General features: G+C 45.5%; 3 protein-coding genes across 5 annotated transcripts; 1 reads left to right on the top strand and 2 right to left on the bottom strand.

The window, feature by feature from the left end:
- Positions 1-18848: 18848 nt before the first annotated feature.
- Positions 18849-30431, bottom strand: B4GALT7 (beta-1,4-galactosyltransferase 7). Its single transcript, XM_037499837.2, has 6 exons — positions 30295-30431; positions 26049-26411; positions 23993-24218; positions 22948-23031; positions 22590-22694; positions 18849-22139 (listed from the first exon to the last, which is right to left on the bottom strand). Exons 1-6 carry the CDS (start codon positions 30342-30344, stop codon positions 21984-21986), a joined length of 984 nt encoding a protein of 327 aa, XP_037355734.1. The 5' UTR covers positions 30345-30431; the 3' UTR covers positions 18849-21983.
- Positions 30432-31733: 1302 nt separating this feature from the next.
- Positions 31734-37157, bottom strand: LOC119236230 (transmembrane emp24 domain-containing protein 9). The gene is made up of 5 exons (XM_037499963.2): positions 36953-37157; positions 36698-36798; positions 35789-35914; positions 35280-35426; positions 31734-34324 (listed from the first exon to the last, which is right to left on the bottom strand). Exons 1-5 carry the CDS (start codon positions 37134-37136, stop codon positions 34175-34177), a joined length of 708 nt encoding a protein of 235 aa, XP_037355860.1. The 5' UTR covers positions 37137-37157; the 3' UTR covers positions 31734-34174.
- Positions 37158-37251: 94 nt separating this feature from the next.
- LOC119236229 (transmembrane emp24 domain-containing protein 9-like) lies at positions 37252-48971 on the top strand. Of its 3 annotated transcripts, none has more exons than XM_037499962.2 (7): positions 37252-37281; positions 46198-46305; positions 46578-46680; positions 47108-47208; positions 47540-47665; positions 48222-48368; positions 48494-48971. In XM_037499962.2, the coding sequence occupies exons 2-7, from the start codon at positions 46219-46221 to the stop codon at positions 48641-48643; spliced, it is 714 nt and encodes a 237-aa protein (XP_037355859.1). In that variant the 5' UTR covers positions 37252-37281; positions 46198-46218; the 3' UTR covers positions 48644-48971. The 3 variants fall into 3 exon arrangements, with proteins under 3 accessions (XP_037355859.1, XP_037355858.1, XP_054547232.1); XM_037499961.2 differs by lacking the exon at positions 37252-37281 and adding an exon at positions 37631-37730; XM_054691257.1 differs by lacking the exon at positions 37252-37281 and adding an exon at positions 39986-40097.
- The last annotated feature ends 21379 nt before the right edge of the window (positions 48972-70350 follow it).

Raw genomic sequence — 70350 nt, 5'->3', positions numbered from 1 at the left:
ATATTAAAAAATAAAATTAAATAAAAAATAAAAATTAAGGTCTCAAAAAAGATTTTAAAATTTTATTTAAAGATTTTTATATTTATATTTTATATTTATTTTTTCATAGAAGAACAGGGGTGTAGGCTAGGGGTATAGGCTAGAGGTGTGGGGTGGGAGGATTCACCAACCTGAAACAGAGTGGGGAGCATAGCAGGTATATTTACTGAAATACACTGCTGAGGGGAGCAGCGGGAGAAACAGGAGAGGGCTGCTGGGCCATGAGGGTCACCTTCCTGGCCGGGGATAGAACTTGGGCTATAGTGGTGATAGTGTTGAGACTTAACCCTTAGGCTACCAGGTAGGGCCTTGCCATTGCCTTTATTTACCTTCAGCTAAGCAGCGAGGAGTAAAAGCTGCTACCAGGTGTAGTTTGTCACAGAAATTGTCAAGTGGATAGTGCAACCCTCCTCATAATTTAGGAATGTGTCATATTTTATTTTATTTTAAGATTTATTTATTTACACAAGAACTGGGGTACAGGCCAGAAGTGTGGGAGGGTGAGAGGATTCACCAGAGACAGAACGGGGGAGCAGAACAGGCAGACAGACCAAAGACACTGCTGAGGGGAGCAGCGGGTGAGACAGGGGAGGTCTGCTGCACCATGTGGGTATCTCCCTGGCCAGCCGGGAATTGAACCCACGCTGCAGAGGCTGAGGACAGCTTCACAGCACTGCGCTCAAACCTCTGTGCTGCCAGGGAGGCCCAGGAATGTATATTCTTTTAAATGGATACCTACGTATAAAGGTAACCTGATACCCAAAGGCTGTAGGCTTTTAGATGGTGAAAAGAAACTAGAGAATCCAATTTTAATACAAATATCTTAAGTTATATATCCAATAGGGACTATCCTGACTAACCTTGCAAAATAGTTAATAGATGGCTGACCACAAATTGCCTAGCTCTATGTATGATCCTTTTATCTTTTTTTCATTTTGCAGATGTGTTGTCACTGCTTAGAATTCTGTTGCAGCTCTTATATGGGAATCCTCTCCACAGCTAATTTATAAGTTACACAACAAAATCAGGGTTATTATAATGTAGGATTAAAATAAAATATCTCCTTATTGTTATGAGATCCCTAACCCCTGTTGTTCAAGGGCCAGCTGTACATGGCTCTGACAGACACTACTGAGACAATGAGGAAGTCAGAATCTGGCCCGTGGAGCCAGATCCCCACAGAATCTGTGGGGTTGTGGTTTTTCTTCCTTGTTTAAAGCAGGCAGGGGTATTTTTATCCCATTGGCTGGATAATAGTTATACAGTACACCCTTGTTCTTAGGAGTTATATACTAAAGAATGTAGCGGTGAAAGTTAGGATGTCTGAAACTTATCTTCAAATGATTTAGAACAAAATAGAAATAAAAACGCAAGTTGAAAGTGTTAACAGGGCACCCCTGGTGGTGCAGGATTTAAGTCTAGGTGCTAATTGCCAGCCACTACGACCTGAGTTCGATCCCCAGCCAGGGAGCTGACCCACATGTCACAGCAGACCTCTCCTGTCTTGCCCGCTGCTCCCCTCAGCAGTGCTTTCAGTCCATCTGCCTGTTCTGCTCCCCACTCTGTCTCTGGTGAATCCTCTCACTCCCTGCACCTCTGGCCTACACCCAAGTTCTTCTACAAATAAATAAATAAATCTTAAAAGAAAAGAACACAACACACCTGAATTGAACAAGCTGAGGGCAATTCTCACTGTTGCAAGGGAAACATGCACCATGGGGAGCACAGGTCTCAGTAAGAGAGTGTTAGAAAGGACAGGATAGGGGCCTGTTATAGGGCGTGTGTGTGTGTAAGGAAATTGGACCTTTTCTGGATTGGATGTGGGAAATGGGCTAATTCTTTTTTTTTTTTCAAGGATTTGTTTTATTTATTTGTGCATACAATAACTGGGGTGGAGACCAGAGGTGTTGGGGAATGAGAGGATTCACAGAGACCGAGTGGAGAGCAGAACAGGCAGATCCACCGAAACACACTGCTGAGGGGAGCAGCAGGCAAGACGGGAGAGGTCTGCTGCGCCATGTGGGTCACCTCCCTGGCTGGGGATCGAACTCCTGCTGCAGTGGCTGTGACTAGCTTCATAAGTTGCGTCTTAACCCTGCACCACCAAGGAGGCCCAAAGTGGGCTAATTCTATGATTGGGTATCTTAATCTTACTAAGAAGGAGGGAAGATCAGACTGAGGGTAGAACTAAAATTAGGAAAGAGCAGCAACATATTGGACAAAATAAGGAGATTTTTGATCATTTTGGGGGGCTCAAGGTATGTTTTTGTTTTGCCACAGTGTTGGTGCAGCCTTACTTTTTACCTGATTCATCATGTGGTGATCTTGTCTGGTGTAGACGTTCTGTGGAATTGTTGATGCTGCGTAGGAGAAGGCTCACATTACCAGACCAACTCCTGGGTGCCCAGGCTGCTCTCTCTTTCTCAATGTCTACTGACAGCACAACCTCATTCATCTGTGAGGACTCAGAAGGAGACTTCTTGAGACATACACATTCATCTACTTGTCCCTCATGGTCAGCCACCCACTTCTTGATGATTTCTTTCTGCTGTGACTGTGCACATCCAGTCGTCTGCTTCTTAGAGCAGACATTTTCCTTTCCTTCCACCAGCCATTGGAGGACTAGGGTTCATTGTTCTAGGACAATGAACATTCTTCTTGGTCTGTGTTCTGAAACACAACTTGTCTGTTGATGAAGAGTCAGGGATTGTGGTTTTTCTTCCTTGTTTAAAAAAGGCAGGGGTATTTTTATCCCATTGTTGCCAGTCTGCCCTGTTGTTCTAGCAAGACAAGGAAAAACAGGAAAAGACTATCACAACTACCATATCTTGGTAGACCCCAGGAAATACATATTTCTCCTCTGTAGTTGTGGATGAGTTGGTTTTGTTTGTCTTGATTAACTAGACCACTACAAATACTATAGATGATAATCTAGATGATACCAGATGCTTTTTTTTTAAAGATTTATTTATTTTTATACAAAAACTAGGGTACAGGTTAGAGTCGCAGGAGGGTGAGAGGATTCACCAGAGGCAGAGCAGGAAGCAGAACAGGCAGACAGACTGAAATACACTGCTGAGGGGAGCAGCAGGCAAGACAGGAGAGGTCTGCTGCACCATGTGGGTATCTCCCTGGCCGGCCAGGAATTGAACCCATGCTGCAGAGGCTGCAGACAGCTTCACAGTACTGCGCTCAACGTGCTGCGCCACCAGGGAGGCCCGATACCAGATGCTTTTTAAAGTCAATGAATTTATGTCTTGCATGGGGTTGTGGAAATGGCTTGCATGTCTTGCCAGGCAGATATTGGAAGCCTTCCAAATCCTAGCAAACTCACTCGAATTTAGGTTAGAACTGTTGACATAATAAGGTAATAGATTCTCTGAAATAAAATAAAAATGACCTCATTCAATGGTAATAACCTTTCAACACTAATAAAACTTACTGTTTATTTGTGTTCCTTGTGTGTCAAACCATTATACCCGATGCTGATTGTCACAGGGAGTGACTGTTGTCAGTGGCACAAGGTAGAATCTGGGGCGGGGGCAGGGGTGTTGAAAGAACCCACCTTGGACAAGGCAAAGGAGAGTGGATTCATGGAATACCCTGCTGAAGGAAGCAGCTGGCCAGACGAGAAATTTCATCTATGTGAGGAAGGTCTGAGGCTCTTCTTTGTCCTCTGTTTTCACTGACTTTTCTTCATGACCTAGGGCACCGTTTTCCGTTTTTTCATTTTTCATCAGTTGTTATCTGCCGGGGCATTGGATCAGGACTGGTCCTATATTCCTTGAGTTCAAGCTCCCGCTGGCCTTTTTTTGGTCATAGGTAGGTCTCATGGCTTTGTTCCTAAGGTAACCTTTTCCATTCCCTTACTTGTTCATGCCACCAGTAGTGTCTGCTGAGCAGAGTCCAGAGTCTAAAATCATACCACAACACTTATGTTTTGTTTACTCTCAGCAGCCAGGCAAGATAGGCAGATATGTGAAGTTCTTTAGTAATTGGAAATTGGGGTTAGTGACTTGACCGAAGCTGCAGTGAATTAATGGCAGAGGTGGAACTCACACCTCATCTGCCAGTTCTGGCTGACCCAACCCCAAGAATTCTTCTGGTAACTCTCCTTGGCCCTTTGGTTTTTGCCTACCCCCACTTCATGTGACTGCAAATCTGTGAAAAGCAAGATGATTTAATTATGTGTGAATGAGTTTTCTGCAGAAAGTGAAATGAGGATGTGGCAGTGTGTTAGGAAAGTCTGTTTTCTCCCATTTTGGAGTGAGATTCTGGGTCACTACTCAAAAGGGCAGGTTGGGTAAAAATGTATGGCCAACAGGCCTCTGGTGTTGCCAGTAGTAAGGGTGCAAATAAAACATTCCCTAGAGCAGGGACAGCGGTCCTGAGCCCCTTTCTTATTCTAGTTTCCAGGGAACAGTCCCCAAAACTGTGCAACGTCTAGAGAGGTCATAAGATGGGGCACCGCTACAAGGGAGGGCAGAGGACCCCAGCCCCTAGAAATTCAAACTTTTCCAGCATGTTGCACTGACCTCAAGCCCATTGGAAAGGTAGCGTCCCTGAGCCTCTAGGTTTCCTCTGTCTTGGCCAAGGGGCTTACCAGGGAAATGCTTAATGTTGGGCCCATGAACTGGACTCTATTCCAGTGAGTTCCTAGAGGGGAGGAAGTAGCCACCTAGGGAGCAACACCTTTGTGCTACTTATTCCACTAATGAGGAAAAAGAACACTGAGCTGCCCAACAAGTGCTGCTCTTCAGGGGACTGCGATGTTTCCTGAAAAGGAAAATGGTGCAAATTTGCCTAAATGATGCCAAAATAAACCTGGCCACCAGCATTGCAGCCGCAGGCAGACAGATAAACAAGGTGGAAAGGGGCGAGCAAACAAAGAAGAGGGAGCTTGGGTGTGGGAAGGGTGGCACTGGATCTCCCAGGAAGAAGAGAAGGAAAAGGTAACCTCAGCCTGGAGGGCCAAGAAGACTGGCACAGCTGGTGCCTGCCACCGGGGGCGGGGGAGGGCTCCAATTCATGTCCATAAAACTGAGTTCTGGCTCCGTGTGGGCCACTGAGGTGTCATGCTGACATATCCCTAGGCCTGAGCTCAGGGGATGATGTCCTAGTGGGATGTGGGGCAGGAGATGACAAAGTGTGATCTAGTTAACGGTAATACTTATGAGAGCAGTAAAAAGTGTGGTGTGTGTGCGTGTACACTGAGCTCTTTGGAGCAGGTGGGCAGGGAGGCCTCTATGAAGAAGGGACATGAGGAGAGAGGTCACTGAGGACAAGTGCCTTCTTCCTCCCTTCCTGTGCAAAGGACATGCTGGGTGCTGCACTGTCAGACTGTTGCCAGAACCCAGCCGCCTCAATGGGGGGAGCCAGCAAGAGCAGTGGTATTCTTTCAACCTGCTGCTCCACCATAAGTCAATTGTGGCAGTTGCTCCTCAGAACTCAGTAACTGCCTTTTTGTCAGTTGTGGCAGGGTCCTCCCCAGAGACCTTTTATGTAACAGTGTACTTCCTGGATGGTGGACTGGACCAATCAGGTGTGAGCTATGAGCTGATTGATGCTAAATGGTCTTATCAGACTTTTGTTGCCAGGACCCAGCCTCTCACCACAAGTCAGTTGTGGCGGATGCTCCTCAGAGCCCTTTTATGTAAAGTGCACTTCCTGGATTGTGGAATGGACCAATCAGGTGCTATAGGTTGATTGGTAAATGGTCCAATCAGCCACAGGATTGAAAATGGCCCAATCAGACTTGTGGGTGGGACACCCTTAAGGAGGATATAAGCCAGGGTCTAAGGGAGCTGAAGAGAGAGACTAAGCCAACTGAAAGACAGAGAATGAGAGAGAGAGGAAGAGAGTCCCCCAGGAGGGAGATGATGATGCCAGCACACAGACACCAGCCCCACAGAGGGAGAGATGATGCCAGTCAACAGAGAGGAGAGTCAATGCCAGCCCCTGAAGAAAAGAAGATAGTTCCAGCCTCCAAAGAAAGAAGAAAAGAAGCATCAGCAGCCCACCTCCAAGGAGGGAAGAGAAGTCGAAGGACTCTGCCACACACTGGGCCTTGGTCCTGTCTCTGACATTGCCTGAGAGGAGCACCAAAGGCCCTGGCCCTGGAGTCTCAAAGAGCTGTTTGTTGTTGGTACCTTGGTGAGGCAGCCACCACTTGTGGATACAGTGAGCTCTTTGTTTCCCCTGTTTGTAAATAAACCCCCTGGTTGTTGTTCCTGGAGCCTGAGGTCTCTTGCAATTGTGTGTGTGGGTGAGAACCCACAGACAGTGACCTGTCCAAAAGGGCACTGTCCTTTGTTAGTCTATAGCTCTTGGTTTGGTTCTTGATCTTTTGGGGCTTTTTGGTGGCTCCCTGGTCTCAGAGCCCTGTGGCCTCTTTTGTGGCCCTCTCCGCCCCTGCTTCAGTACCATGCTGGCCATCAAATGCTGTTGCTGAATTTGTATCCCCCCCACCCTTGAACCCATATGTTGAAACCTAACCCCAGTGTGATGGTATTAGTTGGGGACTTTAGGAACTTATTAGGTCATAAGGGTGGGGCCCTCATGAATGGGATTAGTGTCCCTATAAAAGAGACCCCAGAGGGTGTCCTCTCCCCTCTGCCAGGTGAGGAAGGACCAGGAAGACAATGGACTTGAACCAGCAGCACGTTCTCATTAGACACAGAATCTTCAGGTGCCTAGATCTCAGACTTCCTAGTTTCCTGAACTCTGTGAAATACATGTGTTAAGTCACGGATGTAATAATATTTTTGTCATGGCAGACCAGATGGACAAGACCCTAAACTACAGAAGGAAATTTAGAGTTCACACTAATCTTCTGATGTGTTATTTAGTCCTCCAAGGACTCTGACCAAGTTGAGAGAGGTGATGACTTGAGGAAGGTGACACAACAATTGAGTGGGATGTTCTAATAGCAATTCCTTGCCTAAGTCTGAAACATGTGCTCTTCCTCTAAAATGTCTCTTTAAGAAGTCAGTGTTTTAAAATAGTTCCTTGGAAATATGGATGCCAAGACAAGATTAACCAGTTAACTGTGGAAGGATTTTACTAGGGGAAATGTCTGAAATCAGGAGGGAGCCAGAAGAGGTAGAGAGAGTGGCCAGATTTCTGTGAAAGTTCAGGTGCCAACAAAGAAGACCCCTGAGCGGGTGAGGAGAGCAGTGGGGCTGTGTTTCCTGTAAATTGTGTGATGGGTTTCACATTTGTGTGTGTGGTGGTGGGGGATCAGCCAATTAAGGATTTTGGGAGTAGGAGTCAGGGCAAGATACAATCTCGGGACCGCCACAGTCAGTGCAGATGGCGTGTATAGACGTGCGTGTGCGCGGCATAGCAATGTTCTGGTCAATGACAGGCCACACATGTGACAGTGGTCCCTCTACACAGTGTGGGGGTGTAGTGGGCTGGACCATTTCAGTTTGTATAACAGCTCCATGAGGAAATCGCCTGATAGCACATTTCTCAGACTGTGTCTATCCTTGTCGTTAAGCGAGGCATGACTGTTTTTGGTTTTTGGTCCACTCATGAAGAGAGATTACCAGTCAGAAGCAGCAGAAGGGCCAAGGAGGCAGGCAAGCAAAGGAAGATTTAGCTTCTTTCCCTTACAGGACCCATCAACTCCCTGTGGAGCTGGTAGGTCAGGGATCCCAAACACCAATTATTATTGCCTTGTGTTGCCTTGTGTTATGGGTCATCCTAACTAGGTGATGGGGTGTCCACACATTTGATCAACCCTTATTCTGGGTGTTTCTGTGAGTGTGAGTGTTTTCAGTGGTCTGTGGGTATTTTCAGATGAGAGGAACACTTGAATGGCTAAAGAGCAGATTGCCCTCCATAAGGTGTGTGAGTTTTATCCAATCCACCGAAGATCTGAATAGAACAGAAAGGCTACCTTCCCAGGGTAAGAGTTCTTCCTGCCTGACAGCCTTTGAATGGAGACATGGGCTTTTTCCTGTTTCATATTTGAACTAAAATATCGTCTTCCTGGGTCTCAAGCCTGCATCTTTGTTTTTGTTTGTTTGTTTGTTTAAAGATTATTTATTTATGCATACAAGAACTGGAGGACAAGCCAGAGGTGGGAAGGGTGAGAGGATTCACCAGATACAGAGTGGGGAGCAGAACAGGCAGATTGACTAAAATACACTGCTGAAGGGAGCAGTGGGCGAGTCAGGAGAAGTCTGCTGCACCATGTGGGTAGCTCCCTGACTGGGGATCAAACTTGTGCTGCAGTGTCTGCAGATAGCTTCACAGGTTGCATCTTAATCCCTTGTGCCATCAGAGAGGTCCTCAAGCCCACATCTTTGAACTTGAACTATTGGTATATCATTGCTTCCCTTGGTCCTTAGTCCTCTGAACTCACACTGGGTATCCAGTTGCCATTTCATCTTTCAAATCTTGAGGCTTTCCTGCCTCTGTAATCATATGAGCCAATTCATAGATATATAGAGAAACAGAGATATAGGGATAGATATTTAAATATATATGTAGATGTACATATGATACTAGAATTAAAATATTATTGTAGGGCACATATCAAAAAAACTAGCAACAACTAATGCTGGTGAGGATGTGGTGAAAAAGAAACTCTCCTGCACTGCTGGTGGGAGTACAAACTGGTCCAACCACTATGGAAAGCTGTGTGGAGTTTCCTCAACCTGCTAAAGATAGAGCTTCCATATTACCCAGCAATTCCACTCCTAGGTATTTACCCAAAGGACACAAAAACTGATTCAAAAGAACACCTGTACCCCTATGTTTATTGCAGCACTATTTATAATAGGCAAAACCTGGAAACAACCAAAATGCCCCCAAATAGATGACTGGGTCAAGAAGATGTGGTATATATACACAATGGAATACTATTCAGCAATCAAAAAAGATAAAATCATGCCATTCACAGCAATGTGGATGGAGCTAGAAGGAATTATGCTCAGTGAAATAAATCAGGATAAAGAAAAGTATCAGGGGCCTCCCCAGTGACGCAGCAGTTGAGCGCTGGGTTGCGAAGCTGCCCGCAGCCTCTGCAGCGCCAGTTCAATCACTGGCTGCTCCCTGGCCACCGGAGGAGGGTCCCACATGGCACGCAGACCTCTCCTGCCATCTGCTGCTCCCCTCAGCAGTGTACTTCAGTCCTTCTGCCTGCTCTGCTCCCCACTCTGGCTCTGGTGAATTCTCTCACCCTCGTGCGCTTCTGACTGTGCCCAGGGCTTGTATAAATAAATCTTTAAAAAAAAAAAAATATCAGATGCCTTCACTTATAGGAGGAAATTAGGGGAACCAAATAAGACAGTGTAAAAAAATAACAACAATACAAAACACAACAAACAAAAACAGACAATTATAAATCAGAGACATCTTGCAGGGAAGGAGGAGGGAGAGGAATCGGAGGGAGGGAGGAGCACAGGGGACCGTGGTGATGGTGCACGGGTGCATTGGTGAAGGAAATTCTATGGGGACTACACCTGAGAAGGGGGGAGCAAACATTGTTTAAAAATGAACAATGATGTAAAAAATAAAATAAGTAAATAAATAAAATATAAAAAAATATATTATTCTAATAAATATATCCTATTATCCTATTGACTCTCTGAATACCCCTAATACATCTATTTTACTCATTCTTGGGCAGACTATTGTATTTTATAAGGTTCCTTTTCCTCTTTTGCCATCAAACCCCACTATACACTTGCATGGAGAAGTGTGCCTGGAACAGAGCAGGTTAAGAGCAAAGATCCAGAAGAACCAGTTCAGTGCAGGACCAAACCTCCATTTTACCTCTGGACAGGTGACTGCTCTTTGAATGTCACAGCTTTAGGTGACAGCACTGCGTGAAATGGCATCATTGAGTCCCTCCAGCTAGTCTCTAGTGAAAACAACAAACCCAATAAGTACTCAAGAACGACAATCTTATCCCTGTATGATATGCATATTGTGGGGGATTCTGCCATCTTATGCCTGCCTGCTGCAATTCCTAAAGATTCCTTAACTTTGGAGGGAGAGGGTTGGCTTTAGTCCTGTTCCAGACCCAAAGTAAAAAATTTATTCCCAAAGTGGTGCCTGTCCCTAGCCTTGGAGGCCCTGTCTGTACCCACATAGTCCTTCCTGCTGGCACCTCTTTTGTGTTCAAGTTTCTGGACCCTTCTTGTCCAGCTTCTTTCTAGAAGCCTCTTGTGCTTGGTCCTGCAATTCTAGAACCAATCATTCACTCGCACGAAGGATCCAGTTAGTTGGTCTCTCTGTCTCTTGCCCTTAAACTCCCTCCCACCCTCTGCCCCGGGAGGCCCTCCTCTGATTCAGAAGTATCTGCCCTGAGGGGCCAGAACTCCCAAGAATCTGCCAGAAAGTGCCTACTCACACTCATCCCTCCATTAGTTTTTCTGCACCCCAGCATCCTCAGATGATCTTTCCCTGATCTAGGGATTCTCAACAGTGACATTATTGACACTGGGGGCAGGATGATTTCTTTGTTGTGGGCCTGGGGGAGGAGTTGCTGCCTCCGTAGGATGTTTGATAGCATCACTGGCCTCCTATCAAACTAGATGCCAGTTGTCATCTCAAAAATATCTCTAGATTTTGCCAAATGTCCCTGTCCTAACCTCAGGTCTTTCTGTTTGACATCTGGAACCACAGCAGAACCTGAGCAGGGGTTGGGGACTGGGCAGGGGTCTCAGACTAGTAGAGGAAATCAGGGAAGCGTATGTCTTCCAGGCCACCCCTGCCCCCAAACTCCATGAAGCTGGAGGTGTGAGATTTTCTGGCTCCCACCATGCCATTTTTGCTTTTTTTTGTTGTTGTTATAGCATCATCTCATAAAGATAGTATGTTTGCTCCATTGTGCTACCTTTATTCCATCAAAGATCATACACACGTGTGGGTCTGTTTCTGGGCTCTTTACAATGCTTATTGTAAACAATACCAGATTGTCTTGATTAATATAGGTTGTAGTAAGTCTTGAAGAACTTGAGTTCTTTAACTTTTTTCCCCTAGCATTTAAAGTACATATTTGCAACTCAAATAAGTCAAAGCTCAAACAAGTTCTAAAGTGTACATTTCAGTTTTAACCAACTTCATAAAAATACTTCGAGGACAGCTGCAGTCCACAGATTTCAACTATGTGATTGTCTTGCCCATTTTTCTCTCTGTTCTTTCCTGAATAATGTCTCTCAGATATGGTTAAATGTAGAAGGTATCCCCCTCATATTGCTCTTTAGGCAAGATCTGCTACAATGGTCAGGTCCTGCTCTATCCATTGGAAACACTGCCACTATAAAGGTTCTCAGGAAGTCTTTTTATAACTTTTTTAACATCATCACACTCATATATTGTATCATCTCCATGAACCCCAGTTTATTGAGTCCTGCAGCATCGTAATACCATTTTCCAATACCCTCCAGCCACCAGCTTGATGCTGCAACACTTGACCTACTCCCAATTTTGACACAAAACCCGGTTCTTCAAACTTATTCTTCAGGATTTGTTGGCTATTCTGGATCTTATAAACTAGCAACAGTCTTATAACAGTCTTAGATCTTATAAAATAGCAATAGCTATGAAACAGCTTGCTGGGATTGGACTGACTCTAGATCAAGTTGGGAAAAATGAAAAACTTAACAACATTGAGTCTTCCAATCCATGAACATGAAATACCCCTCAGCTTATTTAGATTTTTTTTTTTTTTTTGCATAGAAGAACTGGAGTGTAGGCCAGAGGTGCAAGGGTTGTGAGGATTCACCAGAAACAGAGTGGAGAGCAGAACAGGCACATTTACTGAAATACACTGCTGAGGGGAGCAGTGGGCAAGACAGGAGAGGTCTGCTGCACCATACGTGGGTTAGCTCCCTGGCTGGGGATCGAACTTAGACCATTGCAGTGATAGTGCTGAGACTTAGTTAGGCCTTAGGCCACCAGGAAGGCCCAATTTAGATCATTAATTTCTTCATCAGAATTTTGTAGTTCTCTGGATATAAATCCTGTACATATTTTGTTAGATTTATACTAAGCTGTTACTTTTTTGTGTGATATTGTGAATTATACTGAGTTTTTATTTCAACTAATTTCAATTCAATTTTTATTAATCTTGTATCCTGTGACCTTATCATTTACTAAACTCAGAAGATTTTTTTTGTCCACTTGTCCACAGAGACCAACATGTCAATTGTGAACAAAGATTTTCTTCCATATCTGATTATATTGTATTCTTTTGTCTTACTGCATCAGGTAGTACATTTAAAATAATGTTGAATAGGAATGGTGACAGGTAACACCCTTGCCTTTTCCCAGTCTTAGGGGAAATCATCTAATTTCTCACCATTAAGTATTATGTTAACTATAGATGTTTTTTGTAGATGTTCTTTATCATGTTGAGAAGTCTTGAGATTTAAATAGAGAGTCCTAGTTTATTAAGAATTTTTATGATAAATGGGTATTGGCAAGTGCTTTTTATTCCTCTATTGATCATATAATATAGTTTTTCTTTACCTGGGTTAATATCATGGATTATGCTGATTTTTGAATGGTGAACCCATCTTGCACACATGGAATACCATTAGGTTGTGGTGTATAATTATTTTTATACATTGCTGGATCAATTTGCTAAAGTTTTGTTGAAGATTTTTGATCATTGTTTATAAAAGATATTGGTCTATAGAGTTTTTTAAAAGATTTATATTTATTTACTTATGCATAGAAGAACTGGGGTGCAGGGCAGAAGTGCAGGAGGTAAGAGGATTCTCCAGAGACAGAGTGGGGAGCAGAACAGGTAGATCTACTGAAATACACTGCTGAGGGGAGCAGCGGGTGAGACAGGAGAGGTCTGCTCTGCCATGTGGGTATCTCCCTGGCTGGGGATCCAACTCATGCCTCAGTGGCTGGTGATGTCTTGGTAGTGCTGAGACTTTAGCCCCTGCACCACCAGGGAGGCCCTTGGGCTGTGGTTTTCCTTTCTTGTAATGTCTTCCTCTAGTTTTGGTATCAGGAAAATGCTAACCTAGTAGAATGGGCTAGTATGTGTTCCCTCTGCCTGTATTTTCTGGAAGTGATTATAGAGAATCGGTATAATTTCTTCAGTGTTTTTCTAGAATCCACCAGTGTAATAATTTTTTGTAAGGTTGTTGTTGGTGGTTAAATTTCTATAATAGATCCAGATTTCTGGTTGTTGGTGTCTTTCAAGAAATCAATCCATTTCATTTAGGTTATCAGAATTGTCAGCTTGAGTTTTTGATGATATTCCCCCATCATCTTTTTAATATCCATGGGATCAGTAGGGAAAACCTATAGCAATCGGTAGTGGTAACTGTTGGGAGAGACCCCATGCAGCAAACAGATAGGCCTTAACCTCAGTCTCTAGGCATGTGAAAACACATGCGTCTTGGAGGAAAACCTCTGAATGACAGGACCTGGTGTTGAGTGCCCAGAATGTGACCTGCGTAGAGTCATGCCTCAGTATCTCCACAGCCAAAAACCAATTAGGAGCAGAACTCCTCTGCTCTAGCTAGTGGATGATTAGATTACGTGCTCTAGCTAATGAGCAATCAGATTACGTATAGGAGCTGACCACCTGGCACCCGGAAGTCGGGAGTAGGCCAATATCAGCAGCAAAGTAAAATAGTTAATCATTTAAGTTGTCACTGTATGGTACGCTTTGATGTTGTGCCTAGTGCACTCTGAGAAAGTATATAATGAGCACTAAGACAATAAAGATTCACTGCATGCTGGACATGACAGTCCCCCGTGTCTGATTTCCACCATAGTCGTGTCCCAGGTGCAAGACTCACTAGAAGTCCACAATAACCCCTTTCTCATTTCTGACACTAGTAATTAGTGTCTTCTCTTTTTTCTTAGCCTGGCTAGAGTTTCATCACATTATTGACTTTTTCCAAGAATAAGATCTCGTTCTCATTGATTTATTTCTATTGATTTTCTGTCTTCAATTGAATGACTTTCACTCTAATTTTCTTTTCTGTTCTTTTGTTTGCTTTTGCTCTTCATTCTGTAGTTTCCGAGGTGGAAGTTTAGATTACTGGTTTTTATATCTTTTTTCTTTTCTAATATATGCATTCAATGCTATAAATTTCCTCTAAGCACTATTCTCACTGCACCCCACAAATTTTGATATTCTTTATGTTCAATTTCATTTAGTTCAAAACATTTTAAACTTGTTCTTGAGATGCCTTTGAATCATGTGGTATTATTTAATCTCCAATTATTCTGGGATTTTCCACCTATTTTTCAATTTGTTATTTCTAGTTTAATTTCATCTGAGAGCATAGTTTGTGTTTGGTTTCCATTCTTTTATTTTTTTTAAAGATTTATTTATTTATGCATACAAGAGCTGGGGTACAGGCCAGAGATGTGGGGGGTGAGAGGATTCACCAGAGACAGAGTGGGGAACAGAACAGGCAGATTGACTGAAATACACTGCTGAGGGGAGCAGTGGGCAAGACAGGAGAGGTCTGCTGCGCCATGGGAGTTGCTCCCTGGCAGGCTGGAGATCGAACTCACACCACAGGGGCCACAGACATCTTCATAGGTTGCATCTTAACCCCTTGCGCCACTAGGGAAGCCTGGTTTCCATTCTTTTAAACTTGTTAAGGTGTGAGTCTATCATAGTGAATGCTCCATGTGAGCTGGAAAAGAAAGTGTATTCTGTTGTTGGGTGGAGTATTCTTTAAATGTTAATTAGATTCAGAGGGTTGATGGTGTTCAGTTCAGCTATATCCTGATCTTTAGCCTACTTGGCCTGCCAATTGCCGGTGGAGAAGTGTTGAGGTCTCTGACCATCATGGTGGATTTGTTTATTCATGTTGCAATTATAACAGTTTTGCATCACATATTTTGATGCTGTTTTTAGGTGTTATCACATATAGCTCCTTGGAGTACTGACTTCTTTATCCCTAATAATTTTCCTTGCTCTGACATCTGCTTTGTCTGCAATTAATACAGTGACTCCAGCTTTCTTTTATTAATGTTAGCATAGCATGTCTTTCTCCATCCCTTTACTTTTTGTGTCTTCAATGGAATTTTACTCAGCGATCAAAAAGGATAAACTCGGGCCTCCCAGGTGGCGCAAGGGATTAAGTACCACACTATGAAGCAATCCACAGCCTCTGCAGCCTGAGTTAATCCCGGGCCAGCCAGGGAGCAACCCGCATGGCACAGCAGACCTCTCCTGACTCACCCGCTGCTCCCCTCAGCAGTGTACTTCGGTCAATCTGCCTGTTCTGTTCCCCACTCTGTTTCTGGTGAAACCTCTCACCCCCCGCATCTCTGGCCTGTACCCCAGCTCTTGTATGCATAAATAAATAAATCTTTTTTAAAAATAAAAATTAAATTTAAAAAAAAAGGAAAAACTCATGCCATTCACAGCAACATGGATGGAGCTGGAAAGGATTATGCTCAGTGAAATAAGCCAGAAAGAAAAAAATATATATCAGATGGTTTCACTTCTAGGAGGAATGTAAGGGAACCAAATAAAGGATCAGGAAAAAACTAACTATAATAAAGTAAAAATCAAAATCAACAGGTAACTATAGATCAAAGACATTCTGTAGGGGAGGAGGAAAGAGAAGGATCGGGATGGGGTGGGAAGAGCACAAGGGACCATGGTGATGGTGCACGGGTGAAAAGGTGGTGGGAATTTCACGGGGAAATCATACATTGTACAAATATGAAGAATGAAAAAAAAAAGAATGATGTAATAAATAAAAAATATATATAGCTTCTTCCAGAATACCAGTTTTTTAATGCAAAGAGCACAAAATCATGTGTATTTCTATCTTCATATATCAAGAAAATCTAGACATCTTTGTATAAGATTTCTAGATAACAGGAATTCACATATTTTTAAGCATCTTTTATAAGCATTTATTACTAATTCCAGGCATTATAGTAATGCTAATAGTAGTTCTAATGTAAATTAACTCATGATCTTACTCTGGGCAAACTTTTCTCAGATTTTATACTTCATTATTTCTTATTGGTTTAACATTTGCAAAGATTTTACAAGTTACTTTGATTGTGGATGTTAAATCATGAAAGCATTTAAAAATAATTATTCATCCTTTTTTCACCAAAAACAAATGTATACTTAAATCATTAATAATGTAAAAAGTTGGAGACTCTTTTCTGTTCAGATTCACTGAACCTCAGACCAAGACAAAATAAAATAACTTCTTTTTAGATAAAAAAGATAAAAAAAACTATTTGTGTCTTTATATTTAAAGTAGACAACACACAGTTGGGTCTTTTGTTTTAATCTATTGACATTCTTTGCCTTTTAATTAGTATATTTAGACTACATTTTAAAAATTATTTCTATAACTATTCAACCTACCATATTTGTAGCTGTTTGCTATTAATTGTACTTATCCTTATTTCTTTTTCTTCTTTTTTTTTTTTTTTGGTCTTCTCTGGTTCTAATGGGGAATTTTATTTAATTCTGTTTTTTCCTCTTAGTATATTATACTTCTTTTAAAGTATTTTAACTCACTGCCCTAGGGTTGCAATATAGATTTATAACTAATCTAATTCCACTTTCAAATTACACTACCACTCACAGGTAGTGCAAGTATTTATAACAAAGTACTCCTAATATCTCTCTCCTGATCCTTATAACATGTAACATGATCTATAACTCATTTTACTTTTCCTTACACTGTAGCCCCCAATAACTGTAGCTGTTAGTAGTTTCAACATTACCTAATTTATCAATTAAGAATAAGAATACAAAATTTTATATTACCTTCATTTATTCCTTTTTCTAACACTTTTTTAAAATATAGATCCAAGATTCTAAAATGTCTCTGTTTTTTTATCTCCTTGTGATGGTCCAGTTGTTCGAGTTGCAGTGAATTTGTACCAGAGCGCTTGGATAGTCTGTTCTTTTTCTCCTTGCATTTTATTTTCTATAGTTATATTTTATAGCTCACTGCTTCCTTCCTTGACTGTCAGCTAAAGATCCCATCAAAAGCATACTTCATCTGTTATGGCATTTTTGATGTTAGCATCTCCTTTGATTCTTGGGAGTTCCATCTCTTTGCTTACATTACCCATCTGTTCTTGCATACTGTCTACTTTTTTCATTAGCGCCCTTAACATATTAGTCATAGTTTTCTTAAATTTCCTGTTTGATAATTCCAAAATCTGTGTGATATCTGAGTTTGTTTCTGATGCTTGCTTTGTCTCTTCAGTCTTTTTTTCCCCCTGCCTTTTAACTTGCCTTGTAATATACGATTTGCTAGGTAAAAGACTGATGTAAACAGACTTTAAATGTGAGACTTGATGTTAGTCTGGCTAGGAGTCAGACTGAGTTTAATGTTGCTTTTTTCTTTAATTTTGTTTTTTTAACCCCTACCACCATCCCTTACCCATACCCTTGCCCCCTTAGGATGCTTATTAATGTCCACTAGTTTTTGAAAGTGTTTTACATTATCAAACTGTCTAGGTAAATGTCCAATATTTGTTTTTATTGTTCTGACTCTGCTGCACATAATTCTCTCAAATTCCATTGTTAAAAATGTATTTCATCATTTCTTATGGCTATGTAATATGCCACATCTTCTTGATTTAATCATCCATTAATGAACATTAGGCTGCTTTTGTGTCCCAGTTATTGTAAATAATTCTGCTATTAAATTATGGAAAATATGGGATTTTCTTAGTGATGGTTTCATATTCTGTGGCTAGATGCCTAAGAGTGGGATTGTTGGGTTATATGATATTTCCATTTTTAGATTTTATCATTATTATTATCATCATCATCATCATTTTGCTTGTTTGTTGCATATGAGAACTGGGGTACAGGCCAGAGATGCAGGGGTGAGAGGATTCACCAGAGACAGAGAGGGAAGCAGAACAGTCAGAGGTACTGAAATACACTGCTGAGGGGTGCAGCAGACAAGAGAGGAGGTCTGCTGCGCCATGTGGGTAGCTCCCTGCTTGGGAACTGAACTCAGGCCATAGTGGTGATTGTGCTGAGACTTAATCCCTAGGCCACTAGGGAGGTCCCATTTTTAGTTTTTTTTTAAGGTAAATCCTGATTGCTTTTCAGGACTGAGTTTAAAGATTATTGTAGCTCTACATGCCAGTGGCTTTAAATCATCTTGTGTCCTTCTTGGTATATTTCTACTATGCTGCCTTTGGTTTTCCCCAAGAACTTCTTAAATACTGGGCCTCCCCTGGTGGCGCAGGCAGTTGAGCACCGCGCTGTGAAGCTGTCCGCAGCCTCTGCAATGCCAGTTCGATACCGGCCGGCCGGTGAGGGTCCCACATGGCGAGCAGACCTCTCCTGGCTCGCCCGCTGCTCCCCTCAGCAGTGTATTTCCTCACTATGCCTGTTCTGTTCCCTGCTCTGTCTCTGGTGAATCCTCTCACCCTCCCGCCCATCTGGCCTGTACCCTGGCTCCTATATAAATCTTTTTTAAAAAAAAAAAAAAAAAAAAAACTTCTTGAATACAGCTTGTGCCTTGAAGTTCTTTTAGCTATAACTCTATCAATGAACTGGAGCTAATTGATGTAGTGGTAAGGTTTGTGGAAGGGGGTGTGTTTTATAATTTAATCTCCATCTCTCAATGGATCTTTATTCCTGGGCTGGTCCTTCACACCTGTCTCTTAGCTTTGTCTCCCCTTCTTAGGTAAGGCGGAAGGGTTAGAGGGGGCTGGAGTTGGGTAATTATCCTCCCCCTTATGTGAGATAAGGCTCTGGCAGTCTTTTTACAAAGGAATTAGGGAACATTTTTGTTAGAGTGCTCTGAGCATAGTTAATTTTCTCCTCCTCCTGCCAGAAACAAGAGGATTTTTCTTGGTTCTTCACCACACTCATTCTCCATCAATACATCGAAATGACCATTTATTCCCACCGGTTTGTCGCTCTGGCAACTTCTGCTCTAGCTCAGTGGATCTCAATTGTGACTATACTTGCCTGTCTCTCCAGATTTGGGGTGGCAGTTTGCCCTGTAACTTCATGATCCCACTTTATTCTATTCAATTCTCAATAGGTCCAAGAAAAGAAATTGCTTTTCAGTTTGTTGACTTTTCTCTTGTTTTAAGGACCTGAATGATGACATTCAAACCTTAACACGTTAAAGCAGACACTGAAAGTTGTTTTTTTTTTTTTAATGCTTTTAAGGCATGAGGGTTGAGATGGCAAAAAGGCCAAGTATATTAATTTGGCCTTTTGGGGAAAGTGGGCAGAGAATGCCCAATGGCATGCCATTTGTCCTGGCTCCTGCAGACCCTAGGGACTAAGTGAACACCCACCTTCTTCTCATTCCTTGTCACTCAGTGTGCCATTCACACCTCAATAGTCACTCTAACCTTCCCTCTGCTGCCTGCATTCCCCGGCTTCTGCATAGTATTGGGGTGCCTGCAACATTCAGGTCCCTGAACATAATATGCACTTCTCCACTCTCTGCCTTGCACATCCTGATCCTTTCCAGGAGTCCTTTGTTTTTTGACTGGCAACTGGACTCCAAGAGCAAGACCCTACCTCCTTGGAGAGGCCTTCCCCAAGCATAGTGCTATGCTCTGGGGTCCTTCTGGTGCCCCAAGGGACCTCTCCAGCAGCCAATCCCCATCTTAATCCAGAGGAGGAATGGGACAAACACTTTGTATTAGCCCATGGTCCTGCTTTCTTCCCAGAGGTGGGAAATCAGACCCTGTTGGCCAGCTCTCTCCAGCTAGGGAGAGGAGGGAAGGTGTGAAGGGAGGCACCTGCTGTACAGATCAGGGGTAAAGTAATCTGGCTCTGAAGGCAGATTCCAGGGATTCGTATCCCTAGGTCCTCCGCTTATCAGCTGTGTGATCTTGGACAAGCTACTACTTCTCTGTGCTTCACCATCATCACCTGTAACAGGAGTGAGCTCTTAGGTAGTAGAGAAGCCCAAGTGAAATAATGCAATGTAAAGATTCGATTATTCAGTGCAGTGAATGCTCAACAAGTACCCGTTATTATTACAGGCACCATGCTGGCCAAGCACCTGGTAGGTGCTCCTAAATCCTAGGTTCATTTCATCCACGCCCTGGCCAGCAAGGCAGGGAGTTAGTTCTTCCAGCAAGGAGGCAAAGCACTGAGGCAAAGCACTGTTGACCCTTCTGGAGTGGCTGGCAGAGGCCCAGGCTGGGGAGGGAAGAAAGCTGCATCTTATCATGCCTGGCCTGGGCACCTACTGGTACCTGAATAATGGAGGTGATGGCAGTGACCATGGGAGAGTGAGGGGCTGTGGGCCTGGAGATGCACCCCATCCTAGGCTAGGTCCGATGATCCCACTTTATTCTATTCATTCCACTCCCCCAGTGCAGATAAAAAGACAGGATTCACCCTCCTTCCATTCTACCCACCCCCTACACACACACCTTTTTTAAGTCTTACTACTTGGCAACTGTAAGAGTTGTCCAGTTTAGCCTACAAAATGCTGCCAGCATACCACTCCCCACTCCTGGGTCTCAAGTTGAGAAAGCCCCTCCTACAACTCTTGCCCTGTATCCGAGGATTGTTTGCCCCTCATTGTAGTGAGGGAAGCTGAATTGCTGGGCAAGGTCAATTTAAAATCACAAGAACCCTGTTTATATGTCTGAACAGTGATGTGGATCCTGTAGGTTCACCCCACTCATTACTTAAATCTCTTGACTTGAAACACTCAGGTTGCACAGCACACAACCCACACAATTGTACACAGCAGCCCTGAGATCATACTTCAGAGAAGTCTTTCTGGATCAGAGTTGAATCCATCTTCCTGAGTTCTAAGATCTCAATTTTACCTTCTCCAACATATCACCTGTCCTCTCGGGACAGCTTATAACTGGTCCCAAGTCCTCTGACTTCTGCTACAAATCATCAGCAGTTAACTGACCTGAAGCTGTGATCAACCTTGAAGGGCCTCACTCCCCACCCTCTCACTGGCCCTCAGCCCCTCTCCAAAGGCTTTCTTAGGGTCACTTCACTTCCAGTTTCATGGTCTCCCTTAACTCCCTCCTTCTCTCTAGTGACACGTGTCATCTTCCCTTGTGTTCCGGGGACAGTCCGTGCTTTCTCTCACTTCTCCATCTTCTTCCTCCCTCCCATATGCCACAACTTAGCCGATACAGTCTGCCCGCCCTAAGTCCAGTCCTGCGGATGTTTCTGTGCATCCCAGGGAGGCAAGCAAAAGCTCTCTCCCAAAGTTGGGTGCCCCCAGACCTTGATGGTGATCCGTTTCTCCAGACAGAAAAGCCTGGAGAACATGGGGAGGCGACAGGAACCTTGCACTTCTCCCCCACCAGTTTCCCTGGCTTTGTGTTCCCAGCCTGCCCCGAGTCCTTGCCAGCTTATAACTAGAGAGGGGTCATCTTTTCCGCCCCCCTTTCCCCTCAGCAACAGGTGACAAACCAGTGGCCCAAACATTTTGTTTGACTGTCATATTTTTTAAAGTTTCAATTAGTTATTATTTAAAAATTAACTGTTTCACTTATGAATCCAGAATTCTAATTTCTTTTTTAAAAAATCAGAAGATCTGGCAACACTAGGCCACATTCCCGCATGGTGACCATCTTGGAGCAGGTATCAGCTTGCAGGCTGGCTCTTGCAGTTTTAATCCTCACAATCACACTGGCCATCCACGTGAGCTGCCGGCTTCTAAACTGTATCTCTGCACGAGGGTCTAGGAAAAGACCCAAAGCCCGCAGGCATCAGCACACAAAGGAGGGCAGAGCAGGGTGAGCAGGTAGGCAGGGTGAAGAGTCCCAGCCAGGAGCCACATGCAGCCTCTCTGTCACTGTTGACGCTAGCAGCGTCCCAGATGCCCTAGTGTGTCCTGTGCTGGCTTCCCTGCCTCTGGCTGCTGTAGACATACAGTTCGCTGTCTGTTGCTTCAGGTCACTCCACCTCCTATGGCAACTGGGCCCAGGGCCTGAGTAGCAGCATGGCCTGTGGGTGCAAGCTTCCAGACTGTCCAGGAGATTCAGCCAAATGTGCACCAAGGGGTGGCAGCCTTGTCACAGTCCAACATGATGTTGAGAACAGTGCAGGGGGCCCCACCCACAGACAGGACTGTGCGGGAATCCACGTGGTACTTCACGGTGCTTAGGCCGCCCTCCCGGTCGATCTTGAACTGCTCCTGGAAAGGAAAGGGGGACAAAGCACACACTCAGGACTCTGTGCCACCAGCTGTCCACCGGCCCCTGCTGGGGGCAGAAGGAAGTGAGACTCACAGACGGAGTCTCACCCACAGCTGCATCCCACGTCAGTTGAAGAGCCAGGACCAGACTAATACAGCCTCCCGAGAATAGGCTGTTGAGGGGTGGGGACACCTGGGTCCCAGACCTGCCTGGGATTCTGGCACCTTCAGCTGAGTCCCACACCACCCTTACCCCCTGCAGACCTGAGACCCTGAGGTCTCTGTTAACCAACTGTGCCCAGTGTCCACAGCAGCCACCAGAGCAGGGCACCTGTCAACTGACGTGAGCCAAATGGGAGAATGAGCCATTTGGGCCCAAGGAGAACGTGGTGAAATGATGTTGGCGCCCCACATCACCCATCTGTCCCCATTCAGGGAACCAGCCAGCACCTGTTTTTGAGCTGCGATGCGCTTCTGGTCCCTCTTCCGCCAGGCTGGGTCATGCAGGTGGCGAAATGTCTTGTATCCAGTTGTGATTCCCGAGGGGCGGAAAAGCTAAGGAGGCCAAAGGAAGTTGGGTCAGGCTGCTTCTCTGGAGCCCTAGCCCTCAGCGCTAGTCCTTTAGGGTCACACTGTCAGCCAAGGCCACGCAGGAGCCTGCATTCCCATCCTGCAGAACAGGTGTGCAGTCAGGGGCAGGCTGGAATTGGAACTGTGGGTGCCATTGCCAAGGCCCAGGAACTTCATCTGGGGCAGTGAAAGGGCCCTCAGGGCAGCCCCGGTGGCGGAGCCTGCAGGGGAGCGTTACCTGAAGCCCGGCTCCTTTAATGCGCCTGTAGAACTCGTCGTCCTCGCGGCCCCAGCCCCAGAAGCGGTTGGACATCCCGTTGCACTGACAGAGACAGGCGGCATCACTCCCCATCCTCCCGGGGTGCTCTGTGGCCTCCTCCACTCAGGAGCACCAAGCCCCAGCTGGGCAAGGCTCCTTCCCTCCTCCCCTGGCGGTTCTGAATGAACACTCAATGCTTACAGCTCTGGCTGGGGAGACAGCAGCACCTCCCAGTCCTACCCAAATGGGGCCCTGAACTCTTGAGATACTGGTTTCTCAAAAATGTCTGACAGGCGAGGGCCCTTCACTGGGGAACCAGATGGGCAGAAGTACCTGCCCCCACCCTGTACTCCTACTTCTTCCCTGGTGTCCTCTGCATGGGAGAGGGACCGCTGGCTGTCTCACAGACATCCGTTTCTATGACCGGGACCGGGACTTCATTCACATAAGCTGGTTTCAGCCATGGGTTAAAGAAAGGAGTAGACTGGATCTATGCCACGCAGCTCTCCCCCAGCCACAGTGGTCAACTCAGGGACAGCCCAGGAACCAAGGCGGGCAATTCAAGAGCCAAATGGCAAGGCACTGAGGCTCCTGTCAGGGCTGTGAGGAAGGGTACTGTCTTCCACTGGACTTGGATCTAGCTGGACTCAAGCTGCAGCTGTCACTACCTTGCACTTTGAACATGTAGAAATAAATCCACTCTAGAACAGTCAGAGCAAGAAATGGAAAGAGAAATGGTGTCCTGGCAACACCAGAGGCAGGGCCAGCACCCCTGGACTTTTCCACTTTGACAGCCAATCCACCCCAGCTTTCTGAAGCCAGCTTGCAAACGGTGTTGCTGTGGGCCCTCCCTCAGGGATCTGCATGTTCTGGTACTTTTCTCGTAGCTGCTCCTGGATGCCCCGGTGTGACCAGGATGGGACTCCTCCATCTGCTGGGCCCCAGAACTGCCACTCACTGCCCACGGCCCTACCCAGGTGCACACTCCCTGGCCCTGAGCACAGCAGGCTAGGCTGGGCCTCACCAGCTGGTAGTGCTGCTTGGAGAGCAGCAGGATGCCGCCCACGTAGGTCTTGTAGTGGTAGAGTGGGTGGAGCTCCGGGGAGGCCACGTGGAAGGGCCCGGCCTCGGGGAAGCCATAGTCCAGTTCCTCGTTGAGAGGGAGCAGGTCCACGTCGTGCATGGCGATGTAGTCTGTGCTGTTGCTGCTCTCCAGGAAGCCCGCGTTGATGAGAGCCGCCCGGTTGAACCTGGGCAGGGCGGCCATGAGCGGCTCTCCCCAGACACTGCCCGAGAGCCTGTCTTCCAGAGCACCCACCCCAGTGCCCAGGCTGCCCTCCAGCCTGACACTGACTTCACTGTGTGGCTGCCCAGCACTCACATGCCCCCCAGCTCTGACTCCTCTCCAAATGTGACTGAGTACCTACCACACCAGAAACTGTTCTGAGCACTGCAGATCAGCAGTGGAGAATCTCAGTCCTGTCCTCAAGGGGGTGGCAGGGTTAAGCAGAACCCTGAAGGCCTGAGGAGCTGAACCATATGGGGAAGGGGACTCTGGGCAGAGGGGCAACTGCCAGGATCTGAGGCAGGAGCAGACCGCAGTGTGGCCCGGCTGAGCAACTGAGAGTAGGTTGGGGTGAGGTCAGAAAGGCACAGGACCCTGAAGGCCTTGGGCTTTGGAGTGACCCACTTGGCAAATGCTAGTAAAAGGTTGGCAGGATAAAAGCTGAGAATGGGTCTTTGGATTAACAAGGTGGGCTCATTGGTGATGTCAACAAGAGCTGTTTTGGTGTCATGATGGGGGTAAACATCTGAGTGAAACAGGTTCAAGAGAGCTCGAGGGGGAAGACAAGGAAATTCCCCTACAGAGGGGAGCTGAGAAATGCGATGATAGCTGTGGGGGTTCTAGGGTTAAGGGGGCTCTTCTTTCTTCCTCTTCTTTTCTTAGATGGGCATTATTTCAGTAAGGCTGCATGCTGACGTGAACAAGCCAGGTGTGGGGGAAAAAAACTGCTCATGCAGGAAAGAAAGGAGCCAATGGCTGCAGTGATGTCCTTGAGTAAGAGAGTGTGGAGAAGTGACCCAGGCCAGAGAGGAAGAGCTAGCCCTGGGGAGAAGCTGGGGCAGGGCATCTGCTGGAATGGGCGGGCAGAACAGCAGTGTGCAAAGAAGCTAGTAGGCAAGTCCAGCAGGTGGGGACTTGGGCAAGTTCTCTTCCAGCTGGTGGTTTTCTCAAATAAGAAACAAAGGCAGAGGAGGAGAACAGAGGAGAGGTGGTGTGAAAGACTGTGCACAGAGGGAAGAAGCAATGAACTGGAGGAACTGGAGGCTTCAGTTCTGCCTGGACCCAGGCTCACTGTCAGGGACACGAGCAGCATCTCTAGCCACATCCAGGTATGGTTTTGTGGGGTTTTGTCAGGCGTAGTTATCCAGGCAGAAAGGGGCAGGACAGTTGAGTATATGGGGGAGTGACTTTAATGGCGGCCCCTGGACGCCAAGTTAGGTAGGGGAAAGGAAGGACAAGGAGAGTGGGCAGTGAAAATTGGGAGGATCCTGGACTAATGTGCTTAGTGGGGTCCAAGGATCATTGGAGTCTGTCTCTTAGTGGGAATGAATTGAAGGATGGGAGTGAGTGTGAGATGAACTGTGATCATGGAAGGGAGTAGTTTTGGGAAAGGGCAAGGATTTTAAGATAATGCCAGAAAGTGAACAACTTAAAGCCATGGCCTTGACCTTCCTTTCGCTAGCCCCCACAGGCAATCCACCTGTGAGTCCTGGCTGCACTTCCTCCATATCACTTTTCTCCAGCCCCTTCTATGTGACTGGCCACCATCATCTCAGTGACTACTCAGGTCTCCCTGCCTCTTCTTTTATTCTGGTATAATCTATGCCACATACAGCAGCCACAAGGTTCTTTTTAAAATGGAAATCTGATCCAGACCCTTCCCAGTCCCAAACCTTCCCCAAATTTCCCGTCACACCTAGTGAGAAAGGTCTACTGTCTCCCACCCGGCTGCCATTGCCCCAGGCAAAGTAAGAACCCTGGCAAAGGGGGTGCTGAGTCAGGAGGTGGCCCATACCTGAAATGATCCACCTGGTTGAGTACATAAATGTGGTGCTGGATCTTCTTCTTGTTCAGGAAGCGGTGCATATGGGGTACAAAGACCAGGAGCTCCTCGAAGCGTTCCCGGAAGGGTACTAGCACTGCCAGCCGGTGGGGGCCCCACGATGCATCTTCTTCCCAGTGCTCAGGGGGCAGCTCAGGGGGGCAGGCCCGTGTTGGGCCTGAGGTCTCCTGCCCTTGTCCCCTGGCTGCCCGGGCCACGTCACCAGAGCAGCTTAGCTGCAGCCAGAGCAGGGAGAGGAAGCCCAATAAGAGACAGGCAACAAAAAGGTGGAAGACGGAGCACTTCCGGGCGAGGCCACGGGGCAGTAAACTGGACCTGGTACAAGAACAGGGCCAGAGTCAGAAGGGAAGGGCCCTGAGACAGACTTCTTCTCTGGCATCCCCATAACTGGTCTGTCCCAAGCACCTAGGAATTAGTACAGAAGCAACTCCAATGCTTTTGCTCATGCTGCTACAAATCATCAGAATCCTACTACCCATGCCAGGCCTAGCCCATGCAGCTCCACCTCTGGGAAGCCCTATGGCCACTCACAAGTAGCAGAGCTGCCCCAGTTCCTGAATGCTCTTTCTTTACTGTGATTGACCTTAAGCGGTGCAAGGGCAGGGAACAGACGCCTTGCCTCTGGTACTTGCTTCTCCCCAGGACAGTGGCTCATGCTCTGAGCTGATGGCAGGAGCCATCCACCTTCCACACCAGTTTCCCAGTAGGTTCAATCCCAGCAGAAACCTTGTTTCGTCCTGCTTCTCATACTAGAAAGCTAGTATGAGGGGCCTCCCCTGGTGGCACAGGCGGTTGAGCGCCACGCTGTGAAGCTGTCCGCAGCCTCTGCAGCGCTGGTTCAATCCCAGCCGGCCAGCGAGGGTCCCACATGGCACGGCAGACCTCTCCTGTTGCGCCCACTGCTCCCCTCAGCAGTGTATTTCATCAGTCTGCCTGTTCTGTTCCCTGCTCTGTCTCTGGTGAATCCTCTCACCGTCCCGTGCATCTGGCCTGTACCCCGGTTCTTGTATAAACAAATAAATCTTTGGGGAAAAAAAAAAAGAAAAAAAAAAAAGAAAGCTAGTATGAGAAGGGGCATGGGCTGCTATCTGTCCTGGAGAAAAGACCAATGTTTCCTCCGGGAAGTTCAGATCTGCCCCAACCCAAGCAAGGCCCAAAATGACAGTGGCAGTTCATTGAATGGGTCTCAAAGCCTCAGTCTAACCACAACAAGAGTTGAGAGAAGGGAGAAGGAAAGAAAGGCGAGAGAAGGGCACAGCACCCAGACATTTTTCAGAACCTGGAAAAACAGCTGAGTATCTTAAGCAGTGGGTTAGTCCTGGGAGAGACTGGCCTTTGGGTTAGAAAGTACAAAGAAACAGGTGGAATTCACCTGATTTCTTTTGTCCCTTTTACCAAAAGATCCCCTGAATGGTGAAGGCAGAGCTGAGGAAGCCAAGAAAAGGAAAGTGTCATCTCTGCTACTCCCCCCGAAACAATCTGCAAGGAAATCTGCTCTGAGCCTCTAAGAATCACCAGTTAGATTCCACCTCCTACGCGCCCCTTTGGTCTTTCCTCACCCAGACTCTCTTTTAGCTTGTCTCATCAGAGTCTTCCCCTGCTCAGGCAGATCCCTTTGCTCTCTGCATAAGTCACTTGTGTTTACAAGATGAAAGTCAGGTTTCTTGACCGGGCCGCACAACCCCTCTGTGACCAAGCCCCATCTCTTGCTGCTCCCTCCCACTCACCCAGTGCAATCACACTGAGTCCTTCCCAGCTTTTCTGCTCACTATATTCCTTCTGTGAGCTGGCATTTACATGGCCAGCTGCTTCTGTCTGAAGTGCCCTTCTTTATTTTATCTGCCTGGAAGCCCCTAGCTGATCCTTCAGGGCCAAACTCCAATGTCAAGGTCAGCAGTGCTCTCACCATCATCATGTGCACACAAACTGAGCACATGCCCACTCTTTTGTGTCCCCATGGGATCTAGTACTTCTTTCTTTGAAGCATTTCGAGTTTTGTAATCACCCATGTCTCTGGTTGTCTCCCCCTCATATAATTTGGTTCACCTCTGTAGCCCCAGTCACATCAGACAGCAGAGCACTTGCTAAGTGGGTTACAGGAAGGGTCCAACAATCAGGGCATGCTTTAAGTCACACACTAGAGCCAGACCAACTTATACTTTTCTCTAGAGGCACAACTGCTAACTTGTAAGTCAGCAACTTGAAGCCAAGCACAGGTCACACACACAGCAGAGATGGTTGGGTAGAACACCCTTGCAGAGCTTCTGACTTACCCCCCTTTATCCAGCGGTGGGGGTTTCCTGTTGGGAGCAGTGGGCCCCAATACTGAGACTGACCTGGAAAGAAGGGAACCTCTACAGATTCTCTCTTGCCCTTTGAGCTCTTTCTGGGGGTGAGGCAGAGACGAGGGAGATGGACAAGGGGGACTATCCCACCTTTGGGAGAAGAAGCAGTGATCACTATGCACGGTAAGGCATGGATTTGGGCATTCCATGCTCTTTCACATGCCAGTCAGCTTGGTCCAGCTTCCCCTTTCCACCAGGATCACATTCCCATGGGCACTCTCATTCTGAGCCCGAAGGCCCAAACAGCTGAGCAAATAAATTCAGAACCAAGTCCCAATTCCGCAGTACAGGGCACATTGAAAACAGTTGCTTCTGGCGCCACCTGGTGGTGAACTCTAGACCTGCAGTCCGAGCGGCCCTCACCCAGCCCACCCTGCTGCGAGGGGCATTTCAGTCGTTTTGTCTCCTTTTATCAATCCGTGCCCAAGGTTTGCAAAAGGCAGACTCAAACCCAGGTAGGCTGGCTCCAGAGCCAGCTACACTAGTTGCTCCAGTAGTTGCTACACTAGTTTGCATCTGTTGCATGGATCTTTGTACCCGTGTCAAAAGCCAGTCAATTTTTCTGGGGACATGATTAAGTTCCAAAGGTTATGAAAGGAATCAGGAAATGGAAACTCTTCTCCATTACCTTTTCTTTCTTCCTGCACACAAACTTTAGTGATACAAGGTTTGACTATGTAGCTACTCTGTTTATAGCATCTCCCAATTGCAAAGGTAACTGGAAAAAACCTCCTGTGTGCCAAGCATAGTGTCAAGAATTTTTCATATATGAATCCCTGTAATCCTCATAGTGTCCCTCAGAGTAGATAGTATGATTCCTGTTTCACAGATGGAAAAACTGAGGGCAGGAAGATTAAGTGATCTGGTTCTGGTCACATGGCTATTAAAGAGGATGCCTGCCCAGAGCCAACTCCATGCTGCAGGCTTTCTTTTTACTATAGTCCAATCTTCCTATTTCAACACTAAGTCTCAAAAATGCCCGTATGTGAAGAGTTGTACCCACTATACTCCAAAATCTTTAGGCACCTGGCAAACTTGAGAGACAAAAAGGAAACGAGGTGTTATTCACTGGATAGAGACCTACTATCACGTGTTCTGAGTGAAAAGAATTTTGGAGTTACATCACAAGATTTAAGTATTGGGTATCTCTCAAATTTAGGCCAACAGCTTCCTCACCCCAATTTTGCTTTAGTGGGAAACATCATTAGCAAAGGTCGTGGCCAAGCTCACACCTACTACATGAAGCAGGCCCCATTCAAGTCCTGCTGCACTGGAAATGAACTAGTGTTGTGTGTGAGGAGTGACTATTACGTGCCTGGCAATGGCCAGAGAAGCAGAGTATACTGAGCAGCATTCTGTCCGGGTGCTTCTCTGGGTGGTCAACACAAGATGGGGAATCTCGAAGGAAGGAGGGTAGGGTTTAAAGCTAAATGGATGTGATGGATGGAAACGAAGGGAATAAAGACCCTCAGAGGTCAGGGGCAAACAGAAAGACGGATCACTGAGAGAAGTCAACGGAGTCAGAGACCAGCACGAAGACAGGAGACACACAGACACGAGGAGACCCATAACGAGGGAAAGAAACTCGCAAAGAGAGAGACAGAAACTCAGAAAGGAAGTCAACGGAGAAACACAGCCCCGGGAATGACAGAAAGGCGCGCAGAGACGACTGATAACGAGACCCACATGGAAAGCGAGAGAGGCCCACAAACGGAGTCAGTGACTCACAAGGAGAAGCACAGACCCCCGAGAGCCCCGCAGAGACGGAGACGCGACGGCCTCGGGCTCCGCAGGGCGGCCCGGAAAGGATGGACACCCAGGAGGACGGGGCCCGACCGGCCGCCGCGGCTCACCTGCCGTCCTCCCAGGCCAGCTGCGCCGCTTTCCTCCGGGAGGGGAACATCGTCGGGGGAGGCGGCGGCGCATGGGGCTCGGGCTCCCAGCCCCGCCGGCCCGGCCTCCCGGGCCTACGCGGCGCCTCCGCCTCCCGCCCCGCCCAGGTCCGCCCGCCCCGCCCCGCCCCTCGGTCCCCGAGTCCGTTGCTCCGGTCACGCCGTCTGCTTCCTGCGCCGCGGCGGTAAAGGTTCCGCGAGCGGAGGAGGCGAGAGTCCCCGAGCTCCCCAACCCGCTGACCGGCAACTGCTCGCCGCGGACTCGCTGGACAGGCCGAGAATCTGAGGCCCTAGAGGCGGCTCGAGGCACTGGAATGAGGCTGGATTTAGACTCCACACACCCAAACCAGTGCTGTCGAATCATTTGCCTCTTCCTCCTCTTCCTGAAGAAGGCGGGGAATTTCTGGGCATCCCTGCCCTAGACCCCGGTAGTGCACTCTTCCTCAACAAGCTTGGTGAGGCTGGGGGCAGGATCAAGTTCAGGGCTCCGTCTTGGGTGCAGCCCATCTTCCAAGTAGTAGTTAGGAGGCAGGAGGGCATTAAACACAGACTGACTGGATTTGAAACCTGACACTGCCTGTTCAACACTTCAACGTGAGAGTATAAATGGTTCCTGACCTACGTGCTGTAGAATTAAAGGAGAAAATGCAAACATATTTGATACAGTGTCAGGCACATAGTCTACGCTACCTAAATGATAGCTATCATCCAGGGAAGGGGGAATTTGATAGAATTGAGAACTGAAGAGGGGAGTAAGACTGAGTTATCTGCCTTGTCGCTTGTGGCATCTTAACCCTGCCCCGTCCCCGCTGGCCCAACCTCCCATCTGGGAAAAGGAGAATAGCAATTACACTTGATGTTCTCTGCTCTCCCAGGCAAATTTTAAGTTCCCTGAGAAATAACTAACATTTATTGATTTCGTACTCTGTCATTGTTTTACATTCTTTTTTCATCCATTCCTTAAGAGTTTTGTATTTATCACGTCCACTTTAAAGATGAAGGAGTGAGGCACACAGGGGCAATTCAGGATGTAAATTTAGGCAGCTTGTTTGCACAATCTGTAGTCTCAGCCACTCTGCTTCCTGGAAGATTACAAATGGGAAAGTTCAGCAGGAACTTTCCCAGAGCACTGCACCCTATATCAGAATCTTGACAAGTTCTGCTGAAGCGACTGATGACAAGTTTAGGCTGACACCCCAAATACCAGCTGGATAAGGTCAATGATGGAAGAGGGAGGTAGCACTGTGACCTGGAGTGCACAAGCCCAAGGGTACACACTACCATTTGGTTCAGCTAATTTTTGTCATGTCAGCAGGCCCAATAATATCATATCTGATTTACCTCAACAAACCAGATTTCTCATAAAAATCCAAATTAACTTTAATTAATCCGAATTAATTTTATTTTTTTAAGATTTATTTATTTATGCATACAAGAGCTGGGGTACAGGCCAGAGGCGCAGGGGGGTGAGAGGATTCACCAGAGACAGAGTGGGGAGCAGAACAGGCAGATTGACCAAAGCACACTGCTGAGGGAAGCAGTGGGCAAGCCAGGAGAGGTCTGCTGCACCATGTGGGTTGCTCCTTGACTGGCCGGGAATCGAACTTATGCTGCAGTGGCTGCAGACAACTTCATAGGTTGCGTCTCAACCCTTGCGCCACCAAGGAGGCTCCCCAAAATTAATTTTAAACAGTGACACCCATAGTCACGTTGTTATGGGATAAGAATGGCACTTTACTTTTGTGGTCTTCCTTTTAAAAACCCAGAAACCCTGTCTAATAATGAGAAAAACAGCAGACAAATCCCAACTGAGGGAAATTCTACAAAATACCTGACCAGTAGTCCTGAAAATTGTCGAAGTAATTAAAAACAACAAACAGGGAAAGTATGAGGAATTGTCACAGTCAAAAGCTCAAGGAGACAACTAAGTGTAATGTGGTATCCTAGGTGGAATCCTGGAACAGAAAAAGTACATTAGTAACAACTAAAAAATCAGCATGATGTATGGAATTTATTTAAAATAATGTATTGCTATCAGCACATTAACAAATGAATCATACAAATGTGCAACCTTAATAATGAAAACTATCCTCACAATTTTTCTGAAATTCTAAAGGTATGGAAATTTGTTTTTTCTAAATGTGTGGGTGTAGGTGGCAATGTGAGCTCAGATTAAGACCCAAATTTGTCTTCCCACCACCCTTTCCCACCCTGTCCTCACTGCTAGATTAACCTCCTTCATATTTAGCTTCAAGGGAGTCTCCTATTCAAAACTCTGAATAGCAGGTAATGTCCAAATCTCTCATCTAGGGCTCAAGGCCCTTCTACATTTTTTTTTTTTTGTAAGATTTATGTTATTTATTTATGCATACAAGAACTAGGGTCTAGACCAGAGCTGCGCAGGGTTGGGGGTGGGGGTGAAAGGATTCATCAGAGACAAGAGTGAGGAGCAGAACAGGTAGATCTGCTGAAATATCACTGCTGAGGGGAGCAGCGGGCAAGACAGGAGAGGTCTGCTGTGCCATGTGGGTTAGCTCCCTGGCCAGGGATCAAACTCATGCTGCAGTGGCTGGTGATAGCTTCATAGGGCTGAGACTTTAACCCCAACGCCACCAGGGAGGCCCAAGGCCCTTCTGCTTCTAACCAACCTTCCTTTCCAGCTTTCTTACAACTTTCCATCAAGTCCCACTGAAACCATGCCCCCTATCTCCCTACCAGCAGTTTGCCTCTGTTCCCCCAACAGCAATCCCATACCGTTAGTTCAGCCAGGTAACCTTACCCTGCCAGCCCGGGGACTTCTGTGCTTCCCACACCTGCAGCACTTCTCTTTTCAATGCACACTACCTTCCCTTCCTTGTAGCACCTACAGTTCTGTCCACCTACTCTGGAAAGGCAGGGAGAGCATTTCAAATGGGAGCTGGCACGAGACCAAATGGCGTGTGCTCAAGCCCCAACCCCACGATTTACTTGTTGTTTGTGGACAAACCCACTAGCCCTGCTACAGGAAAGTACGAAGTTCACAAGTGGGTACTCATCTTGGACTGTGAAATGCTTTGCCCATTAGAACTGACAACTCGTGAAGCACCTTGCAGAATCATGCCTACACACAGCAGAGTAACTCCACACTGGACAAGAAGTCAATTTCTTTTATTGGGAAACCAATGTAACAAACCTAGACTTATTGAAAATGAAATCAGTAACTAAGACTCTGTAGACCCAGTACCAACCAGCACCAAGGCCTCTGCTTGGCTTGACCCTGGTTCCTCAAGCTCCAGAAAGGACAACCATATGAAGATGCCGGGGTCAACCTCAGGGCACTTTCCCACACCATAACCCGCTCTACCCCATCCTCAATTGACACACACACCATGATCAGCAGGCTGAGTTCTAGGACCAAGGAGGGAACACTGAGGTTCCCAGGGAGGCAGGGAATCAGTCACACCCAAACCTGCTCAAAATCTCAAGTTAGCAAAGGAAGACAAAAGGAAGACTGGCATGCCCACCCACTCCCCTCCCCCCAGCCACCCCAGACTACCACCTCACTTCCCTGATCAGTAACACTGTGATTCTGAGGTGCCAATGGTGTTCCCAGTTGCTTCACCAGCCCCTGGGTGATTACTGCAAAGGGCCCAGGGCAGGGGTAGGCATTTGTCCCACTACCTGCTCAGGATTAGCCAGCCAGTGCACAAGCCTCGGCTTGTGCCTGGGGAGCCCATGGCCCCTCTCCCCTCCAGAACATACAAGGCTGGTAACTCCTGTCCTCCTGTCAGAGAGAAGTCAGTTCCAAAGGCCCTTTCTCCCCCAGCCTGGGAGGAAGGATGGCCGGTGAGGCCTGAAATGGCTACACCAGCTTCTTGGCTTCAAAGAAGCTCTTGAGGTGTCGCATCTGCCAGACGCCAATGGCTACAAGGATGAGGGTCTGCAGAATGGACCACCACAGCACACGCTGGTTGGTGCTCTCGCTGGTCTGCCGGAAGCGCTCCTCTCGCCACTGTGGGAACAGAAATGGAAAAGGGGCCTCAGTTGGCTGGGTCCCACATGGGGCTACTAGAACTGCTGGGTTCTCTCCCTAGAGGATGCCCCAGAGCTAACGAGCTTTGCCAGGCTCCAGCCAAGTGCCCGCAAAGAGCTGAGCCGCCCTGCTGGGACCTGTGTTCACTCTCACCATTCAGGTGACCCCAGGCAACCTACTCATTTCTCCTAAGTTTGCTCATCTGTCAGGTACAGTCCTCATCTGGTCCTACCCTGGTGCCAGGAGAAAGATGAAGTTGTGTTTCTGGCACTCCATTAGACAGGGCTGTCCAGGAGTGGTCTCACTTGGCCCTCTTCCCAGCTCACCCAACTGCTACTTGAAGATTGTGGGCACAGGTTACAAACTGGTAGCCCAAGGATGGGATTCAGCCCACAGGTGTTTTGTTTGGCTCTCAGTATTTTGCCAACATTTAAAACAAAGACATTTTTCACAAAAAAAAACCCTGTACCTCAGGTTCCTCTTAAAACCCAGAGTTAGCATTTCTTTAAGACTAAACTGAGCTGACAATTAACAGTAGCTGTTCTGGTTTAGATAGGTCATTGTTCTACTAGTCCTTAAAGTAACATCCATTCATAGTACCGGCATGGGTCCTAGACACAGGTGAGTTTGAAACCTCTGGTCCCGGGGGCACCTGGAGACATGGAACTAGTACCCAAGATGTTGGTATTAATTCCTACCATTACTTTGTATGTGACTGTGATTTAGAGCAATGACAACCTCTTAAGAATCTGTCCCCTAACTACAAAGTAGAATTAGTAATACCCATGCCACCTTTTAGGCTTGCTATGCAGCCCTTGGTAAGTCCCTTGGGTTTCATCATTAATCTGACATGATGTCCTGGCTGAGTTGGGGAAGGGTGGGAACAGGAAAGGTTTCTGGGAAGAAGCCCACTGTTCCCAGCCCATCTACTTACCCGTTGGTAGTTCTGCTCTTTCTGGATCTGCTCCACTTGCTCCACCAGCTGCCGCACTCGTAGCTGCAACTCACTCAGCTTGTCCTTGGCAGCAATTTCTGCATAGTCGTTGGCATGTTCACCCACCTGGATATCCAGGTGAACCCTCTGGGGGCAGACAAGATACAGAGATTGAGGTAGTCCTACACCATCTTCCTGCCACGGAGCAAGAAAGCCTCACACTCTCCCCACCTCCTTCATTTGTGCAGTTAGCCAACACTCACTGAGGTCTCATCAGTACCCAGCCCTTTGGGGCTCTAAGTCGCGCAGGTGAGAATAAGCTTTGGCTGATGCTCCGACCAAGTCACGTACAAAGAACTCAGCAACCATGTCCTGGATAGTTACTAAAAATCCAGTCATATTTAGGAGCACAAAATCCGATACACTCATCTCACACCCAAGGTATGTCATGCTCTAGTCCTGACCAGAGTATACAGGATGAAAGTTGAGTCCCACTTGGGTCCACTTACCAGCATGCCTCCAGCAAAGAGGGAGAACTTGGTAGAATTGGAGTGAAGACAGATCTGGTGTTCACCAGGGGTATGGGAGGTAAAAGTGAATCTACCTTCAGAGCCATACTGCCGGGCCAGGATGACCTGGAGAGAAAGGGCTTCATTGAGTATATGGATGGAGCTGGAAAAAAACTGTACTTAAGGCTCTAAGTGTCTTTAAGGGCCTCAGGCACCCCACTACACAAAACCATCCAAATCTGCTCAGTAGATTTGCCAAAAGCATGTCTGAGAACTATTTGGGGCAAGGGTGAAGTCTGACATTGGGCTGGTATATGACTGCTCTGGGGAAGGGCTTTCCGTGAGAGAGGAGAGAGCAGGAGGGAAAGGGAGGGAGGAGGGGAGAGTTAGAGAGGGAATGAGGGAGATGGAGAGAGGGAGAGAGGGGGGAAGAGAGGGAGAGAGAGAGTTTAATGAAAGGTAACAGCTTAAAGATTTTGTGTTTTAGTATTTGTCAAAGATACAATTAGGTGTGGTGCAGCTCCTTCTTTTTGGAAAGTAACTTGTTTTTTGAAATCCTAAAGCCTGGATGTCACAGCTTTAAAGGTGACAAAACACTTTGATTTCCAGCACTACAATTAAGTCCGCCCATCATACCTAGAAAAACTGGTGAATTTCCTTTCACAGACCGTGAAAACAGCTCGGGAAAGTGAACTGACTTGGCGGGAAGTCACGCAGCCGTCAACAGGAAATTGAGTGGAGCTGCTATAACTGCAGCAACCCCCAAGTTTGGCCCGGAGTGAAAACCAGGTATCTCTTCCCAACACCAACTCTTCTGACCAGTTTAACAGCAGCGGAAACTAGAAGGGGAAGTACCAATGCCTGCGCCGAAGTGGAGAGCAAGGGCTCCGGGCTAAGGGGCAAACTCACCTTGTCCTCTGGGTCCTTCACCTCCACGAACATGCCAAGCCCGGGAGTCGCCGGCTGGTATTCCTCCCGCTGCTTATCATATAGCTGCGTCCGGTAGTTTCCTGGAGGAAAGTGGAGTAAGCCCAGATCAGGAGAGCGCGAGGTGGGGCTGGGTCCAGGCCGCCAGGATCGCGCGGCCGCCTGCTCCAGGCTGTGAACTGCCAACTTACCGCATCCCGCGCCCCCACATCCAAACTCTCCCCCTCCCCCCCGCACCTATAACCATGGTCTCGTCTGGAATCTCCTCAATAAAGCACTTCTTCTCCGTCTCTCCGATGTGGAAATAGAGCGCGCTTCCGCGAGCCGCAAACCACAGCAGGAGAAGGAGAGCCCGAAACACACCGGCCAGCCCAGCTCCAGGCCCGGGCCGGACAGCCGGCACACCCTGCACCGCAGCCATCTTCCCCACCTGCCCGCGCAGGCGCAGCGGGCTGCGCCACGTAGCAGAGCCGCCGCCGCGGGGCCTGCGGGGACAGCGAGTCCGGTCGCAGGGACTACAAGTCCCGAGATGCCTCGCAGCCGTGGCGCGGCACGACGTGATTGGGGTGCGGATCTGAACTAGTCAGGAATTGGGGCCCCAGAATTGAAAAAGTGTTTATGTTGATCCTCGTTGTAGTCCGCCTACTGGTGACGATTATCACCTTTTTTTGCTGATCATGAAAGACTTTGTGGTCGCGGAGGGCTTTACGAGCACAGACAGAATTCGAACCTATGAACTCGGGTCTTTCCTCGGCGTAAGCATCCGCCACTCAAGTTTCGCTTGTGTTTTTGAAAATATGACACAAAGATGTACGAATTTAGTGTCGAAAAGATTGAAATACAAAATGAAAAGCCAAAGTTCTCTTTTATCACTTCTCTTCCCCGCCCCCCAATCGCCCCTAATCTGGTCTCTAGGTTCCCGGGCACTCTCCACACTCATCCTTTGCTGTTGGGATACTAGCCACACAGTGATGGCTCGCTCTGGACCAGGGTTCGGTGCCCCAGTGACCTGCAGGTAAAGTGGTATTAGTGGGGGTCTTGGGGCCGCCCTGTTTTGGAGAGCTGTGCAGTGTGAGATCAGCGGAGGTCTGGGTGCATCTTCCCTGGATTTTATTCCAGTTTCTGTTCATTTTGGCAGCCCTTCTTCGAAGTTAGTGTGTGATTGTTGCCTTAAGTTTTCATGGAATTTGGAGGTTTTCTTTCTATATCGCCCTCTTACTGTTTTCATTTGGCCATAGGGAGGGAAGTTCAGTGGGAATGTGTTCAGGTTAGCCCTCATCAGAACATCTCTAATTTTTCATAACAGTAACATTTCATTATATTAATGCACCTTATTATTTTTAACTGTTCTGATGAAAGTGGTCCCTCCTAATTATTGGCTCTTACAAAAAATGCTGCAATAAAAATACATGTTCATTTTCTAAAAAGCATTACTGTAGGACATAGCTTTTGTTGATCAGAGATCACAAAATTGCCCTCCCAAAAACTATGTAACAATTTTCAAGTCCACCAATCCTGTGTTGAAGTGCTTACTTTCCAACATCCTGCTCAGCCATTTTCAACCTTTATAATCTTAACAATTTTTCATCTACTGATGAAAAATCTATTTTTATTTCCTGGATAATGAACTTTTTTGTCATTAGTTTTCTTCTGTGAATTACAGGTTGTGCTTTTCTTAGTGCTGTTGTAATTATGTACATTACAGCTAATGTCATCCCCATTCAGAATTAACAAATTACAGAATAAAAACATTTTATTATATTAGTTTCAGGTGTTTTCAAAATTAAACCTTTTATATTGAGATAATTATAGTTTCACATGCACTATAGTGCAAGAAACTATAGTTTCTTATAGTTATAAGAGATAATGCAGACAGATTCTGCATTACCCAGATTCCCCCAATCTTAACTAGGTAATCAGGCAATCACAACCAGGATATCTACACTGATAGAGTCGAGATAGAAACCACAATAACCCTCCTGTTATTCCATTATAGCCACCCCCACTTTCCTACTGTCTCACCCCCTCTTTAACCCCAGACAACTGATCTGACTTCTCTCTTTCTATAAATGTCATTTTAAGAATGTTAAACAGATGGAGTGATATAGTGTGTGATCTATTGAAATTAGGTTTTTTTACTCAGCATAATTCTCTGGAAATGTATTCATGTACTGCATACATTAAGTTAGTTTCTTTTATAGTGAAAAGTAACCACTACATACAATGTATAAATATATAATTTCGAGATATCAACAACAGAAATAGAACAGAGCTGTTAAAGGAGCAGAGCTTTTGTATGTTATTGAAGACAAACTCATATAAGTTAAAATTAAAGTGTTATAACTTTAGGATGTTAAATGTAATCTCCATGGCAACTACAAAGAAAACAGCTAAAGAGTATATACAAAAGAAAATGAAAAAGGAACTTATTTCAGTACAAAAAATTAAACACAAAAGACAATAATACAGGAAATGAGGAACAAAAAAGCTTCAAGGCAAATAGAGAACAAGTAGCAAAATGACAGAAGACATACCTTTTTATTAATAATCACTTTAAATGTAAATGGATTAAACCCTAAAACTTAGAAGACAAAGATTGGTGGAAAGGATTTTTTTTTAATGGTCCATTATATGCTGTCTCCCAGGCTGTAGCTTATATTTTGTAATTCTCTTAACATAGTCTTCTGCACAACAAAATTTTTACATTTTAATGAAGTCCAAGTTATCAATTTTTCCTTTTATGGATTGTGTTTTTGAAACAGGGGCTAACAGGGTAACAAGGCAGGAGCCCAGATGGATGGAACCGCCACCCACCTGCCTGGGCTCTGAGACAGGAGAGTCACCAAAAATCCCCCAAAGGCCAAAAATCAAAACCACGGGCTATAGCAATACAACACCTACACAATAGGGGCTATGGCTAGAGCCTAGCAAAGGACAGTGCCCAATAAGAGGACAGGTCGCTGTCTGTGGTTCTCACCTGCGCACAAAATTGCAAGAGTCCTTAGGCTCCAGGAACAACAACCATGGGGTTTATTTTATAAACAGGGGAAACAAAGAGCTCACTGTATCCACAAGTGGTGACTATCTACCCAGATAGTGTCAGTGATGGTCACCACCAGTCACCAGGAGTGCTGGACAGCACTGGTCACTACTGGGCCCTCAGAAGTGATGTCAGAGACACCCATTGTTAACAGTTCTTTGTGAGTTGTTGGGCCACACCAACAACAAACAGCTCTTTGAGACACCACACCCAGGGCCTTTGGTGCTCCTTTCAGGCAATGTCAGAGACAGGACCGAGGCCCAGTGTGTGGCAGAGTCCTTCGGTTTCTCTTCCCTCCTTGGAGGTGGGCTGCTGGATGCTTCTTTTCTTCTTTCTTTGGAGGTCAGCAATGGAGTCTTCCCTTTCTTTCTTTGGAGGCTGGAGTCATCTCTCCTGTTTGGGCTCTGGAGTCATCTTTCCTTTTGGGGGGCTGGCATCATCTCTTCCCTTCAGGGATTGGTGTCATCTCCCTTTCAGCTCCCTCAGACCCTGGCTTATATCATCTTTCAGGGTGCCCCACCCACAAGTCTGATTGGACCATTTTTCAATCCTGTAGCTGACTGGACCATTTAGCAGCAGTCAACTCATAGCTCACACTTGACTGATCCATTCCACAATCCAGGAAGTACACTGTTACATAAAAGGTCTCTGAGGAGCAACTGCCACAACTGACAAAATGGCAGTTTCTGATCTCTGAGGAGCAACTGCCACAACTGACTTGTGGTGGATCAGCAGGGCAAAAGAACATCACTGCTACTGCCGGCTCCCACCGCTGAGGCATCTGGGTTCCTGTAACACTTTTGGCGTTGAATCTAAGAATTCTTCACCTAATGCTAGATCCCTAAGATTGTCTCCTGTTTTTTTCTAAAAGTTTTATAGTTTTACACTTTACATTTAAGTATATTATGTATTTTGAGTTAGTTTTTGTATAAGATGTGATCTGGGGTCAAGGAGTGTGTGTGTGTGTGTGTGTGTGTGTGTGTGTGTGTGTGTGTCTAAGGATGGCAAATTGCTCTAGTATTGCTTGTTGAAAGGCTATCTTCAGGAGAATGAGAAATGAAGTCACAAATCACAAGAAAATCTTTGCAAACTACATAGCTGAGAAAAGACTATTATCCAAAGTCCAGGACCACAGCTCAGAGAACACCAAGAAATGAAAATCTGAGCAGTAACAGGAAAAGAAGGCTCATGTGGGGTTAAATAATAGAGGAAAATTAAAGAAGGTAGCAGTAGGAAAATTGTGTGTGTGTGTGTGTGTCTGTGTTTTCAGGGGAACAGGAAAATTGGAAATCAAGTGTTAATCAGTGTTGATGATAAATTGGAGAACTTACTTTACTTTGATTCCACCCCCCTGTTCTTAAAGGGGAAGCTTACCAGGAAAACACCCAACCTCAGGAGACAAACATCAGCACTGCCTTCCCCCAAACTCAGGGAGCAGCCCTGAGGTGCCCTTCTTCCTCTTCTCTGGTGAATGGACCCATTCATCTGACAAGCATACACACAATAGGGACCTGCAGGCTGGGTGCTTGACAGAGCTCCCTGGGAGACAGAGCTCTGCAACAGGAACTAGAAGCCTAGGGAGTTGAACCTTGCCTGGAGCGGCTCTGGGGGTGAGAAAACCTAAGGACCAGAGAAGGGAAGTTACAAGTCCAAGGTCACTTAGTCAACTAATGGCAGAGCCAGTCTCGAATCCTGAAACCATGTTCCAGGGATGAGGCTAGGAGGCAAGCAAGACACCATGTTCTTCGAAGCCTGAAACATGGCTTGTGTTTTATCAGGCTAGACACAGTAGTATCCTGGCAGCTTCAACAGGGGGAGCCCAATTATCTCATTTTGCTCTCCACCCCCGTCCAAGAGGGGGCAGACCTGTGACCTACTTTGCTCCTCCCTCCCCCGTCCTATCTCCTTCACCTGACTTTTAAAGCCCTTTAGATGTGGGAAGAAAGTGCTGCCATGGTCACTTGGAAACACCATGCAGACAAGGGTTGGGAGTTATATTAATAATTCCTTTTTTATTTTCTATATTCTTGATACTCCAGCATCTGGGGTCTCAGCTGACCATGAGCCTGCCCCTCCTGGGCTGATTCCTAGAGAACAGAAAAGGACTCCCATAAGATTGCAACATTCCTTTGCAAACCAATCAATCCAAAGCACACACCCACAGCCACCTCTCTTATTGAACTCTCACGTGCCATGCCAGTTTTTCCCACCTTAATCAACTCAGGACCAAGTGACAGACAATTCAAAGCAGCCCCTACACCCAAGAGTCTGATGAAATTATTCAAACTAGCCAATTCTGAGCAGTCTTGCCTTGCCTATTTCTTCCCATGAAAAACACAATACAGTAAAGGCCTTTACTCATGCTCTCCCCTCACTGCTCTGCCTCAGGGCCAACCCTGGTGCTTTCCCATATGGCCCTGCATGGCAAGGTGTACTAACACCTCTTGGAACCTATAACAAACTATCTTATTAATGGCAACTTTCTGCTCATTCCCGGATCTTATCATGACTCAATAATAATAAAACCTACATATTAAAACTAAAGAAGAGGAAGGAAGTATGGGAGATACAGGGAGGAAAAATGGAAAATATAAGAGAAAGGGAAGAAACTATAGAACACCTGTTACTCTGCTTTTACCTCTTCCTCCTCTTTTCTCCATTACCTTGGTCTCTCTACCATGTCCCCTCCCTTCCCTTTCTTCCAGTTTTATCTCCTTATGGACAATGAATGCTCTTTGAACCTGAAGAATGAGAACTCCCAAATGCAGAAGACTGAAGAGAGACAGAAAGGGTAGTGATTAACAGAAGATGGGCTGAGAAATCTGCTCCCCATGTCCAGGTTTATCAAATGAGGGGAGAGGATTTGCCCTGGATGGGAGCTGAGCCCAGGGAGATGTTCTGGTGCCTCAGCCAAGTCTATTCATTTCTTTACACACCTAGAGGAGATTTATGCAAGATACTGGGGACGTTTGAGGAACTGTGAGAAAGTGTAATGTCATTTTGGCTGGAGAAGAGCTAATATTTAGGTGGGCTGGAGTATGGCATTTGGTCATGCTGCCCCAAGAAGAGACCCAGTTCTGGATCAATAGCTTCCTGACTCCCAGGGAACATGAACAGTCCAGCCACTCCCCTTGAGTTGCCCTACTTATGGGAACCTCCACAGCCTGGGAGGAGGAAAGGGATAGCCATACCTTCAATGTGGGTTCAGTCACACAGACCAGTGGAATGAACTCTCCAAAACCCTGAAGAGGAATGGACTGGAGAGAGAGATGGGGGAATAGTTGAAAAAGCTCACCAGAGTGGAAGGATTCTGCCAGAGGGGCCAGTATGAGCCCAGAGAGAACGGGAACAATGATTAATTCCAGGTTGGCTCCAGCACGACACTGTTCTTGATGGCCCTGGATTCAATACAAAATATCCTCCAATGCCAAGGTGTTCTGGTACAGAGAGCACAAGGGAAAAAAAACTTTCATAGGAAATCCCTTTGGAGAGATAGTCCAGAGAAACAGAAGGCATTTTTCTGTACACCAGTGAAGAATATCACAGAGACCAATGGTCCAGTGGAAGGGACAGTGGCATGGTGGGGCCATGGACAGTGGCGTGTGCAAAGCATGTTATTCCTGGTGCACCCTTTCCCACAATCTCTAACTTGAGATGCCTACTGGGAATAACAAGAAAAGCCAGGCAGAAGAATGTAGAAATCTTGGCTTTTCCTACAATTATAGCTATTACTCTTCTACCTTCTTCTCCTCTCCTTCCTTCTTCCTTGATTTCTTCCTCCTTCTTTCTCCCTCTCTCACTTCTTTTTTATTTCCTTTTCCTTCTACTCTCCCCTTCTATATCCTCTCTTTTCCTCTTTCCATCCTCTTTTTTTTAAATAGCACTACTACTTTTTTAAAAAAGATTTATTTATTTATGCATACAAGAACTGGGGTATAGGCCAGAGGTGTGGGGGGTGAGAGGATTCACCAGGGGCAGAGTGGGGAGCAGAACAGGCAGACTGACTGAAATACACTGCTGAGAGGAGCAGCGGGTGAGATAGGCGAGGTCTGCTGCGCCATGTGGGTTGCTCCCTGGCCGACTGGGAATCAAACTCGTGCTGCAGAGGCTGTGGACTGCTTCATAGCGCGGTGCTTAACCCCTTGCACCACCAGGGAGGCCCCCATCCTCTTTATTGCATTTCTCTAACCAAACATTCACTGCACACTTTTCCTAGTTTTTGCTAGACTATGGGGAGCAGGGAGATTAATTTGTAGCAGAAGCCCATGTCTTTATCTCTTACACCTGTCAGTTTCTGAGGGACTTGTTTATAATGGGGGGTTATAATCCAATGCAGTTCACACTATGATGGAGGGATTTACAGCCCCCTTCCCTAGGAGCCCTGGGGAGTAAATGCCTTAGAGAGTGCCCCTGTGCTCGAGTCTTAAGCATGAATGGCAATTAGGCAGGTGGAGAAGGGAGCAGAGATGAGAGCTCAAAGCATCTTCCAAAAAAGGGCACAGGGACCACTCTGGTGGCACAGGGGTTAGGCTCAGTGCTATCACCACCACAGCCAGAGAGCTAACCCACATGGCACAGCAGACATCTCCTGCCTCACCCGCTGCTCCCCTCAGCAGTATGTTTCAGTTGATCTGCCTGTTCTGCTCCCCACTATATCTCTGGCAAATCCTCTCCCTCACCCCTCGCACCTCTGGCCTACACCCTAGTTCTTGTATGCATAAGTAAATAAAAATAAATAGCAAAAAAAAAATCACAAAAAGGGCACAGAATGTAGTGGAGACCTGCAAGATTCTGAGGAAATCATAGATGGGACAAGTCAATGTAACCCCCTAGTGTCTCCTTAGAATTGCACATATGGCCTCCAGTTCAGTGGTCATGGTAGCCAGTGTGGAATGAGATCACTGCCAAGTGGGAGAATCCCAGAATGCTGAACTCACTGCTCTTATATTCGCAGCCCTGTCATCGGTCAGAAACAGGTTTTTCCATCATCACGATATTTTTGCTACTTGGAGAGCCATATCATCCTTCCTAATGTTTGGGTCCTGGGCCTTGGAATCTTGCAATGAGTCACTAGTATGCTATTTCTTACACGTATGTCATTCTAGACCCTAAGAAATTTCCACTTTTGTCCACTTTTGTCCTTTTAGGGGTTTTCTGTGGGCAGTCTAACTGGACCACTGCAATAGAACAATGCTGCTCTGTATGGTCTGCAAAGCCAGTGCCGGTCCATGATTGTTTGAGGTCCGCAGTGAAATTGAAATTGAGAGTAAGAATTTAGGAAGTTTTACAGAAATTTAACACTGGTGTGACACAAAGGATCATGATAAATTTATTTTCATGCATTTTACAAAAGTATTAAGTTAGTGAGGGATTGGAAAATTTATTAAAAACAGAAAACAAAAGCCAGTCCTTTGCTATAGATTGTGGTACTGGCAATGACTGTTCAGAACCATGGACAGCACCTCGCGCTGCCTCCTAGCTTCAGGAATACCCTGGTGAACCAACCACCTCTCAAATCTAATGGACACTTTTCAGACATTGTCTTAATTAACCCTTCTAAAGCATTCGGTTTTTGAGTCACAAAACTAACGTGAGGGGATAATTCCTGGGAGCCAAAAGATATATTATTAACCTAAAATGTCCCTTTGCTTTTCCATGGGCTCCTTAGAATTTAGGAGACAGATCCTATTCATTTTTGTGTCAACGTGGATCATAATACCTAACCCAGTTTGTTGAAAAAATACCTGACATTTGTCATCTTGGGCGACCTTGGGCAAGTTACTACTCAAATTCTCTTTGCTGCTTTCCCCCTAGTTGTTAAATTGGAATGAAATTAACATCTCAGAGAATTTTAAAAGATTAGCACAGTTAATGCACTTTAGTGAATAGAACAGTGCCTGACACAGACAAATAAAATCATTTATTATCACCATCATCATTAAATGCTGTTGAAGAAATCAATGCTCATCAACACCAGGCACCAGGAGGTGGAGAATTTCATTGCATCCTCCAAGTAGGGCCATAGTTCAATATATTTGCGCGTTTGAGTCTATGCTGCTTATCCCAGGGCACCATGAACTTTGAAATTCTTGAGATTTGCTTTTCCTGGGTCATGTCATGTGGCCCCACCCCTTTCAGTTGTGCACCTACCCCCTTTCCTTTTCCAGTTATGTTGCTGGCCTCTTCTTGCACCCTCCATGCCCACCCACAACCCCTTCTTTTTGATCCCTAGAGCAGAGACAAGGACACTGATGAAGGATTCCAGTACAAGTGGATCTGGCACTTCCTGCCCCCTTACCTCCTCCTTCCAAGTTCCCATGTTCTTCCTCTGGAACCTTAACTGGCCTACGGGCTGCTAGACAATCCCAGGTTTTTCTGCCTAGATTTGTCCCTCTCAGCATCATCTCTAGTCGCTGAGAGCAAGCCCTTTTCCCTCTCTCAGGTTCAGTTAACCAACAGAAGGATGGAGCCAACAGCACCCAAGTCTCTCGGAGTTTCTGCACGAATGAAGAGAGAAGCTGCCGGGAAGGAACTTTGGAGCGCGCAGCGGGTAGTGTGGGGTCCCCGGTGCGCTCGCGTGGCCCCTCCTTAGAGTGGGTCGGCGGGAATGCGTGGGGCGGGGCCGCGCGCGGGCTCCCGGGAATTGTAGTCCGCGCCAGAGATCGCAGCCTCCCCAGGCCCAGCGCAGAGGCCAGCGGCACACGCCTGGGAAAAGTGGCGGGGGCCTGCGCGGCTCGAGGCTCTGGGCCCCAGGCCGGCCCAGAGCGGGAATGGGGCCTAACGCGGGTGCCCCAGCTGATCCTGCCTCTGCTACTGGGGCAGCTGCTGGCGCTGACTGGCGGTGGGGGCGCGGTCTACCTCGAGGTCCGCGAGCTGGAGGAGAAGTGCTTCATCCAGGAGATCCCTGATGGCACCGTTGTCATAGGTGCGTGCGCGCTCGGCTAGTCCAAGCGTTGTCCTCTCTGCACCCTGAGTGCAAAGATAGGGTGGGGACAGGGCTTTGCAGGATCGTATCAGACCAGCACCTCCAGCCCCTGCAAAGGGGAGGGAGAGGGTGAAAGGGTGAGGGGAGTTAGGGGCGAGTGTGTGTGGGAGGGGCAGCAGGGTGAGAGGGACAGTAGGGTGGGGGCGTGGGGATAAGGAGGGGTGGAAAATTGATGGATAGCACTCTGGCCAGAGCATCCTGGGCTGGGGGTGTGAAAGACCCATGTGATGTCGGGAAGATGGGTCTGTGATTTGTTTGGTCATTTAGACCTCTGGGCCTACCTGTTCCTCTCCTGACCCCCATGACTCTGGGAAGTCCTGGGTGGGGGTGGACCTCTGGTCATCAGTGTGGGGTGCCTTTTCATTAGGAAAATACAAGACAGAGCTCTATGACCCAGCTATGGAAAAGTATCAGCCCTCCCCGCAGTGGATCAATTTGTTCGTGTTTGTGAAGGACCCGGAGAACAAGGTGAGGCTGGCCTTGACTCCCTGCATCCCCTCAGGTCTCCTGCTTAAATAACTCTTAAGTCCTCTCAAGGCCTCTATTTCTCAGCCCAGGGCCTGGCTCCTCACAGGTAGACAGCTCAATAAAAGACATGTTCTTTGCAAACTGTAGATATTTATATATTAGCAATGCTGGCATCTGAGCCTTTCCAGCCCAAACTGATGCCATTTCCCCCACAGCCTCCCCTCTGATCTGACTTGTGGGGGTTCTGGACCTGGAATACCCCCATTATTTCTCTCCTGGAAGCAGGTTTGTGGCTCGCTTCTCTGTGCTCACTTGTGGCTGCTTCCTCTAGAACCTTCTGGCCCGTCAGTATGGCCCTCAGGGCAGCTTCACCTTCACCTCCCAGTCTCCTGGAGAGCACCAGATCTGTCTTCACCTTGAGTCCATCCGCTTCGCCCTTTTCTATGATGGCAAGCTGGTGAGTGTGGCAGGTGGGACATCCACCCTCCCTTCCTCGGGTGGGAGAACCCAGTGGGTGGTACCCATGGAGGAGGGCTAGGGCTTCACATGAAGCAAACATGCAGAAAACAGATCCTGAGAATGAGAGGGAGCCCCCAGAAGGGAGTCACTCTAACTTAAAATCCATCTTTGGCTCCTGCCATCCCTAGGATCAAGACCAAACTTCATAAATGTGAAATTCAGAGCTGTTCAGCCTCTAAGAGTCCCCGGGGCTTTCCATGGCCACGTCCCATCAACACCTATTTCTAGTAAACTGCCTATGTCAAACACTCAGACATACCCCTATTTCTCTGCACATGTTGTCCCATCCTTCGGTCTTTTGAACATGGAACTACACACAGGCAAGGTCCTGATCTGATGTTCTGGTACCCAATGCAGGACCAGTCCCTGTATCAATGAGTGTAAGGAGCTGACCTGCCAGTATCAGGCAGTCACTGGGGTAAGGAAGCTGTGTTTCTGGTCAATGCATGGAGCTGAGCTCCCCTGACCTCCACCTTTGGCTCACCTGTCCCCAGACCATTCACTTGGACATGCAGCTGGGTGAGCACACCAACGATTATGCGGAATTTGAAACCAACGACAAACTGACCCAGCTGCATCTGCGTGTGCAGCAGCTGGTGGAGCAAGTGGGGCTGATCCAGAAAGAGCAGGAGTACCAGAGGGTGAGGATGCCCAGTCGGGACAGGGGATATGTGACATCCTGGGAAGTAGTTCTTCCAGCTCCTCCCCTGGGAGTTCATTCAGCTGTAGCCAGGCACCTTTTCTATTCTCCCTCCTACCCCCACAGTGGCAAGAAGAGCGTTTCCGGCAGACCAGCGAGAGCACCAACCAGCGGGTTCTGTGGTGGTCCATTCTGCAGACCCTAATCCTTGTGGCCATTGGTGTCTGGCAGATGCGACATCTCAAGGGCTTCTTTAAAGCTAAGAAACTGGTGTAGATGGGCTCCCAGAGGCCTAGCCCCCACTCACTGCCCTTCTGCTAACTGATGGGGAAGGGCACAGCCTAGTTATCTCCTGACCTCCCTACTCCACCCAACCAGAAAGGCTTCCTTGCATCTGGCAAGGGGACAGAGAACCTCTTAGAACTGCTTTCTCTGCCAGCACTGGGGAGAGGATGGGTTCCCAGCTAGAGACAGTTGGGTGGGAGGAGTTATGTGAAGCTGAGCAGGAGAGGGGAGAGGGTGGCCCCAACCACCTTGTTAAACAGGATGGCTGAACTATCTCAAGATGGAGAAATAAGAGTGAATATAAATTATAACCTCAGACTTCCTGGCTTAAGCATTTATTGCCTCCTACTCTGCAATTCGTTCTGGTGTTATATGTGTGCTATCAGATGTTAACCTTGGGGACCCCACCTGCATTGGTGGGGGACTGATTCCAAAATGGATGGAGTGAAGAGAACCTGTGTCCTAGAAGATACAGCATCGTGTGGCGCCCTTTCTAGAAAAGTTTAATTTGACCCCATTTTGAGGGTACTTGAGTGCCTGTGACCCTCTGTGCCTCTAGCAGCAGACTCCTGCTGTCCCGCTTCACTCACCTGGACTGCTGGATTCTTCCAGACCAGAAGGGCACCTCTGTCTTCTTGCTATTTTTCAGTCAACCTGTGTCTCTCTCTATAATTCACTGGTTAATTTTTCCAGGATTCCAAATCAGTATCTTCTTTATATTCAACATCTCCCGTAACTCAACTTTCATGTGCACACAGGTATAGATGACCAGGCATCTATATATACCCCCATAGCTTTTACCTGATCTAGTACACATTTTACCAATCTTTGTACTGGATGCTCTGTTGAAATAGTCCTTTTTCATGTGACATATTCTGTTACAAGGAAGTCCACTGATTGGCACCCTCAACAAAATCAAGTCTAAATCCTCATAGCCAAAGATGTCAGTAAAGGGAGACTCCCGGTAGGGAGGGGCAGCTATGACAACCCCAGCTCTTGGTCCCTGAGACAGGCCGCCCTCCCTTGGGATAATCTTGAGGAATGATCACCCACCATGCAAGACTTGGGGGCACTGATCACTTCTAGACCTGACCATGATAGGCCTCTGACAGTGTGAGTGAGACTTAAAGGCAGTGTAGGAGGCAACACTGGAGAGTAACCTCTTACCAGAGGATGAGAGGGGAGAATGGTCCACTTCTTTCACCTAAGGGTGGGGTAGAGTGCTCAGTGCAAGAAGCATTCTTGCCCATGGAGTCTGATATCAAATGAGTCAGGACATTGAGCAAGATGTACAGGGCAATGTGACAGGAGTTCAGGTCTAGTTCAGATGGTCAGAGAAGCCTACCTTTGAGAACTGAGGCTCATCATACCTGTTAGCAAAGCAAGTGTTCTGGCCAGAGGAAATAATATATGCAGAAGCCCTAGCTGCAAGAAAGAATATGGCAATTTGGGGAAACATCAAGATCCTGACTTGAGAGGCTGCAGGAAGCCTGCTTTCCCAGTTATGATTTCCTGTCTAGGACTTACATCTTCTCTAAGCATTAACCCCAGAATGACCATCCTTTCCAGGTTCTCAGCATGGGGAAACTTCAGTGAAGCAACAAGTCACAAAAGGGCGACAAGGCAATGGGAGAGCTGTGCAAACACAGTAAAAGGGAGTTTCTTTTGTCAATTTCCTCATCCATTTCCACATGGTCCCTCACAGTCAGTGGAAGAACTGGCACATGTCCCTGCTTCAGAGAACAGAGACAGTTCCAGTGAGGAAGGGACCATTCTGGTCCGTTTGACTCAGTTTGCGGTGTTCTTTTCTCTGCCCCAGCTACCTTTCTAAAAGATGAGAAAAGACCCCATTCAACGAGTAATACTCACTGCCTCTGTTTTTAAAGAGCTGGTGGTGTAGATGAGAAGTGTCTGTTTATTGTAACTTCTATAATAACACACATTTGGTAAATTAAAAACAGAAATTCTCTCACAGTTTGTGAAGCCTGAAATCAAAAGTCAAGGTCTCAGCAGGCCTGCATTCCCGCCAAAAGTTCTAGGAGAGATTCTTTTCTTCCTCTTCCAGCATGTGGGGACTCTCAGTGTCCTGTGGCTTGTGACTGTATCACTCCTATCTCTGCCTCCATTTTCACATAGCCTGTTGTGACTCAGTCTTCTTATCTGCTGTCTCTTAAGGACACTTACCACTTGGATTTAGGACCCACCCAGATAATCCAGGATGATCTAAAAGCCTTAATTAATTACATATGCAAAGCCCCTTTTTCCAAATGATGTCATAGTCACAGGTTCTGGTGGTTAGGGCTGGACATTCAGTCCACAAGAGAAAACAAAAATTCTACACATGATCAAATACCAAATAACAAATAGGGCGAGTAGAGTTCTCTGAATTCAGGATAAGGTGAGACATGAATGGATCTATAGATGGATGGTTGGGTGTGGGGTAAAAGGATGTCAAGAACTCTTTACAAAGAAGGTGGTATTTGAATGGGACATTGAAGGACAGGGTGGCTTGACTCTGAAGAGAGAGGAAGGAATTCCTGATGAGAAATATGGAGCCTATAGAGCTGCAAATATGCAAAGGATTTCAAGAGCACTTCAGATTATGAATTATGACGTGATAAAATAGAGGTTTTGAAAAAGAAAGGAGTCAAGAAAACTATAACATCTGTATATAACTATAACTATAGCATCTGTAGGTTGAAGCTTATTACTTGCAAAGTATAACAGTGTTCAGGGAAGCAGAGGGTGAGAATTGTGTGAGGCCACATCTTCCCCCAACCTATTGTCCTACCTGCCCCCTGAGGAGCCTTGGAATCAAACTCATGCCTTAGTGGTGTTAGCACTGAGGCTTAACCTCTAGGCCACCAGAGAGGCTGTAAAGGCCGGACAGGCCACAGTGCAGGTTTTCTGATCCCATGCAGACCGGGTAAAGGAGGAGTCAGAGTCCTCAGTAGTTTTGCAGGTCCTTTATTGGGGTTCACCAGGCATATGGCAGGCAGGGGTGCTGGCTGGGGGGCTGGGAGGCTGGCAGGCCTCCCAGGCCCCCAGCAAGTCTTCACTCTATTTGGGCTCTCTGGCGTTCTTTCTGCTGCTTCTCTTTCGGCTTCTGCTTCGGCTTCTACTGCTGCTGCTGGCATCCCTGTGACGCCGCCCTTAAAAGCACAGTCTTAGCTCAGCTGAATCCCATCTACCTATCCCCACACCCTATTCCAGGTGCCCGCCATCAGGCATGCATTCAGGACAAGGATCCATCATCTATCCTGATGGCGGAAGGGCAGAAAAGCCTGATATTTTCTTTACCCTACAGAGGCCCTCTGCCTTCATTTGCATTCCTGAGATGTAACATGGTACTGAAAGGCGTGCATACAGTGACATCAGTAACAAGCCCTAAGATGTTCCTCACTCATACTCCATCCCAACAACTTGGTATCTATCCACAGACAAAAATACCTTTGTGGGAGTTGTAGGATACAGTACTATATGTAGGATACAGTACTATATGTAGGATACAGTACTATATGTCAAGGAACCCAGGGTAAGCCTCATTCACCCATGTGTGGGCTAGTAGACTTCAGTTTGGTTGTGGATCCAGCAGTGGCCTTTAAACTGGCTCCATCTTAGATAATCACTCACAAATGAGAAGTGCTGGTTTCCAGAGAAGTTCTAATTCACCAGAGGAGCAATAAAATAAAATAAAATAAAATTTGGACACATTGGAGAGGGTAAGAGGAACAATTTGACTTTACCTGCATCATTTGTCCTTCTGGCTACTACAACTCATTGCCAAAAAACACTTTTTTGGCTGTTGATTTCTCTATGGGGTAAAGTGAGAGCATGTGAGTGGGCACCCAGCTTTCCCAGCTGAGCTAGATTCTGTCAAAGAAATCCATTTCTCCCTTGCCTCATCTAGAATACTGAGTCATGAGCTGCATAATGGTGGGTGGGCTGAGAAGAGACTGGGAAAGTGGCAGATATGACTGTTAGAAGGTATCAGAGGGACAGGGATGTGTAACAAACTCCGTAGAGACTGCATGCAAGCTGCTGGGGACACTTTGCCTGTGGATCCCCCAACTGGTCCACAGACACTGCCAGTACTCCACATGCTTCATCAACACATACCCCCATCCTGTGGCCAATTTCCTACATGTATTTCTGAGGGTGTCTATAGCAAGCTTTGGCAGATAGCTAGTGAGCATGTGCCAAGAGCTAGCTTAAATCTGCTACCAGAGAGAGGCTACAACTTTGGAATTCAGTACTACCCTTGAAAAAATAAAAGGGAAGCTGTCAGCCCCAGGCCTGATGTGTTGTAAGATTGAGAGAAGGTATACAGGCTTAAGAATTCTGCTGCAGGGGAATTTAGAAAACCTAAATAAGGGACCAGGAAAAAGACTAATTATAATAAAGTAAAAATCAAAATCAACAAGCAACTATAAACCAGAGACACACCACGGGGGCTGCGGAGCAGGGAGAAGGAAGTAGGATCAAAACAAGGGTGGTGGGAATTGTATGGGGACTATAACCAAGATGAAAATGCATACATTGTGCAAAAATGAAAAATGATGTAAAAAATATATAAAATTTAAAAAATTAAAAAAAATAAAGAATTCTGCTGCAGGAGCCTTCCTGGTGGAGCAAGAGGTTAAGTTGCAGCACTATGAAGCTGTTGGCAGCCACTGCAGCACAGAGTTTGATCCCTGGCCAGGGAGATAACCCACATGGCACAGCAGACCTCTCCTGTCTCGCTCGCTGCTCCCCTCAGCAGTGTATTTCAGTCAATCTGCCTATTCTGTTCCCCACTCTGTCTCTGGTAAATCCTCTCACCCCCTGCAACTCTGGCCTCTATCCCAGTTCTTGTATGAATAAATAAATAAATCTTAAAAAAAAAATAGAATTCTGCGGCAACTAGAAGCAATATGCAAACGCAGGCATATCCACAGAAGGTCTGGGAAAGCTTCAGAATCCGTAGAGGATTGATGGAAAGTGTTTCTCTGCCAAAGTCAGTCAGTAAAATCTGGAGAAGGTGACTGCTTCTTCAAAATATGGAGATAACAGGGCCTTCCCAGTGGCGCAGCAGTTGAGCGCTGGGTTGCGAAGCTGCCCGCAGTCTCTGCAGCACCGGTTCGATCCCTGGCCACAGGGTGAGCGTCCTACATGGCGCGCAGACCTCTCCTGCTGCCCGCTGCTCCCCTCAGCAGTGTATTTAGTCAGTCTGCCTGCTCTGCTCTCCACTCTGACTCTGGTGAACTCTCTCACCCTCCCACGCTTCTGACTGTACCCAGTGCTTATATAAATAAATAAATAAATCTAAAGGAAAAAAAAAAACAACAAATATGGAGATAACAATGCAAAACTTCAAGGGACGTGATAGAAAAACAAAACATGAGCAGGGTAAGCGCTGCGCTGTGAAGCTGTCCGCAGCCTCTGCAGTGTGGGTTAGATTCCCGGCCAGCCAGGGAGAGACCCACATGGCGCGGCAGACCTCTCCTGTCTCGCCCACTCCTCCCTTCAGCAGTGTATTTCGGTTGGTCTACCTGTTCTGCTCCCTGGTCTGTCTCTGGTGAATCCTTTCACCCTCCTGCACCTCTGGCCTATACCCCAGCTGTTGTATAAATAAATAAATCTTAAAAAAAAAAAACACAACATGGTACCACCCAAAATTGTAATACTCTTCTAGTAACTGATACCAAAGACATGGAGATCTGTGATTTATCTGATAAAGAAATCAAGATGGCTGTTTTAAGGACACTCGATAGCTACCAGGAAACATAGGAAGATAGTCAATGAAATCAGGAAAATAATACACAAAAGTTTAACAAAGAGAAATCACAAAAAAGAACAAAACAAATTCTGAAAATGAAGAATACTGTCATGCATTGCTTAATGACAAGAATATGTCTTAAGAAATACGTTGTTGGGGGATTTCATAACTGTGCGAACATAGAGTGTAATTACATGAAATCTAGATGGTCTATCCTACTACACACCAAGGTTTTACGGGATAGCCTGTTGGGACCATGATTGTACATGTGGTTCATCAGTGGCCAAAAAGTCATTAAGTGACACATTAAGTGACAAAGCAGATGTAGAATGCAATAGAGAGCATTAATATTAAAATGGGTCAAAGAGAAGAATTTGTGAAAAGAGTGAAGAAAGTCTACAGACTCTATTGGGATACAATCAAAAGAAACAATCTGCAGAAGTCCCAGAATGAGAGAAAGGAGGCAGAAAGCTTATTTAAAGAAATAATGGCTAAGTACTCCCCAAATATGGGGAGAAATTTGGCCATACAAGTTCATGAAATTCACAAATCACCAAACAAACTCAGGGATTTTCTCCAGGGACTCTCTGGTGGTGTAGGGGTTAAGTCTCAGTGCTATCACCACTAAGACCTGAGTTCAGTCCCCAGCCAAAGAGCTAACCCACATATGGCACAGCAGACCTCTCCTGTCTTGCCCACTGCTCCCCTTAGCAGTGTATTTCAGTTGATCCACCTGTTCTGCTCCCTACTCTGTCTCTGGTGAATCCTCTCACCACCTGCACCTCTGTCCTACATCCTAGTTCTTCTACACAAAAATAATGAAAAATAAAAGAAAATTTTTAGAATTTATAATTTTCTCCAAAACACCTTATAATAAAATTATCAAAAGTCAGTGTCAAAAAGAGAATGTTAAAAACAGCTAAGAAAAGAAGCTTGAGAATTAAAATGGAACCCCAAAAAGACTATCCTATGAATACACCTGTTCCATGCTTCTTGCTTGCTCTTGTGGCAGAATTTTTAGTGGATTTCTCAATAGAAATCTTCAGGGAAAAAGAGAATGAGATCTGTTCAATGTACTGAAAAGAAAAAAACAAAGCTGCCAAACAAGAATATTCTATCCAGCAAAATTGTCCTTCAGAAATGAAGAATAGGGGTCTCCCCTATTCAACAAGGGGTTGAGCACAGTACTATGAAGCAGTCCGCAGCCTCTGAAGCAGTCCACAGCCTCTGCAGCACAAGTTCTATCCCCAGCCAGCCAGGGAGAAACCCACATGGTGAAGTGGACCTCTCTTTGTCTCGCCCACTGCTCCCCTCAGCAGTGTATTTCAGTCAATCTGCCTGTTCTGTTCCCCACTCTGTCCCTGGTAAATCCTCTCACCCTCCCATCCCACACCTCTGGCCTGTACCCCAGTTCTTGTCTGCATAAATAAATCTTAAAAAAAAAAAAGAAATGAAGAATAAAGATTTTTTCAAACAATAGGAGTTCATCCCCACTAGATCTGCTTATGAAAAATGCTGAAAGAATTAACCACTTTAATATAAAGGCTCAAAGACAAAAACTGTCAAAAGTAACTGCAGCACAATAAGTTGTTAATGAATATGCAGTATAAAAGAGGCAAATTGTAACACAACAACATAAAAGAGGAGAAAAGGGTAGAATATGTTAGGTTGTTTTATGCTAAATTGCTGGCATATGGTAGTTGTTATATCTATAAGATGTTTTCTATCAGCCTTATAGCCACAAACTAAAAACCTATAGTAGATACACAAAAGATAAAGAGAGAATCAAACCATATCACTACAGAAATTCATCAATTCACAAAAGAAGTCAGGAAGGAATAAACAAAGGAACTACAAAATATCCAGAAAGTAATAAGATGACATTATTAATTTCTTGTCTGTCAATAATTACTCTAAATGTAAATAGATTAAATCCTTCCATCAAAAGGCCCATGGTGTCTAGATGGATTTAAAAAATAAGACCCACAGGTTTTTCTTTTTTTTTTTTAATAGAGGCATGTTTTTTTATTTATTTATTTTGTTTGTTTGTTTGTTTTGTTTATACATGCACTGGGTACAGTCAGAAGCGCGGGAGGGTGAGAGAATTCACCAGAGTCAGAGCGGGGAGCAGAGCAGGCAGAAGGACCAAAGTACACTGCTGAGGGGAGCAGCGGGCAGCAGGAGAGGTCTGCGCGCCATGTGGGACCCTCCTCTGGTGGCCGGGGAGCAGCCGCGGGCAGCTTCGCAACCCAGCGCTCAACCGCTGCGCCACCTGGGAGGCCCACCACAGGTTTTTCTTGACTGATCCATCTGACTCCCCTGCAGCAACTGCTGTTCTGGCAGCCCCAGCCATGACTGAGGCAAAGGAAGAGTTGGGGGAGTAGGATGAGGGTGTGGGATTTGGTCTCTTTGATTAATCACCAAAAAGCTACCAACTAGGTCACTTGTATTTGTGAAACATGGAAATAAAGGCTTAATTTTCTTAAAGTAAATAAAAATTAAGACCTAACTATATGCTGCTTACAAGAGACTCATTTCAGCTTTGAGAACACAATTAGGCTCATAGTATAGGGATTGAAAAAAATACTCCATGCAAGTGGAGACCAAAAGGGAGTTGAGATAGTTATACTTAAATCAGGAAAAAAAAAAGGACTTTAAGCCAAAATATGTAACAAAAGACAAAGGTCATTATATAATGATAAAAGAGTACATTCACAAAGAACACCAAGAACATACAGCAATTGTAAAAGCATTTTTTTTTAAATGACAACTCTTTTTTTTTTTAAAGATCTATTTATTTATTTAGACTGCGGTCAGCTTTGCAACCCAGCGCTCAACCGCTGCGCCACCGGGGAGGCCCTGTAAGTGCATTTTAATATCAAAGTGCCTAAACACATTAAGCAAATACTAACAGATCTGAAGGGAGAAATAGACAACAATACAGAATAGTAGGAGACTTCAATGACCCACTTCAACAATGGATAAGTCATTCAGGCAGGAGATCATTAAAGAAACATTGAACTTGAACTGTATTTTAAACCAAATGGACCTAATGAAAATAGACAGAACATTCCACCCAACAGAGGCAGCATACACATTCTTCTCAAGTGCAAATGGAATATTTACCAGGATAGATCATAAGTTAGGACACAAAACAGCTCTGAAAATTTGAGAAGATTGAAATCATATCAAGTATCTTTTCCACAATGGTTGAAAATCAATAGTAGAAGAAAAACTGGAAAATTCAAAATATCTAAAAAGGAAACAACACATTTAAAATTGTCTTTGTTTATAGATACTATCTTATATGTAGAAAATTCTATAGACTCCACACACAACAAAAAACTATTAAAACTAATAGGTTAATTTAGTAAAGTTGCAGCATACAAAACCAACATATAGAAATCAACTGCATTTCTTTATACTAACAGTGAAATATATGAAAATAATTCCATCACAATATAAGAAATGATAATATACAAATATCAAATAATTATGTTGTATACCTGAAACTAATATGATGTTATATGTTAAGTATACATTATAAAAATAAAATAATAATAATAAAATGCTTAGTAATAAAATTAACCAAGGAGCTGAAAGATCTGCACACTGAAAAACTCTAAGACTTAGCTGGAGAATTGAATAAGATACAAAATGTGGGGAAATGTCTCAGGTTCATGGATCAGAATTAATCTTATTAAAATTTCCATGCTACCCAAACCTATCTATGAACTCAATACAATGTCTATCAAAATTCTAATGGCATTTTTCACATTAACAGAAAAAAAATCTTAAAATTCATATGGAATTACAAAAGACCCCAAATAATGAAAGCAATCTTTTTTTTTAAAGATTGATTTATTTTTATACAAGAACTGGCCAGATGCACGGGAGGGTGAGAGGATTCACCGGAGACAGAGCGGGGAACAGAACCGGCAGACTGAAGAAATAGACTGCTGACGGCAGCAGCGGGTGAGACAGGAGAGGTCTGCTTTGCCATGTGGGATTCTCGCCAGCCGGCCATGATCAAACCCACTCTGCAGAGGCTGCAGACAGCTTCACAGTGCGGTGTTCAATCGCCTGCGCCACCAGGAGGTCCCCAAAGCAATCTTGAGAAAGAAGAAAGCTGGAGGCATCATACTTCCTAATTTCAAATTATGCCACAAACCCACAGCAATCAAAACAGTGAGGTACTGGTATAGAACTTAGACCAATGTAATATAATCAAGAGTCCAGAAATAAACTCTCATATACACATGTGGTCAACTAATATTTGATGAAAGCCAAGAATATTCAATATTATTTCTTTTTTTTTTAAAGACTTATTTATTTGTTTGTTTGTTTGTTTGTTTATACAAGCACTGGGTACAGTCAGAAGCGCGGGAGGGTGAGAGAATTCACCAGAGCCAGAGCGGGGAGCAGAGCAGGCAGAAGGACCAAAGTACACTGCTGAGGGGAGCAGCGGGCAGCAGGAGAGGTCTGTGCGCCATGTGGGACCCTCCTCCGGTGGCCAGGGAGCAGCTGGGGATCGAACCGGCGCTGCAGAGACCGCGGGCAGCTTCGCAACCCAGAGCTCAACCGCTGCGCCACCGGGGAGGCCCTCAATATTATTTCTTTAATAAAGGGTGATGGGAGAACTTGATAAGCACATGCAGAAAAGAGAAATTGACCCCTTATCTTATACCACTCAAAAAAATCTGATTACTCTTTAGGGAAATCAAAACCACAATGAAATACCACCTCACATGTGTGAGAACGGCTTTTATCAAAAAGAGGAGAAATAACAAGTATTGGTTAGGGAGTAGAGAAAAGGGAACCCTTGCACACTGTTGGTGGGGATGTAAACTGGACAGGCACTACTTAAGAGTGTATGGAGGTTCCTCAAAAATTTAAAAATAGAAATACTATATAAACCAGAAATTTCACTTCTGGATATGTACCTGAAGGAAATGAAATTACTCTCTGAAGATATGAAATTACTGTCATTGCAGATTCTTCACAATAGCCAAAATATGGAAACAATCTAAGTGTCCCTTTACAAATGAATGAAAAAAGAAATTTTCTTATACACACACACGATGGAATATTATTTGGCCCTTTAAAAAAAGGAGTATCTGTCATTTGTGACAGCACGAATGAATCTTGAAGGCATTATGCTAAGTGAAATAAGTCAAACAGGGGAAGACAGATACTGGACGAGTTCACTTAAATGTGAATCTTGAAAAACTAAACTCATTGAATCAGGAAGTAGATTGGTAGTTGCTAGGAGGAGGATTATGGGGAGAATAAGAAAATGCTGGTCAAAGGATACAAACTGGGTTAGGATATGAATAACCTCAAGGATGGAATGTATGGCATGGTGCCTATAGGTAATGATATTATATTGTATACTTGAAATTTGCTAAAAGAATAGATCTTAAATGTTCTCATCACCAAAAAATGGTAGTTCTATAAGGTAACGCATGTGATAACTAACCTTATCGTGGTTAACAAAATATACATATTTTGTACACTTTAAACACCATGTTTTTTGTCAACTACATATCCATAAACATAGGGGTGGAGGTAAAAACTTTTGTATTTCAAAGGATACTAAAGAGTGAGCAAAAAGTCTAGAGTATAGTATCCAGAACATATAAAGAATGCTTACAACACTATGGCAAAAAGACAAACAACCCAACAAAGATCAAGGATTTGAATAGAAATTTCTCCAGTGCACACATGAAGAGATGATCAAAACCATTAACCTTTAGGGAACAATAAATCATAACCACATAAAATATCAGTTGATATAATTTACAAATGATAAATAATGAGTGTTGGCGAGAATATGGAGAAATGGGCACTCTTTTACATTGCTGGTGGAGATTTAGCACAAGTGGGGAAAAGCTTGGCAATTCTTCATAAAGGTGACATTGAGTTACCATATGATCCAGCAATTCTAGAGCATACAAAAACTTGTACCCAGATATATATGGAAGTATTATTCCTAATAACCAGAAAAATGGAAACAACCAGATACCTATCAACAATGTACCATGGGGCCTCCCCGGTGGCACAGCGGTTGAACACTGGGTTGCGAAGCTGCCCACAGCCTCTGAAGCACCAGTTCGATCCTCGGCCACCGGGCGAGGGTCCCATATGGCACGCAGACCTCTCCTGCCTCCCGCAGCTCCCCTCAGCAGTGTATTTCATCACTCTGCCTATTCTACTCTCCGCTCTGGCTCTGGTGAATTCTCTCACCCTCCCGCACTTCTGACTGTACCCAGTGCTTGTATGAATAAATAAATAAATCTTTAAAAAATAACAAAATAAATAAAATAAAAAATAAAATAAAAAAACAATGTACCACGGTCATACAATAGACTATCAATCAATATTGAATGAACAATAATGAAGGACTGATACAGGATATGGCATGAATAAACCTCGAAAGCATTAAGTGAAGTGAAAGAAACCAGATGCAAAAGGTCAGATATTGTAGGATTCCATTTATATGAAATGTCCAGAATAGACAAATCCATAGAGCCAGAGAGTAAATTAGTGGTTTCCAGGAACTGGTGATAAGAAGTAATGAGAAGTGACTGCTTAATAGGCATGGGGCTCCTTTTTGGGTGAAAAAATACCTAGGAAATAGTGATGATTGCACAAGATTGTGAATATACTAAAAACCACTGAATTGTACATTTTTAAATTGTATATTTTATATTCTGAATTTTATCTCAATTAAAAGCATATGTATTTATAATATTATGATGCTAAAATAATTAAATAACATGAGTAATAAAAATAGTAGAACACCACTGGAAATAAAGGGTATCATCTCTTTATTGGGCATTGGCAATAAGAAAGAAAGTTAACCTTTCCAGAAGGAAGTGCACTCAGGGACAACCAAATAACTTTAAATAAGGAAGATTTCTTCTCTATGAAAATATGTCAGCCCATAAAGGTAGAAAAAATGATTTTAAAAAATAGTTATAAAATTAATTCCAAAAATCATCATCTTACAACTCCTTGTGTAATAAGTGAGTCAGGTAAAAATCAATAGATGAAGTAATTAAATGAGAGGTTGACAGGAAACCACAATGCAGGGACCAGACTAAATTCACTGATTCATCAGAGCCTTTCTCAAAAATGGTCAGAACTGTGTCTCCAGACGGGTCGCAATACAAAGCACACAGAACTTCGATGACATAACCTTGCTCTAAAAAGTTGATCTGGCTCTAATTCGGCCTCTAGAGTTCATTTCCATTTACATATAGTCAAGAAATCAAGGTATAAGTTCAATGACACCCTGAGAAAGCAAACAGACTATCTTTGTTTGGGTCTCCCAGAAGCAGTTTAACACCAGAACTCGTGTGCAAGTGCTCTCAAGAAAAACTAATATGGAAGTAAGGGGTGCAGGGTAGGACTGACAGAAGCTAAGGAAATTAGTGGTTTCACGGAAGTCTAGCTTCTATCCCATCCCCTGAAAATTCTGGAGTATGAACACCACTGTTGGGGTTAGGGATCAGGCATCATTATTTCTCTATCAGTCAGTCATTGGCTGTCCACCATCGTGAAAAGGGTGAGCTTGGCTTGGCCAACAGCAATTCTTCAGCAGCAATTCTCCTGAGAGGGGGAGACTATGAGCAGCCAATGCTCCCTGCTGCTGGGGGTGAATGTGCAGTAAAGGGGGTATGGGTTAGGCGGCAACACCATCTGCATTCAGGCAATCACAGAATGAGAGTCATTCTACAGGACAACCAGCCATGTCAGCGACAGGTCACTGACCCAGAATAAAAGGGGGAGTGCCCGGTGGCGCAGCGGTTGAGCGCTGGGTTGCGAAGCTGCCCGCGGCCTCTGCAGCGCCGGTTCGATCCCCGGCTGCTCCCCGGCCACCAGAGGAGGGTCCCACATGGCGCGCAGACCTCTCCTGCCGCCCGCTGCTCCCCTCAGCAGTGTACTTCGGTCCTTCTGCCTGTTCTGCTCCCCGCTCTGGCTCTGGTGAATTCTCTCGCCCTCCTGCGCTTCTGACTGTACCCAGTGCATGTATAAACAAAAACGAACGAACAAATAAATAAATAAATAAATAAAGCATGCCTCTATTAAAAAAAAAAAAAAAAATTAAAAAAAAATAAAAATAAAAAAAAAATAAAAGGGGGAGTGCTCTCCATTTAGAGAGTTTTAAGAGCTCTCATAACCAAACACTTGACCTTATTTACAAAACAATTGTAAAATTTTCAACATGAGCTGATGTTAGTTATACCAAGGAACCATTGGTCATCTTGGTAAAGATCTCAAAGGAACAGAGGGGCAGAATTGTGGGAAGTGGGTATGGCACTGGACACTCTAATGCCAGCTTTTGTATCTAGAAACTTGGAGCAGCAAGAATGAGGGACCACAAAGGAGACGGTCAGGTTTCAGTGAAGGTGGGGGGAAGGGCTGTGAAAGGGCTAAGGAAGAAGCTTGAGCTCAGGGTTGGGGAGCAGAGGTGAGAGGCTGGAGCACACCAAGCAGAGTGGCTGGTGACAGAGGAGTTAGAAAACACCAAGACTTCAGGGTGTTACCATTGGGGTTCAGATGAGTGGAGTTCTTGGGTCCTTCTGAGAAATATTTCAGCAAACATTCCTGTTCAGCAGCACACAGCAAGTTTATTAAGGAAAGGAGCAAAAAAAGAGGCACCTGCGTAGACACGGGTAGGTGGTCTTAAAGGATGAGCTCTTTGTTTGCTGGAGCAAGCATGTTCTTTTTTTATTAATATTTGTTTTTATTTTCTTACATTGTGGATCACCTTTTATAGTCATTGTTCCCCTCCCACCACCAATCCGCCACCACCACCCCCCTGCAGTGCTGTCTTCCCCCCCCACCCCCACCCCCCCTCAGATCACTCCCACCCCTCCCTGCGGCAAGACTAAATAGATGTTCGGCCCCCCCGACCTCATCTTTTTCCTGAAACCATGTCCTTTTCCTGGGCAAGGACCAGGGCTCCTGGACCACAACAGACCAGCCTGCTCAGATCCCCTTGCTACCTGTGAGGCAGGTAGCAAGGTAGGCCAGGTGTGTGGAGTGGTTCTCCGGACTCCTTGATTTTGGCGCTTCCTATGGTATTTGGAGCTTGCTATGGTAGAGCTTCCTTCCCATTTCCTCCAGCCCAGTGCAGTCTCTGGGTTCGGTGCCTCCTCCTCCTCCTCCTCATCCACACCAACTGTACCATCTATTTGGTGACTGCCAGATGCTGCTGCTTCTGAGTCTTATAATTCTCTCACTGAGAACCCTGCTCCTGGCCAATGTTGGTGGGGAAGTTCCGGGGTAGGAACAGACTCCAGCAGGTGGTCAGTCCAGTTCCTCTCAGCTCCTGAAAGTCTGCAGCAGAATGAATTATAGGTGACTTGCACTAATCTGATTGAAGTGGAAGTCAGAGCAGAGGGGACTCCCCTCTTTGGCCCCAAGCCCTGCCCTGCAGCCTAGGCCACACAGAGTATGCTGGGGCCCCCTGCCAGAGACCTAGACCACAGCCCGGCTTATACCTCCAGCCTGACCCCAGCATGTTCTTAAGTAGTGTTATTTAGGGGGATTCATTCGTTTGTGAAATTTTATCACTTTGGAGTCAAGTTGGGTAGATTTTCTGTAAGGGATAATCCTTTCTGACCCTACTTCAGATTCCTGGAAACTTCCATAACCAATTTAAATGACTGTTAATCCCTACCCACCTCTGGTTTTTGAACTTGTGAAACTTCCATCCGACATTTTTCTTATCTAAACTTCCACTTTACCACCTTCCAACAGCCTCACAAATAGCTCCCAGACATAATGTTCCAGAGAGACACCCAGAACACGGGGCTGGGGTGGGGGGTGTCCTGACCAGCACTAGGTGGGAAGTGCCTCCACCATCTGGTGGGCCCAGATCCAATGGAGGGCCCCATTTCCCCCAAAGAGGTGTCTGTTAGGGACCTGGTCCAACCTGACCAGGTTTCTTATGTGATTCAAGAAGAAGACAGAAAAATTAAATCTCAATTTCAAATAGGAGCAAACATTTTGCCAAGTGTTTTACACCCATTGCTCCATTTTACACACATTGCTCAGTTATACAAAGTTGTGTTTCTGCCTTCCTGGAAGATAACCATTTGCTCAGTGTTTGCTACTACATTCCGGAGGTAGCTAGATTTTCTCCAAATTTGGAAGCAAGCTTGGCATGGTTTGACTTAAAGTATGAGTGCTATGGTATAATACACTCACACAATGGTGACATCAGGGTGATAATAGGCTGCATGGAAGACCTTGACTAATTTGGGGAACAGTGAGGACACTAGAGGAGGGAAAACCCTTAAAAGCTCTTGATCAGCGCAGCAAAGGAGAGGTCAGCAGCCTAAAGGTCAGTGGCTTTGGGTAGACCCACCCATCTTATGAGTTACTCCATGAGGGAGGGCTCCTCCCCAACACCATCCTTGTGAAATAGCTATAAAAAAGAGCAAATGAGTTTAACTATCAAATGAATAGGTAATATTTGGCATGGTTTGACTTAAACTATGAGTTATGTAATATGCTTAGTAGAATACAATCTCTGCCAAAAAGAAGGAAAGGTGAGAGGGAAGAAATAGAAGAGCAAGTGAAGAACATCTCCCAGAAAGAGTCTGTCATAGAGAAGATGAGTGTCATGAACAAAGGTCTCCCTCCATGAACTCATAGAAACTACTAAAAGACCACCTATAAGATGCAAGATCTCGGGCCTCCCTGGGGCCTCCCTGGTGGCACAAGGGGTTAGGATGTAACCTATGAAGCAATTGCAGCCTCTGCAGCACAAGTTTGATCCCCGGCCAGCCAGGGAGCAGCCCACATGGCGCAGCAGACCTTTCCTGACTCGCCCGCTGCTCCCCTCAGCAGTGTACTTCAGTCAATCTGCCTGTTCTGATCCCCACTCCGTCTCTGGTGAATCCTCTTACCCCCCGCACCTCTGGCCTGTACCCAGCTCTTGCACGCATAAATAAATAAATCTTTAAAAAAAAAAAAAAAAGATGGGGGCCTCGCCTGGCAGGCGGTTGAGCGCAGCGCTGTGAAGCTGTCTGCAGCCTCTGCAGCGCCGGTTTGACCCCAGCCGGCCAGGGAGGGTCCCACATGGTGTGGCAGACCTCTCCTGTTGCGCCCGCTGCTCCCCTCAGCAGTGTATTTCATCAGTCTGCCTGTTCTGTTCCCTGCTCTTTCTCTGGTGAATCCCCTCACCCTCCTGCGAATCTGACCTGTACCACAGTTCTTGTATAAATAAATAAATAAATAAATCTCAAGGAAAGAGAAATGTCAACTTTTCACACTGGCAATTCCTCATAATTAAGAATGAGGAGTAAGAGACTAAGAAAGGACCTTGAAAACAGAGTGAGCCTCGTCAACTGAGAACTTCTCAGTGGCTGATAAGCTGGTTCACTTTTTAGGAAAGAAATGAAAAAAAAAATCTTCTTTCTAGCAGCACTCAGGAAAAATTGGGGAAAATTTGTCACTTAAATGAAGGTCACACATGCAGCCACAAAGCTGGGTAAGATACTGCAGATAACAATCAAAGATAGAGAGACTGAGAAGATTAAGAGAAACTAATTGAAAAAGAGCCAATAAGGAAAATGATTGGAGGAAAATGACACATGTGGATCAAAAGAGACCCACTAGGGTCAGAGTTGGGATCTCTAAGGAACAGAAACAAGCAAAAGAAACATTTGAAAGTGACTCAGGTGGTGGAAGCACCCAAATGTTTACCAATCAATGAAGAGATAAATGAAATTTGATCTTTCTATACAACAGGATATTACTCAGCCATAAAAAGAAATGAAATTCTGAAACGTGCTACAGCTTGAAAACATTGTTAGGTGAGAGAAGCCAAACACAAAAGATCATGTATTGTATGATCCCAATTATGTGAAATGCCCAGAATGGACAAATTTCTGGAGACAGAAGTAGATTAGTGGTTGCAATGGTTGGGGGAGGGAGGAACGAAGTGGGACTACTACCAGATATGGGGTTTTTTTGGGAGGTGATGGAAATGTTCTGGAATTAGATAGTAGCAATAGCTGCAAAATCTTATGACTATACTAAGACCCACTGAATTGTATGCTTTAAAAATATAAATATAATACTATGTGAAATACTTCACAATTGTAAAAGGTGATTCTGGTGAAAATAGTAGAAAAGTGATTCAGATAACTGTTGCAAAAGAGAAGAAACATTGAATGTATGGATTGCAAAGGGTCAACCCCATCTCCCAGAAAACAGCTCTCACAAACCAGTAAACACTGAGACATTACCTACAAAGACGCTGAATTTAAGATAAAGCATCTGCAAGGGGTAAAAGTAGGCTGCTTTCAGAATCTCCAAACAACTTTCAACCAGCAGATGGGAAAGCAATATCTGCAAGTGATCAAAGAAAGAAAAGGATCCAAGGATTTCATGCCCAGTCTCATGCAAGTATCAAGGTAAGAGAGAGCAATCTGCTTTGTTGGAACTCATGAAGAATGTGCTAGAACTTTGTGACTGCGTTATGATATGTAGCATTAGCATCACCTGAGAGATGACAGTCAGTTATCCAGATTTTCATGTCCCCATCCTAGACCAACTGAACCAGGATCAGCAGATTGATGAGAACCCGGTAAATCTTATGAACATTAAAGTAGGAGAATCGGGCCTCCCCGGTGGCACAGCAATTGAGCCCTGGGCTGTGAAGTTTCCCGCAGCCTCTGCAGTGCCAGTTCGATCCCCAGCCACCAGTGAGGGTCCCACATGGCACGCAGACCTCTCCTGCCGCCCGCTGCTCCCCTCAGCAGTGTACTTCGGTCCTTCTGCCTGTTCTGCTCCCTGCTCTGGCTCTGGTGAATTCTCTCACCCTCCCGCACTTCTGACTGTACCCAGTGCTTGTATAAATAAATAAATAAATCTTTAAAAAAAAAAAAAAAAGTAGGCAAACCTCTGTTCAAGGAGACAGTTTTTAGACATCCAAAGATGAGCAGAAAAACTGGCAACAATGACAACAAAGTTAATGGGGAGTATTAAATGCATTTAAATGTATAACTGAGGCAGAAAAAAACTGCAATAGTGGTTCCAGAAAATAAGCTCAGCAATAATCAAAGAGACAGTCTTCCATAAAGTCAGAAAAGTAGACATGGAAGTGGTGGAAGATAATATATGTACACTGACTGTCTCACTTTTCCCAGCAGAAGAGTAAATAAGTACTGTTTTAAGGGTATAGGTAACAAAGATACATTTAAGGGACTACAACAGGGTGGCATACCAAAGCAGGAGATTAAGTAACTGTATACTACATGTTCAATGCAAAGATGTCCCCTACTTCCTCAACCCACATGGAGTTCATGTGTGCAGCCAGATCCCTCCCTCCAGGCAGGAGATAGGAAGGCTCTTTGCTGGGGTATCTGACCCCCACCCCCGTGGCCCACCTTGTCACCCACTGTGAAGTTTTCAGTTGACAAGGTCCAGCATGTTTCAAAGTATCCTCAGTCCCTGTTCTTTTGTTGGTTGGTTGGTTGGTTTTTGCATTGAAGAACTGGGGCATACAGGAGGGTACACCCATATGGGAGGTAGTGGGGGGCAGGTAAGAGGATTCACCAGAGACAGAGTGGGAAGCAGAACAGGCAGATCTACTGAAATACACTGCTGAGGGGAGCAGCGGGCGAGACAGTTGAGGTCTGTTGCACCATGTGGGTCAGCTCTCTGGCTGGGGATCGAACTCAAACCCTAGCGGTGATAGCTCTGAGACTTAACCTCTAGGCCACCAAGGAAGCCCCAGGCCCCATTCTTAATCATGAGCAGAGTCAAGTACTGCCCATATGAAAAATTGACAAATATAAAGCTATTTTAAAATGGAGTTAGGAAGCCATTAGAGAAAAATTGCATTTACATCTTTAGCCTTGCCCCCGCCCCCACACACACACCTTTGCATCTTTTGAACTGGGCCAAAGACTTTCGACTGGGCCAAGAGCAATTGTTTCTAACAATTGTTTGAGAATTGTTGATTATGGACTTTTCAGTTGGAGGATAGAATCAGTCATTTTCCTTTTCACCCTTTCTAGAGAATCTATTGTGTTTAGCCAAAAAAAGCTTGTTTGTTAATACGAGTCAACTCTTTTATTTAACCATTTCTCTCATCTTCCTCTTTTCCTTCCCAAAAACCTCTCTGCTTTCTCTCCCCTTTGGGCACATTTTAGGTTTTCTACCCGAATCTGTGTACCCCAAATTGCATTATTTGATCCCTAATAAACACACTTTACCTTTTTAATTGCCTCCTGAATTTTTAGGCTGATACCAAACATCTGAGAACAATGTCTAACACATTTAAACAAAGGAGAAAAAAAAATCAACCTGGGGCAAATAGATATCAGACAAGGAGAAGGATATAATGGGTGTGTTAAACTAAGAATTGTACACCAAAAAATAGAAAATACTATTGTGTGTAATTTTTTAAAATCATTGGAAAAAACTACCATTACATTCTTCAAAAGCATAAAATATCCTTAAAACAATGACAGAACTCCGTTAAAAAACAAAGGAAGGAGGAAAACACAGAAGGAAAGGAAGGGTAGAAGATAGATAAGAGAACAAAGAGAAGGAGGGAGGGAAGGGAGAAGAAACTATTAGAAGAAGAAGAAAACTCTAGAAATTCAAAACCTGGAAGTATAAATGGATACAATACAATGTAAAAGTTGGAAGATAATTTGAGAAACTCTCTAAGAAAAATAGATTGAAAAAATAGGGATTAAAAGCAGAGGAAAGAAAAAAAATGAAAGAAACTCTCAATGAGCTCAAACATCCAAATAAGAGCATGGAGGGGAGGATATAATCAATAATCACAAAAAATAACAATTTCAGAAATGTTGCCAGAACTAAAGATCTTGACTTGATGGTTAAAAGGACTCTTCAAAAACCAGAACTTCAGATGGTTATAGACCAACACCAAGGAAAATTACTGTGAACTTTCAGAACACTGAAGACAATTAGAAGATTCTGAAAACTTGGAGAGAGAGTGAAAAAATAATTCACATACACAAAAAGGATTATGTGCCACGGACCAGCACAGCAGTAGACGATGAGGCCACCTCAGGGTTTAGAGAAGTGTGCAGGGTGGTCAGGGCGTCGGTGAAAGAAATGACAAACAGACACACTTCAAGAGTGAAAATCTGAGTGTAATTTTCTTTGAGTTTGTGACCAGTATATATATATGTTTTCCAAAAGCACAGGAATGAATATCAATGAAATCAGCTTGCTCATGGGCTCAGTCTATCACCATCAGGGAGGTGATCTACATAACAAGCAATGACCATTATAGAAGAAGGAAGTTTAGAAAGACAAATAAGGGATTAAAGTTTGTAGTTCTAGAAAGACGGGATAAGATTTTTAGCATTCTTGTAGTGGTTCTTGGTGGTCGTTATCTTTTGATAAGCTTCTGCCTTTTCAGGGAACTTCCGCTGAACTTCCTCTGCTTCAGGCTGTTCTCTCCCCGCACGCTGGTTGCCCAGCCGGATCTAGGGACCGTGGCGAAAGCCATTCCTAAAGATCACTGCGGGGGGAGGTGCAGCAGGTAGGGTTTTGCTGTTCTTCCCCTGCGCGTTGGTTGCCCAGCCGGACCTAGGGCCGGTTAACCCTAAAGGTCACTGCAGGGGGAGGTGCAGCAATTATGAATCAGTCATTACATATAAATTGCTTTAGATTTATTAACAACTATACTGGAGGCAAGAAGATCAGGGAGTAATGATTTCAGAATATTAAAAGAAAAGAACTTCCATTCCAGAATTTCATATCCAAGACAAACTATCAATCAATCAAGTGGAAAGGTTGAATAAGGATGTTTTCAGGGATGCAAGGTCTAAAAAAATGATATCCCAAGCACCTTTTCTTTAAAGGCTACTGGAGGATGGTCTCCATTGAAACAAAGGCAATAAACAAGAAAGAGAAAAAGATGAGTTACAGG

Source organism: Talpa occidentalis, unplaced genomic scaffold, assembly GCF_014898055.3.
Source record: "Talpa occidentalis isolate TD23 unplaced genomic scaffold, MPIMG_talOcc4v2.1 talOcc4.9, whole genome shotgun sequence".
NCBI classification, from domain to species: domain Eukaryota; kingdom Metazoa; phylum Chordata; class Mammalia; order Eulipotyphla; family Talpidae; genus Talpa; species Talpa occidentalis.
The sequence above is the reverse complement of the archived record's forward strand: the minus strand, read 5'-3'. Positions and strand labels throughout refer to the sequence as shown.

Excerpts from the sequence above, each read along its gene's own strand:
- B4GALT7 (XM_037499837.2), bottom strand. The coding sequence starts at position 30,344 with ATGTTCCCCTCCCGGAGGAAAGCGGCGCAGCTGGCCTGGGAGGACGGC. Across the intron at positions 26,412-30,294 it reads CTGGCCTGGGAGGACGGCAG|GTCCAGTTTACTGCCCCGTG; the intron begins GTGAGCCGCGGC and ends TTCTTGTACCAG. Across the intron at positions 22,695-22,947 it reads TTAAAGGAGCCGGGCTTCAG|CTTTTCCGCCCCTCGGGAAT; the intron begins GTAACGCTCCCC and ends TGGCCTCCTTAG.
- LOC119236230 (XM_037499963.2), bottom strand. The coding sequence starts at position 37,136 with ATGGCTGCGGTGCAGGGTGTGCCGGCTGTCCGGCCCGGGCCTGGAGCT. Across the intron at positions 36,799-36,952 it reads AGACGAGACCATGGTTATAG|GAAACTACCGGACGCAGCTA; the intron begins GTGCGGGGGGGA and ends ACTTTCCTCCAG. Across the intron at positions 35,915-36,697 it reads TGAAGGACCCAGAGGACAAG|GTCATCCTGGCCCGGCAGTA; the intron begins GTGAGTTTGCCC and ends CTTTCTCTCCAG.
- LOC119236229 (XM_037499962.2), top strand. The coding sequence starts at position 46,219 with ATGGAGCCAACAGCACCCAAGTCTCTCGGAGTTTCTGCACGAATGAAG. Across the intron at positions 47,666-48,221 it reads TTTTCTATGATGGCAAGCTG|ACCATTCACTTGGACATGCA; the intron begins GTGAGTGTGGCA and ends ACCTGTCCCCAG. Across the intron at positions 48,369-48,493 it reads AAGAGCAGGAGTACCAGAGG|TGGCAAGAAGAGCGTTTCCG; the intron begins GTGAGGATGCCC and ends CTACCCCCACAG.